Here is a 66,894-nt window from a genome sequence, read left to right on the forward strand (position 1 = left end):
GGCCCCCATGTACCGGCGTACATATGCATATTGCAAGCATTAACCACTCATTTAGCGATCGTTTTATTGCATAAATTTCTTAACTGTAAAAAATGTAAAAAATCTTTTTCGACAAACGTAAAAAAAACCAACACCTCCTGTGCCACCACCCGCGCCCGCCCCCCGCTCCCCCGTGCCCCCCCCCCGGTGCCCCCGCCCCCCGCTCCACGAGCCTGACCCCCCCGTGGCCCCCCCCTCCGCCGGCGGTGCCCGGTCCCCGCTCCGTGGGCCCGCCTCCCCGTGCCCTGTTCCCCCCGTGCCTGGTCCCCGCTCCCCCCGTGCCCGGCGCCCCCCGTACTCGGTGCCCGCTCCACCCATGGCCGCTCCCCCCGCGCCCCGCCCCCGCCGTGGCCTGTGCCCCCCGTGCCCGCCCCCCGCTCTCGCCCGTGCCGCTCCCCGCTCCGTAGCCCCGCCCCACGGTGCGGCCGTGCCCCCCCCGTACCCGCCCCCGGCGCGCGCGGGGGGGCGGGGCGCGGCGCCGTGACGCACGGTGGCGCCCCGTGACGCGGCGGAGGCGGAAGTGGCGCGGGTTGCCGCGGTAACCAACGCCGGGGCGGCCTGCGGGGCGCCGCGGCCATGGGCGAGCTGGGCCCGGACGACGGGGCCGGGAACACGTACAGCCTGCGGCCCGGCCTCCAGCAGCGGTGAGCGGGGCCGGGAAGGGGATGCTGAGCGCGGGGGTGCCCCGGGGGCTTTGGGCCCGGGGGCGCGGGGCTGTGATGGCACTGCCGAGGAGGAGGGGGTGCCTGGTCGTGAGGCCGAGTGGGGGGTGTTGGGAACGGGGGAGTCCCGGGGGTTTGGGGACTTGGGGGGGGGCACTGGGGTCCCAGACCGGCTTTGACACCAGACAGAGGGGAGTGTGGGTGAGGAGGGGGCAGAGGTGGGGGGCGCCGATGGGGCTGGTTTCGCACCAGCATTTGTGGGTGTTTGGCCTTTGGCAGGGCTGGTTAAATATCCCCATCTTAGCTGGCCTCTTTTTCCCCATAGTTTCTCATTTGTCCTTTTTCTGTAATATGTAAAAACTAAATTTTCCCAAGTGGGGTTATCTATGTTTCTACACGTTACTTTTTGAGCCTTCTGTTGGGTTTTTTTGCCCTGCTAGGTTTAAATCGTCCACAGTAAAAGAATGTATCCATGCAATACTGAAGGAGAAGCTGGCCAATGTACAGTATGTCCCAGAAGAAATGCCTCAGCTTACAAAGTTTCTATCAGAGACAATAAAAGACAGACTGAAAGGTAAGGAGGTTTGCTAGGGAAGGCATTTCTTTTCTTACTGTGTCCTTTCCCTTTTGACAAAATCACTCTCTCCTCCTTTGTTCTTGAAACCTATTCCTTCCCCGCTGACTGACTCCAGTCTACCGTTATGAAACAATCTGTCCTACATAGATACGTTCCTCGCCTGCAGAACTAGAAACCTAATTCAAGCAGACAAGATTTGTTTTCGTATAGACTGGCTGGTGTGGGGATGTCAGCCCTGGGAGGGGCTGCAGGGGAAAAGAAGCTGCATTAGAAGTGATGCTACTTTGCAGCTAGCTTCAATAAACAAACATTCGTGCTTTTTTTCTGCTGCAAGTTATGTTAGAGTTGGGTCAGAGTGGAGTAGTAAGGAGATCAGAACAAGGCTCAGTGGATGCAGGGAAGAGGGAGAGAGTTAGGAGCAGTCAGCCAAGGAGAGGTGTGACTACAGCCTTACAGCACTGGAGAAAGGCTGTGGTGGTGCTGTGCAGGATGACCTCCAGTGTTTTTGAGTTCAGGAATTGAACTTCAGGCTCCAGCAGGTGTTTCCTGTGTTCAGTGCTGGAGCAAGTACATAGATGCATGTTGGCATGGTTGCTTGGGGTTTTTTTTATCTCCTTCCTGGGACAGGCCACTGGTCTATCTGCTGGGCTGGCCTGACACTGTGGGACAGACATACCATTCACCCTTGGCAGGAACCATGGAGTTCCATTTCTCCCAGAGTGAGTTCTGCATCTGCTTTAAAGCCAGCAGCAGCTGAGTCCCAAAACGTGTTGGTGCTGAGCTAATATGCACAGGGCTTGGCTTCAGCAATCTGTAAACACAGTCACAGTAGCCTGAAGTGAGATTGACCCAGTGTGGCTGTTGTGGCATCTCTGATGAGCATTGCTGTGGTTGACAGCCAGACCCAGCACATTGCATTCAGTCCTCCAGTGGAAACTATGCACTGGAGTCTTCCCAGGACACTGCTTTGTGAATCTATGTTTTATTTTAAACATGCTTGTTCTTATTTGGCTTCTGGAATATTGCTATGGGCTGACTGGATCTGGCCTGTGCCCTGAAGGTATTTCTTTACTATTGTAAAACAGCTGCATATCTTCACAGACACATGACCCACATGTGCTTTTATGTGGCCTTTTATCCCAGCTCAGAAGCAAGGGAAACACCTAGGTGGCAGAAGAATCTCTACAATACCTTTGCATCAGAACAGTTTTAAAATAAAACAGGGTTTTTTTCAGATTGGATTTTGTCTACCAGCAGCCTTATTTACATTCTTTCCATGTGTTCAGTTCTTGGAAGTTGTCAAAGTAGAATGCTGACACATAGTATGGCTGTCCAGGGGTATCTTCTGCTTTAGATGCATCTTTTGATGGATACCAAATACCCTGTTTACCCTTTTACTCCAATAAAACCACAGTACTCTGTACCTAGGAAGATGAAGCTGCCACGCAGCCTGTCTACTTTGCAAATTGCATGGACTTGTACAGGACATGACTTTGTAACCAGAAATCTTCAGCTTTCTGTGTCCTGTTTTGTACTTATATTTTAAACATGATGTTGCTTTCACTATTTTTTTTCTGTCTCTCCAGAAGAGGGATTTGACAGGTACAAAATGGTGGTGCAGGTTGTAATTGGAGAGCAGAGAGGAGAAGGAGTGAAGTAAGTTTTGCACCTTCTAATTGTATTTTTATCACTTTTGTTGGGTTTGAGTGGGGTTTTTTTGTTTTATTATTTGAAAACTGCTTCCAGCTTTCCTAGGTACAAAGATCTCTCTGCAGATGATAGTGTGAAGCGCTTTCTTTCCTCTTTAAGTGGCAAGTGAGGGCTTGGATTGTGATTGAATTACTTGGAGATAATTGGCTGTATGGTGGTTCTTAGAAAGCTGAAATGCTACAAAGCATTTGTGAGGAGTGTTGCAGAAAGGCATTTTACGTTTTAATCATAATGAACTGGAGCATGCACCCAGTCCATTCTCAAGGCCCTGCTGGAGCACGAGAGCTATGGTAACTCACTTCTGTCTAAAGCCAGATTTCCATAAATACTTCATGTGCATTTAATCCCCCCAGGTAGGCGTTTTTCAGAAGCTTAAACTTCTGTAATCCCCATGCAGTACTGTCACAGGAATCGAGCCTGGGCTGTGGGTGCTGAGCCCTTGCAGTCTAGCTCCAGACAAAAGAATTCCTCTTGGCTGCAGTAGCGGGCTGTAGCTTTCCATTACTAGTGAGCAGGGAGAATGCAAAAGAGAACAGCCCACAAGGTTTATGTGCTTTATCTGCTGGGCTTATCTTTATTATTGTGCTCAGTACTGCAGCAGAAGGTAAGTGCAGCAGAGCTGTAATCAGATCTGCTGTCTCAGTGTTCTGGAGGTCAGGAAAGAGTATTTGTACCTGCTGCTCAGGCTTTTGTCGGAATGTCTGCAGGCAGACTGCTTCAAAAGCATGGCACCAGGGGGAATGGTTCAATGAGGTGGTCTGATTTGAAATGCTAAGCCCAGTAAGGCAGGCTGACAGAGCAATTGGGGAAATGTCTGGTTTGCAATAGGCAGGAGGCAAGACTGAAGCATGATCACTAACATCCTTAATGCCCAATACTGGGTAGTCAGAGCATTCCAGAGGCAGAGTAGAATACTGGACTGAAAAAAAAAGCCAAATCACCTTGAGGGCTAAAGTAACTTAAAAAAAAAATTATGAAATTCAACAATCTTATAACAGTAAGTCATGTATGTAGGGATAGGAACAACACACTGTGCTACAAACAGGGATCAGTCAGCTGAGACTGACTGGGGCAGATGGGGAGTTAGGCATTCACAGCAGAGAAAGGGGAGTGTCAACGACCTTAGACACTGCAGCAGCAGTGTCTGGTCTGTAATATCCTGTTACGGTCCAGTTGCTTGTCTTCAATGTAAGGCTTGGACTGAAGCACATTGTAGATAAAGGCCAGCAGGATGGTCAGGGAACAGAAAGTATAGATACGAAAGTTTGGCTCATGGTCTACTAATACGATGTCTGCCAAGGAAAATGATATCTCCCTATAAATAAGTTGGGAGTATGTACCACAAGGGTGCAGGAGGTGAAGGACAAGAAGCTAAACTAATCACCAATACACATAGGCTGGAATGGAACACCACAGCAGTGAGATTTCAAGCCCAGCTGCACAGTGGAGGTGGCAGTGAGTTTGAAGGTGGAGCTTAATCTACGCACAGAGGGGGTTACAGCATGTGGTGGAATTCAGCAGTGGAGATTTAGGATCTAGATTTGGGAGAATGCTTCCTATTTCCTTTATCTTTAAAGGAAGTTCAGTTTGCTTTTCAAGGAAAGTATCTGTGATCACTTAGGTCCTGACACGTGAACTCTGGGTGATGGCTCCACTCTGTCTCCTTTGTCTAGTATGGCTGCACGATGTTTCTGGGATGCTGACACTGACAGCTGTGCTCATGATGTGTTCATGAATGTAAGTCTTGGCTGTTTTACTGTGGGAAGGTGTAAAGCTACTTGCTTTTGTATGAGAGGCAGAGTGACCTTAAATATGAAGCAGGGAAGAATAAAACCCCCAACCACTAGAAGGACAGAACCAAGACTCTGTTGATAAGTTTTACATTTTCATTCACAAAACATTTAGATGTAATGTCCAACATAGTAAAAATTATTTACTGAGTAGTTCATGCAGTACAAAACTTGTTACAGTCACACCATTTTACAGGTGGGGAGAGGAAGCATGAGAGATAAAGTCTATTCTTACATGCTTTGCTGAACTGCTGTCATGGAGTATGGCTGGAATCCAGAACTGAGCAAAAGTCAAGGTTTTATTTCATTCTTATTTTTATTTTATTTTAAACTGACACCTAGACACCTGCAGGTTTGTGGATGGAGTAAATTGAGGCACTTGTAGCATTCAGACATGCTGACATTGGTTACACCACAAGCGAGGTGAATAAGAAACAACTGAAAGACAGAAAATTGAAATATATTGCAATATAAGATTACGCACTGGTCTAAATGTGCCCTTAGGTTAGCCTTTTCAGTTAGGCCAGTAAAGAGCTTGACTTTATTAACATGGAGCCTTTCTCTGTTTTCTCCAGGACAGCCTGTTTTGTGTGGTAGCTGCGTTTGGCTGCTTCTACTACTGAAGATAGTAAACACTGTGCCAGAAGGACAGAGGTGGGGGAGAATGCTTTAGGGTATTCCTTTGTTCAAGTGCACAAAAGCATCCTGTTCTTCCTTAAGTACCTAACAAAGTAACAGCTCTACAAAGCATGTCCTACAGCTGTTCTACATGCTATGACATTCCTTCTTCCTTGTGGATATGGGTATGGATATGGCTTTAAGCACAATATTATCATGTCCTTTATTTAAATTGCCCTTTGTTTTTATGTAGTGTGTTAGTTTTGTCCTAAAAGTGTACTGTCAACAGCTGTTGTTTCTAAGGCAAACTCAACTTTCATCTTGAAAGGGTTCTGTTGCATTTATTTTTGTTAATTTTCTGAAATTAATTAAATATTTATAAGAAATGTAACATAATAAATCTATGTATTTAATATTTCCTCTTCTGTGGGTTGACCCTTGCCATTTCCACTGTTTGTCCTTTTCTTCCACTCTCCCAAGATGCACTAGCCTGGATGGCTTGTCTGTGCTTCTCAGATAAGCGTTGTCTGAGGATCCTTTGTCAATTAACTGATACAGCCGACCTCTTATTCTGGTTATCCAGATTTGTTCCTGTGACTGTCATAACAATGGGGCTGTGAATCCCAGCTGTGTCACACGAGATGGTATTAATTGATAGGAAGACAAGGTATTTAGGACATTAGGTCAGGCCAGCAGCCTGCACACCCCATGACTGCCAAAACTCCTCTGTGCTGTAACTCCTCATTAGTTTAGCGTGGTTTGGCACTCACAGACACTCTTGAGTGATCGATGCTCATTGCCTCCTTCAGCAAATAACTGCAGTGCTTTCTCATTCTTTGCCTTTGTTTCAGGATATGAGGCTGTGGATGTTTGGAGCCAAATTTATTAGGGCTCCAACCTTGGAAAGGAGCAGTAAAAAAGGCTGCTGTAGATCTGAAAAGGAGTGCTAAAGCCTTTCATGTCCCCAAAAGTTAGAGGACCAAGTTGGTTCCTGAGAGAGTGGGTGCCACAACGGTCTGTCTCAGATGCTCATCAGAAGATGGGATGAGTTGCTCTGTGGCGATGCATGTTCCCTCTGTGCTGACCGAGGAGCAAGCACAGCTGGACAGTTTCAATGGCACAAATGGCTTTTAGAGTGCCGAGGCTGGGTGAGGTGAATCATGAATCCTGCCCTCACCGACTGTTAGAGCAGAATGCACCGCTGTGATCTGCCCATGCACTGCTTGGAAAGCGGGGGAGTAAAAAATGATGATGCATCTTCTAGAATTGCACTTTCGGCTATGACACCGGAGGCAGCCCACTCCTGTTTCTCTGTTACGTTTGTTTGAAAGTGGCTTGCTCTCGTTTTCCTCTGATGGGAAATAGAAGGTGACTTCCCCCGGCTGCTTTGCCGCTACCTGCGGCTGTCACGCATTAAGGGAACTGCAGAGACGTCACGGCACTATCAGGTTGGTGCGCAAGCCTGGGAGTGCAAGTTGTGGGGAACAGTGAAACCCCACACACAAATACATTTGCCAGGAGAAAGTATATGCCCTCAGACGTGTTTTGATGCTTTTATGAAGTTGTGGTGATTAAATAACGATTTGTTTCACCTTACACTCGCTCCACATTGGAGGGTTTTAACAGCTGCTTCGCAAAGGTGTTGTACAAAGCAGGTGTGAGGCCGTGGCTGCTCAGCTCCGGCTGCCCTCACCGCGGCCTGGGGTGGGTAGGGGGAGCCGTGTCCTCCCCGGAGGGTGACCGAGCAGCTCCGCCACGGGCAGGGCGAGCCCGGCCCAGGGGAGCCGGGGCTGCTCGCCTCCCCCCTTCCATAAACCCCGGCATTCACGGCTGACGCCCGAAGGCCGCGGGGCAGGCTGTGGGCCGCACCAGCAACCCTCCCGGGCCCGTTCCCCCGCTGCCGGCCCTCGGGCCGAGCGCGGAGACCCGCGGCACGCGCGCCCCTGTGAGGCCGGCCCCGCCGCGGGGGGCGCCGTTGCGAGCCGGAACGGAGGTTGCGGGTGCGGTTTCCCGGGGCGCGGCTTCGCGGCGCTCGGCCGGTCCCTTCCTGCCGGCCCGGGCCGACGCGCAGCGGCTCCGCCCGCCGCCCCGTTGGCGTTGGCGGGAGCAGGGAGGGGCCGGGGGCGGCTCCGGCGGTGGGGCCGGGCCGGGCTGCGGAGGTGCGCGCTGCCGGCGGCTCGCTGGTAGGGGGGCGTCGGTGGGGAGCGTGGGGGCACCGGGGCCTGTCGCTGGGGCGTGTGGCGGGCCTGGGGGGAATGTCGCTGGGGGACGCTGGAGGCTGTCGCCGGGGAAGCAGGGGTCGGGGCGCTCGCTGTGGGACCCGAGGGGTGCCCGCCGCAGGGGCTGGGGGCGGGCGGGCGGGCGGGCGGGCCGCGGTTGGAGGCGGACGGGGGCACCGCACACTGTCCCTGCGGGGTCTGTCGGGGTCCCGCCCCGCCACCTCCCCCGCAGGCACAGGCGTGGGCAGCCCCGCCTGGGTGCGGGGCAGGGGGGCACGGCGGTGCTGGCTGGGGGACACACCGGGCACTTGGCTTTGGGCGAGGGGGCAATGTCTGCTGGGGGGGAGGGCGTGGGGTGCTGCGTCCCCTTGGGGGGGTGCCGGGGAGAGGCAGGGGCTCGGGACTGGTGGTGGGGGGCAGAAGCGGCTGAGGGGAGGCAGCAGCAGATGCTGGGGGGAACTTTTGGAGTGCACCCCCAGGGCTGGGAGCGTGGCAGCTTGAGGGGGAACATCCCCTGGCGTAGGGGACGCAGCCAAGGCCAGGGGAGAGAGGAGAAGAGCAACGAGGTGCCCTGACTGTGGGGAAGGCAGGTGTGGCCCAGCCGCCGTGCAGGCACACGTCCTCTCCAACCTGCTTTTTGTGTCCACCAAAGTCCTGGCTGCCCTGATTAATGGTTTTGTAATTGGATTTAAAGTCTGCAGGAATCCTGAGAGCTGCCATGCTCCTTGGTAGCCCTTGCTGGCTGTGGAGGGAGGTGCAGGATGCTGCAGGTGGCCTTCCCTACTCTGTCCCCACCCTGTGCTGTTGCAGCACCGGGTCCCCAGCATGCAGTTGGCAAAGACTGGTGTGATCAGAAGCAGGTGCTGCTGGGTTTCCATCTACAGGACTCCTGGGCCTGAGGACGGCCGCTGTATTTGCTGTTGAAATTCAGATGAGAAATACCCATGCTTAATTTCCTGAAGGAATTGATTGTATGTACAGAATTATTCAAATTTGTGACTTGTAAGTTTCATGGTCCAAGATCTGGATTGTAATTGTCTTGAATTTACTGTGGAATGAGCCACAAACAATAACTGTTGGAGCAAGGATTTGGTATGGGTGTGTAAAGCTACTAAGGGAGGTTGCCTCCTGAAGGCTCAGAAGGCTCTGTTGTTATATGCTGAAAACACAACACGATGCAGCTTAACACAGAAGTCAGGATGAAGTGACCACCCATCCTTGCACTTTATTGTCCCTGGGCAGGCTCCAGATCTTCTCTGATACTCTGCATAAAGCCTACACTTGCTGCTATACTAACCACAGCAGAGACTTCTTTGCATGCCAGGATGCTCACTCGGTGCCTCGGGATTATGGTATACCCAGAAGGGCTGTGAATTCATGGAGAAGGTCTTGCCAGCAGTTTCTCTGGGTTTGTGTGTTTCATAGCAGCACTCAGCCTGTGTGTCCCAGTAGGGGATGCAAGGCTTGGGAGTTTGTTTTAGCCAGTATAGCAAAGGTCTGGGTCTGGATGCTGTTGGACCAGTCTGTGGCACTGGCTGAACTGTCCCGTGTATACATTAATGTGGCTATTAATATGCCGCAGGATAGTTGCTTTTGCTCAGCCAGAGTAGCTGAAGCAGCCTATGTTTTAGGGGTAAGCAGGACTCTGCCTGCCAGATCCTGTAGTAAACTTTATAAGGGGCTCGTGGGCTTAGACCATCTAGATAGAGCAGGTGCTGATTGTGGGGAGAGCAGTGGTGCTGGTGAGAGTCGCAGTCTTCTCTAGAGGTGAGCAAGCTGGGTCGCAGCCATTAGCACTCCATTTCTAAGCAGATGCTCTCTGTCTGGAGATGGGGCCAGAGCTGGGCCTGGCAAGCCTGGGCTGGGAATGTTGCCTTGGATATTGGGCAAGATTTTTAAGCCCAGATTGAAGGGAGATCCTGATCTTTCCCAGTAATTAGGTACAGGTTAACCCTCATCTTGTCAACATGCTTTCATCAGTTTATCGAGGAGTCTGTGATGAGTCTCCTGTCATTAACCTCCTTGAGTCTTTCTGTCTGCAACAGATCTCTACAGGGATGCACACCAGTAAGGTTAATGGTAAACTGGGAGTTGGAGATCGTGGAGAACAGGAGAAGGTTTGCCTTCTCCCCATGACTGAAGAGTGGGGTGTCATTTGGGTACTTCACAGCCTGGCAGGGGAATTATCTGAAGTGACAGGACTTCTTCCTTTTTCTTGAGCCTCTCACTTACGTGTTGTCGATGTGTCAAGGCAATTCTCTGCAGACAGCTGGCAGAGTGCAAAGTTTAGTAGTATTTGCCTGCAGATGAGTCAGCAAAAGAGAAATAGCTTGCTCTTGTGAAGTGGAATGATCTTGTAGGCAAAGCAGCATGTGACAGTCACATCTTACTGTGCCAATGCCTTCCAAGTTCAGAGATTGATAGAGGAGCCTGGGAGCGGGCAGTGGTGCCCGGGGAGCCTGGGAGCTGTAGGTGTTGGAGGGGCCTTGCTGGTTCAGCCTGCCAGTCTTGTGCAGATTCGGATCCTCGGTGGGAAATGCAGCAGTTTGGGCTGGAGCATTTACTGAGTTGTTGCAGTCAGCTCTTGTTTTGCACAGGCTTTGAGTTTAAGTAGCAGTATTTATTTTGCATGTAAGTCTGCAAGTGAGAAGCAGTGGAAGTGGCAGAAGAAATCGTTCTACTGCAAGTAGATTTGCAAGTAATGATCTTCAAGAAGTTCCTCGGGACATCAAAATACAAAGAATACAGATGGGCCAGGTCCTCATGCCATCAGAATGCTTAGGGTAGAGAAATATCTGGTCAGCTTCTCCAGTGTAGTGTGAGGCGGGTGGTTCTCTGACACCACCAAGGCTAAACAAAACATCAGTGCTGCCCATGAAGATGCAGACAGTGAGATAAGGCTTTGGCTAACCGAGATTTGCCACGCCTGTTCTGACCTTTTCAGTGTGCCAGAGGTGTTAACTTTGGTGCTATGGTTAAATTCCAGCTCAGATGGTGGTGCAGTGTATTCACACTAAGGGAGAATTTTTAAATTCCTTCCTTGCCTGTATAAACTACCTATATTTTTTTTCCTTTGTGGTAATCAGTGCTTGTCCTTCTTCCCTCCCAGAAGTGGTTGCATTTCAGTGGGATTCAGTGATTCCTGGACAACTCTTCCAGTTGTCTGTGAACTGGAGAAAGTGAGAGAGCAACTCTTCTCCCATCTGGCAGTCTGCTCCTCACAGAGCTCATGCAGCACTCACTCTCTCACTGAGCTACCTGGTGGGTAGTGCAAGGTGCTTCTTTGATAACAGGGTATGCATCAAAGAAATAAGTTTCAGAAGCAGAGCCCTGAGTGTTTCGTGAAGTTGCGCAGAGACTGTGATTTGCCCATGGCTTTCCCAAATGGGGCACTTCTAACTTGGCTCCTTGCGAGCAGTTTCTCATGTTCAGCACAGACTCAGTAACACAGGAGGGTGATGCCTTAAACAAAATAGAATGATGTTAATATTTTAGATTAGGGCTCTTCTGTTTACACCTGATTTTTTTTATCTTGGAGTTTTTTAGAATGAGCTTTTAGAGTTATCTTCTCTTTCCCTTTCCCCATCTGCTGCAACTGTTAATTAATTTTAGAACAGTGTTTTATGCATTTGGGGAAGCAAAGCTGTGTGCTCATGTGTTAAGCTCAGCTGCAGATGCTGGATCCCATTGTTAGTAAGTAATTGTTTGGGGTGCTATTTTAGTCACTTGGGTCAAAATTAAACATTCTAAGATTAGTAGTTCTAGCACAGTAAGGTATGGTTTGTTTTTAAAAACAATGTGTTCCCAGTTTTTAGTGAATACAAGTTTGGTGCTGGGAGGACTTCCCAGAAATGCATTAGCCAAAGGACAGATGTTTTAAAGTTCTGAAGAGTGGTAAAATTACTGTTTAATTTCTGCATTAATTTGAGTAATTAGCAGAGCTGTGTCACTCGTGAGGTACACAGCCCAGCTCTCTGGATACTGCAGAGACTCCTTCAGCAACATCTGGCCTGTAAGATCAGAGTAGATGGAGCATATTTATGCCATCCTTGAAGCACATTTCTGCCTTGGTACGTCAGGTGGAGCTGCTGCTGCTGCAGGGTGGCTGGTGCTGTCTGACCACTGCTGCTTATTTAGTGCAAAGCAAATCCATTTGCTTAAGCTATTGCTTGCCATCATTTGACTACGTATACCCTGAGAAGTGAAAGAGTGAGTTAGGGTGGAGGAAGGCGGATGGTTGGGTGTGGAATGGGTTGGAAGAAGCTGTGGAGATTTCTCCTGGGCTTGGACAGTGCTGGTGTACATCAGCATAAAGCACGATGTTGCGCTGTGCTGTATCATGCGGTTCTTTGGCTGGCCATAAGCATCTGCAAGATGCTGTTGATAATTCAGCAGAGAATGTACTTGTGTGCAGAGAAGTCTGGTTGCTCTGATGTGCCAAGTTAACATGGAAGGAGCTTCACCTGTTTGTGCGTGGAGGCTGTTATGTCCGTACTTCAACACCAAAGCCTCTGCCAATACTTTTAAATGTTTTGCTGGGAGGTGGTTCGGATCAATTGTGTTCAGCAAATTAACAGACCTTTTCAGTCTCTCCAAAGGAAAGAAAAGTAAGTGGTCAAAGACCAACAGGTGGCTTGAAGCAAAGTGAAGTTACTTTGACCAAATAACAAGAAAATCTGTTGTTGTTTCCCCCCACTGCCTCTATGAATGCTGGGGTTATTTGAACCAGAGACAGAGGTCTGTTGCTTTCTGTGAACTGGATGGTTTCTGCTAGGACCATGGGGGTGACGTAAATAACTGATATGGAGTGTGCTTACAAGATGGCACTTTGCAAAACTTAAGAATTATTTCACAGAGGCACTCTGCTCTGGAGGCTGCTGCATTTATAGCACAGATCTTGCCTGGAAGTTAAATGTTTGTGTTTGAAGACTTGGAGCTCAGGGTTGCAAACTCTATTTGCCCAAGATTGCTCTTGCACACTCATGTCTGTTGTTAGGAAATAGTAAATTGATTACTGGAATGTAGGAAACTTGGCAATCTTGACTTGCAGGCCTTACGGAGTGAGTGCTGGATGGCTCATGCATTGCTGAAATGTCCTTGTGGCTGCTCTTCCCTGTCACTTTTGTCTTCTCAATATTTTGTTGGCTTCCCACTCACCTAAGATTCTCTTCTCCTTTTCTTGGTGCATTGTGTTAGGTCTAGCAGAGCAGGCTGGGATATGTGCATGTAGCCCAAAACCAGTTCAACGCTGTTTGTAAGGTACCAGCTTGTTGATGCTAGGTGGGGAGAGTGGTATGTTTGCATGTTATTAAACTGCATTTGACTCCTTACTTTGGAACATTCCTTAACCTGGAGGAATTTGTGCTTGAGTAAGTCTGATCACTAAATCTGCTTCTTAACAGCTCTCTTTCACAAAGCCCACCCTTCTTGATTGCTGAACAGCAGAGCTTTGCCCAGTGGCCCTCACTGAGGATGGTCCCAGCTTGTTCCAAGCAGGAACACTCAGCAGAGACCCTCTGACAAGGAGAGGGATGGTGTTCAGAGGGACGTCTGCCCTTTCTCATACCTCATACTTGCCCCACCTAATGTGTTCCAACACACCCACTACCTGTGGGTGGGGAGACATTGTAAATTCCACATAGCTCTTATTATTAGGGGGTTGAGGCACACATGTAAGCATCGTTCCTGGGCGGAGGGGTCATGCTGCTCTCAGAAATGGCAGGTCAGAAGTACCATTTGCTGCACTGGAGAGCTGCACACTTCAAGTGAGCAACAGAGATAATGCTGCTCTTAAATTATAAACTTTGCAAATCTAGCACGTTTCTAACTCCTGCAGCAGCTGAAAAGGGGATGTTTGCTGCCATGCCTTTCTATAAACCCCTAGCTTTGCTTCAGTTGTGTGAGGTGCTGGGCTTCCTAATGCTCCAGGGCCTGTTTAGGAAGATACAATGACTCCAGCTCAAAAGCACAGACCACTTATTTCCAGATAGCCAGCACAATTTCTGCCCAAACTGGTGGTCGGTCTGTCTGTTCATTGCAGAAGCAGTTCAGCTGAGCCACCGCTAATTACAGCCTGGTACATAAAGTGCCAGAAGTAAGTGTGCCCTAATGTGGTGTCAGCAACTGCTTCAACATCGCCTGAGTCACCACTGCAGTGGAGACAGGGAATGAGAGGGGAGCATGGTGGCAGCCATCCCAAGGTGAGCTGTCCCCACTGGGGAGCTGCAGCTTGGGTGTACCCAAACAACAAAGCAAAGAGCAAGCCAGCTGGTTATTTTAAGTTATGACCATGGGTTGCATGCCTTCCCTTACCCTGGTCCTTCTGCTTAAACCTGCTGCTTCCTCACATCAGGATTCTACAGGGATGCAGCACACCCTCCAGCTGTCTATAGGGGGAAGGAGGGGCACAGAAGGCTAGAAGGGTGTTTACATTCATCAAAATGAGAGCTGGGGGAGGGGTGAACGTGGACTGGGCATGCCTTAATCCTTAGGTTGCTTTTCAGATGCTAAAATGGCATAATTAGCCTTGTAGTAATGATTTATAATTTGCATTGCAACTGTTGTGCGAGTTTCTCCAGACGGCTGACTGCTGCACGCTTCTCTCTGCAGAACAGCTCTGAGTTGCATTAAATAGTTCAGTATTCCCACCAGGCACCGTTTGTCAAGCCTTGGCAGCTGATGCCAAATACAACTGGCTAAGCCCCTTGTTAGGTGGCTGTGTCTTTGTGCTGACCTTCTGTACACTGTGCCTGCTGTTGACTGATTCTGCTTTGGAGGAGCTGAGAAATATCACTTCTTCTTCACCCCCACCCCCTTAATTTTGTTCCAGTTCTTACTGGACGTGCTTGGTAAGATGGAGCCGCCAACCTCCTCCAGATTGAATTCCCGAAAAAGAAGAAAAGATGGATCTGGCCCCAATGGGGCGACAGAGCTGGATGGAATCCCTCCAAAAATGTCCCGGCGTTCACTCGTAAGTAAGCAGAGATAGGAGCTTTAGGTGAGATCAGGACATTGAACCATAACAGCAGAAAGAGAAATGTGATGGGTTTTCTGTGGACACAGAAAACAAGGGCGGGGGGAAGAAGTGAATGACAGTAGCTATCCTTCTTGCAAAGCCAGCTTGAAATCTTCCTTTGTTCATACTAATACTTACAGCGTGGGCTTAAATTAGGTCTGAGGCAAGCGTCACTAAGCTACTTCTGTGGTGTCTTGCTTGTTTGTAGTCACTTAAGCTGAACCTGAACAGGCATGCATATAGATATCCGTGGAGGAGTAAGCATTCATCTCTCACAGGTGGGTTTTCTTAAGTGACCCAGCAGGATAGAGAGATACTCCAAACAAGCATCTAACAACTCGCACACCTTGCGGAAGGCAATCCTGCTCAAGTCAGGGGAACTGCAGGAGGGTCTGAAGCCTGTAAGCACCTGCAGAAGCAATCTATCGAATCCACACTCTGAAACACCGGGAAAATGACTGTTTGTTTGATTCTCTTGGTCTGGCAGGAGACTGCATTTATGTTGCTGGTACTTTGGGAGTGTTCAGAAAAAAACCCAACCAACCAAAACGATTTCTCCTAAATCAACCTTGGGATGGCTTTAACAAGCTAAAGCCAGTGGAGTCTCTTCTAAAGGGTGTCTGTGCCAGTTAATGGTAGTGGGAAGGGCTGACTTTAACTTGTCCTTGCAACAGTATTGCGATGATGGGCTTTTTACAGCTCTTCTCTGCCCTGTTCCTGGGGCTGTCCTGCCTATCACGTGCACTAGTTGCTCTCTCCTTATCTCTGTCAAAAGCCAACTACCAGCCACGTCATACCGAGGTCATAGTCCTTGGCAAAATACGGTGATGTGTTGTAGCTTTCCTCTTTGATAACTATGTTTTGCTCTTCAGGAGTACTTCAGTCCTGTCCCAGAGCATTTGACAGATGGTAGTGAAGTAAGATCAGCACCAGCAGTGACAATTGGGGAGGCAAGTGCTGGGAATGGAGGCCTGAGCTGTTGGCATGACTTATCCCACAGAGTCTTTATATCCTTGACTATTGGCAAAACCCACTCTGTCCCTTTTTAAGACCCCACCATGTATTTCAGTAAGGAAAGAGAAGTATGCAGGTTATTCTGTGGGAATCACTTGCTGTTCAAGTTGGTGTCTGTCCTGTATTAGAAATAAAACACCTATGAACAGCACAAGGCAAGTAATATCTAGCCACTTTCTAAACTTCCTGGCTTTTTTTCCCCACAGGGTTAATGCAGACCTCCTGATGAAAGATTTCTATTTTTCTTCCTTTTGTGAAAGATGTGGTTATTATAGCAAGAGTAATAATGTTGCCAGTGACGTTACCTTGAAGGCTTTACCACTCCCAGCTAAACAGCTGGCTGGCAGAGTGTTCCCCTGAAGCAGTGGGGCTCAGCAGCAGGTTGTGGTAAGGAGTCTGCTAATGCATGAGCCTGTTGTATTGTTTACATCAGGTTGAGTCCTGACCCTTGTAGCCACTGCAGAGGAAGAGCAAGACTCTGGCAGGAGCTTTTGAGAATGTTTTTCTGTGATAATTTTGGTAGAGTATTTTTATGCTTTTATTCCTAGCTTCATATCAGGTATGTGCCAACTGAACTGAAAAGAAACAGCTTTTATTCATGAGTGCCAGATATAATGGCAGTGATGAAAGGAGAGACCTGCAGGCTTTACTAACAGTTAAGGATCCTGGTAGAGGAGGTGGTGTGTGAAACACGGGTACTAGAGCCTCAGAAAGTTAATTTTCAGCGGTATCAGTTTGCTTGAATGGTCAGTGATTGCTTTCCTATGCACTTCGCCTTGAGCACTCTAATAAGGATTGACATTAGCAATAATAGCAGTGGTCTTTCTGGTTGCGGTGGTGCTGGGGACCATGGCAAGGTGCCGCAATGGAGCAGGAAGCCAGAGAGGAAATTACTGATTAGCTTTTTGCAGCTTGAAGGTATTATTGTAATGATATGCAAGCTTGTTTATTAGTCTTCTGTCTCAGGAAAGAGACATCCATTGCTGCCCCACACCTGGCTAGAAGGAAATTGAGCTGTTTGTTCTGTTACGGGAAAGGCAAATGTTTTGTTTCCATTCAGAGGAGACCAGAAACAATACCTGGACTTCAGCTGCTGATTAAACATACTGCTGTGGTCAAGCTAGCAGATAGAGGGCTTTTCCTGCAGCAGTTGGAGATATTCTGCCACAGACTGAGGTCAGTCTCTCACTACGTATAGCTCAGAAATGGGTGATGATGCACACGTTCCCTAGGAATTAGTGCTGCTGTTGATATTGCTCTTCTGCTCATTCCTATACTCAAATCAAGGAGCTGCTACAATTTGTACATCACGGCACAAGCACTGAGGCACAGCACAGTGATGGTCTTGCCTGGGTGGGCATAGCTGGAGCTGCAACAGTGAAGTTTCATGAAGCTTGGCTTGTGCTGCTGTGAACTGCTGTTTGCCAGAAGTCTGGTTTTATTAGCTGCAGATCTGAGCCACCAGTTTTTTTGTTTGGGTCCAGTATGACTACCATCCTCTTAACTCTACTTTTCTCTCTCTCTTCCTCTCTAAATTCAGGCTAATCACCCTGCAGGGCTGTTTTGAGGTTTAAGACTAATTAGTCTTTTAGTACATGTGTTTGAATTGTGCAGAGACACAATGAGTCACTCAATGACTAGGACACTGCAGTGGCAGTGCTGCTGCTATGTACTGCACTCACCTTTGCATTCTCACAGCTAACCTTCTCTGACTGTTTAGGGACTGAGGGAACCGGCTCCTTTTTCAGATGAAGTGGAAATCGATTACAGCAAGCCGTACATCAGAGTAACATATGAAGAAGCAATGAGAGGGACCCCTTGTAAGTAAAAAAACAGACTGGAAGGGGATCGTATAAATGTTGGATTTGGAGTTGGGGTGTGTGATTGTGACAACCCTGAGACCGAACCAACCTTGTGTGTCAAAGCAGGTTTGCAGCCAGTGACTTAGTTAATGCTTTGGTGATTAACTAACTGTTCCCATGTGAACTGGGCCTGCCAGTACAACTGAAGTTTGAGCCTCTGTGTGTGAGCAGCCATACATATCTTCACCAGTAAGACTGTATGAAACAAATAAATGCTTGTATTTTAGCTCTTCCTGTGCCACTGACAACTATAGAGTAGTATCTGAAAATGACTGTACTTTCATAAAGGCAGGCCTGCCAGGACCAGCCCTCTTCTGGCATACACAAAGCTCCTGCAGTCTCAGGTCTGCAAAAGGTAGATTTGCTAAAAAGTGATTGTAAGAGGCTGTCCTCAAACTGACTCCTCTGCTTAGCTTGAACTTAACAACCCGGCCTTTGCATCAACTCATTCTGTTGCTGTCTCCCAGGCTGTGTCTCTAGCTACCTTCAGGTCCCTGCCCAGACCCATGGGTTTCAGCTCTCCTGCTAGGTATTCTCTCTGCCCTTTCTTCCATGCAGATTTGGTGTGCCTTTGCTCACACCACTCCTCTGAGCCTGTCTGCCTAAATCGGGCCAGAGAGCAGCAGGCCATTCTCAGGTGCATCAGATACCAAGAATGTGTGGCACTCTGTTACTAGCAGCAAGAGGACTGCGGTCCTGTGTGGTTCCAGAAGTCAGGGAGCCTCCTACCAGTACGTGGCAGTGCTAGACTGTCACTTTACCTCTGTGCTGACCTCAAAGAGCTGAGCTACAATTTTCCTTGGCAAAGGCGGCCTAAGGAAAGTTTTGTTCTTCCTTATTTATCTATGGATTTAGCTGATGATGCAAGCAATTCAGCAGAATTTTATCTGCTTTTCTTTGATTGGTTTGGCTGGGTTTTTTGATAGAGCTGTACAATTCATGGGTCTAGGGGAGCTGGTGTTGGTGATGGGGAGTCAGAACAGCCTGGTCCCTCAGCCAGACTGATAGCTGTGGCAGCGGGCTGCAGAGGATGATGCTGAAAAGATCTTGAGATGCCATCGTGGCTGACGGGGAAATCAGGCACCTATGAAACATTTGGGCCAATTCCCCTCTGGTAGCTCTCTGCTTTGCAGAAAGTATGCGCTTCATTTGGATTTCCATAGGAAGGAAATGTTCAGGGTTTGCTTTCCCGTTGGTCTCCCTTTACCTTGTTTCAGTGGGTATTTGGTAGGCTTTGAGTCTGTCTTTGAACATGGTTGTATTTCAGCTCTGTGCCTAGCTGCGTTTGTTTCCGTGTGGGAAGGCAGAGAACCAGCCAGTTCTCTTCACAAATCTTGCCTGGCTGCAGCTCTGCATTCTGCCAATTTTCTGCAACGCCCCCATGAGTTTCAGAACATCCCCAAATGTAGGCATGAGCAGCAGCTGCTTCTCCAGGAAGGCATCTTCACAAATGTCTCTCTGTCCTTTTGGCACAGTGGATCGCCCCGTCAGAGTTTATGCTGATGGAATATTTGATTTGTTTCACTCTGGACATGCCCGGGCCTTGATGCAAGCGAAGAACCTCTTCCCAAACACATACCTCATTGTTGGAGGTAAGGAGTGACCTTGTTGACTTTGGCTGTCATAGGAGTACAGTTTGCCTCCGTCCGTGGTTGTGCATACGGATGGCATAGCAGGGTTTTTGTCTTTATGGCCTCAGTTGTCCCAAATGTTGTTGGAGTTGTCTTGCAATATGTTGAGAGTTGGGTATGTACCAAACGAGTGCTTAAGGAAAAGGTTTTTGATCACGCTGTTCTAATTTGAGCTCTCTGTTTTGTGATGCATACCAGTGATTTGCACGTCCAAGTATCAAAATATAGTAGAGACTACTGAGCATCTGCCTCGAATGAGACAGTTAAAAGAATGAGCAACAGTACCTGTATCACCCTGCAAGTCACTCCTGCCTCAGCTCCCTGCTGTGAATTGCTTATGGCTAATCCCAAACGGGTCCTGCTAAGGAGCATGGAGATCACGGTGGTTCCTTGGGCATGTGCCTGGCCACATGGAAGTCAGCAAGACCCCATTTCTCCAAATAAAGTTCCCCATTTTGTCTGTTAGGTTCCAGAGTCTTTAGGTGATGCCAGGAATATCCTGCTGACTTCCAGAGGGGATCTAGCAGAGGTGTTGCAGCCAGGCCTCCTTCAAGAATGTAACAGGAAAAAAGAAATCCTTTCTTCTGGCTGCTGTAATATGCTGGCCTCTGTCCAGGCAGCGCCTCTGTGCCCGTACCTTCACCACCTTAAAGGCATGTCAGGCTGTGCATGTTGTTTGTCAGGCGGTGACTTCTGGTCAGGCTGCATGATGATGTTAACTTTATCAGAGATGCGAATACCTTTAACTGGTTTTCTCAACTACCGTTGGCTTCGTGAAGCAAAATGGAACTCTGACCGTACAACAGAGCAATTGTAACATCTTTATGTGGTTTGTTTCCTTATTACAGTTTTACTTGCTCCTGAGGGCATTTTTATGGTGGTACTTCTGCAGGGTTTTTTGTGTGTGCTACAGTAGTGTCTGGAAGGGGAAGGGAGAGAGGAAAGCTGAAATAGTTGCTCCGGCATACAAAATGCACTGAGCTTAGAAATCTCGCAGGCAGAAAGACATCCCAATATACATAAATGCTGTACATCAAACAGGAAAATAATTTCAGGTCAGACTGTTAACATGTTAATGTAGCAAAGTGTGTGACCACGCTCTCTGCCTCTGGGAGAGTGGTGAGGAGGTGGAGGGCAATGAACGGCTCCCCTTGCACCAGGAACTGAGACAAGAGGCCGCAGCCCAAGTAAACAATTAGCTCCAAGCTGGGAGCAATTTCACCCGCTTTTTATCATCTATTTGTCTGGAACATAAATATATCCACTACCAGTCTGACTGGTAAGGCCTCATTTACTTTTGAGTCTGATAAACAAATAAAACTCCCTCCTTCTCAATGTCTTACATTGCAGATTACAGAGAGTTGTTAATTTACTTTCTCATAGAATGTAATAATTAAGCTAACTTTATTTGCTGTGAACTCATACTTTGTTTTAATACAACTTCCCAAGAGCTAGATTGTGGTATGATGTTCTATGAAATCAGAAGCTTGGACAGTTTTTTTTCATGGGCTTCAGTTTCCAAGCTTGAGACATCCGTAAGTTTAAAAGCAGATTTCTGTCTAATAGGCCCCCAGGTGCCATTTCATAAAGGAGAGTTGTCTTCTGTACTGACTGGGTTATTTGGTAAGTATTGTAGGTGTTAGAGACCTTCCAGGCTTGGGGTGCAGGTCCCCAGCTTGGGCAGAAATTCCCCCAACAGCCTGCCTGGAATTGCTCAGGAATTTAGTGCCCTGCACTGCTCCATTTCTGATGCTTTGTGGGTGAAAGAGCTGGGTTTGAAAGTGCCAACACCAGTCTCCATCAGCAGCTGGCACTGCCTGCTTTAGCCTGGGTGTGTGCAAGGTCCTTTTACTGTAAAGCATTGCTCTTACCTCAGACTCACTCTTTCCTGCCTGTTTCTTCAGTCTGCAGTGATGAGCTAACCCATAACTTCAAGGGCTTCACGGTAATGAATGAAAATGAACGGTATGATGCTGTGCAGCACTGTCGCTATGTGGATGAAGTGGTGAGAAATGCGCCGTGGACGCTCACTCCTGAGTTCCTGGCAGAGCACAGGGTAATTTGTGACATCTGATCTGTTATGCATTTTGATCAGCCTCTGTCTGTGCTTGTTGTTTACAGCAAGAATTCATCCATGGGGGTGCCCTCTGCCTGAGCAACCTGTTTCTGTTGAAACTCCTTAAATGTAAAATGAACCGGGTTATGGGAATGAAGTGGGTTTCTTGGGAGACTAGAAGCATTTGCTGAGCTGGCAAGTAGAGTTAAAATAAAGTAGAGATTGTGACATGGTGAAAAAGCCTGAGAGGGCTCTTGTCGTTCCATGAGAAGTTGATGCTGGTTACAGATGGTGTGAAATGCAGTAGGGAGTGGATAACATGGGTTGGAAGGAATTTCTGGAGCGTCTGGTCCAACTCCCTGCTTACAGCAGAAGCAGCTTGGATCTAAATCAGCTTCCCTGCAGCAGGAGACCAGGCAAGCTTTCTTGAGAGTTTTATCTTACCAACTTTTATCAGTTGGTAAAATAAAGTGAAAGGAATCTCTGACATCTGTTGAACTGCTTTGGGAGGTGAAAGAGTCTCCAAGGGAGTTTGCTTAGGTCACTCTTGTTGCCATTAACATGCCATTTCTCTGTGGAGCTTAAAATAGCTGCGTCCTTAGTCCCAGCCTTTCCTCTCAGATGTGTGCTTACAATTGGTATGCAATTGCCAGTGAGAACCCGGGAAGGCTCTGTGTTGCTTTTTAACAGAGGAAAGTGTCTTACTGTTCTCTGTTGCACCCCTGTGTGGAGGTGTTGAGCGAAAAGTTAGCCTCCTTTGACAGAAAGGAGACCTGCATATTCAAGATAAAATGTTCACTCACATGGCTTTCTTAATTTTCAGATCGACTTTGTTGCACATGATGACATCCCCTATTCTTCTGCTGGCAGCGATGATGTTTATAAGCATATAAAAGAAGCAGGTGAGTCTGGGTGAGGTTCTCCAGGGCTTCCTGTCAAAGATCTGCTGTGTCCCTGTATGGCAGGATTATGCTTAGGGAAGCAGCAGTGCCCCTCTGGGAACAAGATCTGCCCAGGAGGCTCTGAGGGCAGGAAGAAGCCCAGCTTTGGGCCCTATTTCCTAAGGCTAGGACTGTTCCAGGTTGCAGGCCACACTGCTCAACATTAAGCCAACTTCCAGTCTTAATTATTGTGATTGAATTAACAGCCACCTTTTGAAAAAATACTACGGTTTGGCTTACAGATTCTCACAAATGGAGAATCTCATGAACTTAGCAAAGTGGCTGCTCTAGCTGTTTGCTGTAAAATTCAGTGGGGGTGCAGCTGATTTTAATCTATCCAAACCCAGTTGTCAGACCTTCTTATATCTCCACCAGCAGGACCCCTTGTCCTCTCCTTGTCACCACACTGTTCTATGTGCCGTGGATTATAGTCAATAGTGTTTAAACCAGCTGAAGTGAAGAGCTTTTCATTATTAAAAGACAGGGTGTTTTGACAAGCTTTAGTCTTAGGTCTTCCTCATAGTCCCAGAGAGGAGGACCCTGGTATTGTACATTCAGCGATAAAGACGTGGCGTGTGAGGACAGTTAGGTAAATGAGCTCTTGACAGGAGAGGTTGTTTCCTAATAGAGGTGGCAGCAGCTTTGTGCAGTGTGTCTTGCTACAGCTGTCCTGGGTCCTGTTCCCCAAATTTAGGCATGTTTGCACCAACTCAGAGGACTGAGGGAATCTCAACATCAGATATCATCACCCGGATCGTGCGGGACTATGATGTTTATGCCAGACGGAACCTGCAGCGGGGCTACACAGCTAAAGAGCTCAATGTCAGCTTCATAAACGTGAGTTGAAGTGTGTCTCACCACAAGCTGTGTGAAGCAGAATCTTACACGTAGTGTGGAGATGTAGAATCTTGCCTAGTGGTAGCACAGCCTGCCATATGCCAGTAAAAGACCACTCCGCAGAGCTAAGCAGTTGTACTAAACCAGTGTCCTTGGAGCAGTAATTACAGTTCTTCCGCCTCTAAAACTGAACTGCCTCTGGGACACACCCAGAGGAACTGGATTCTGCTAATACTGATCCATTGTCAGAAATGCCTTGGTGACATTTTACCTGTTGAAAGAGCTGGAGACAGGGTGTGTGGCAAAACGTGTGTTTCCTTGAATTGAATGGGTTGTTCTTGGCAGCAGCTGCTGTGTCTCACGTCTCTCCTCTTCCCTCAGCCACCTTCTTAAGGTAGAGTCATTTGTTAGGATAAAATATGATCCTGTTCTCACTGTACTGTTCCCTTCCTGGAGCTGCAGGAGCAGCAGTGCTTGGGTAGGAGAGTAGGACATGCTCTGATCCTGTGCTGAGCAGCTCTAGCCCACAAGCAGAATACATGACAGAAGGCACTTCTGATGTTGGAAGTAAAGCAGTAAACATTTTCTTTTTAATCACTCAGATACTATGCCTGTTTTTTAAAATACCCTCAAATACAAAAATTAAACAGGAGAGGTAATGGCTGCTTGGCCTCTCTTTGGCATGTAACTCTGCCTCTGTTTAAAAACACCCAGCAAAAAGATTTGTGCTGTTGTGATATGCAGAGAGACCTACAGCAGGTCACTCAAATCTAATCTGTATATTTTGTAAACATTTCCCTCTTCCATGCACTCCTATTAGATAATGCTTATCCCTGGGTTTAGTCTTGCTTTGTGTACTGTGCCAGTAAGAGATGCCACAAAGCGTCTCACAGCCCCACTATGTTTGCAATTTAGTCTAAGGAAGAAGTGTCACTGAAGTGAAGGAGAAGTGTCACAAGACTAATGGAGATACTGAGCCTTAAGCAGCAGTTCAGTGTAACAACACAGAGCAGAGGTGGTCACCACTCAGATCTGGTGAGCTGTATTCTGATCCACCGCTTACTGTACAGGAGAAGAAATATCACCTCCAGGAGCGTGTGGATAAGGTGAAAAAGAGGGTGAAGGATGTAGAGGAGAAGTCAAAGGAATTTGTCCAGAAAGTGGAGGAGAAGAGTATTGATCTCATTCAGAAGTGGGAGGAGAAGTCCCGGGAGTTCATCGGCAATTTCCTGGAGATGTTTGGCCCAGAAGGCGCGTTGGTAAGGAGCCTCTGTGGGGAGAGGGGAAAGGGGATTTTGGAGAGTTCGGCAGTCGTTGTAGGGCTTCTGGAGCGCACGGTCTGTAGAGCAAAAGTTTACAGCTTGGTGCAGTGCTTGATGTGCTGCCAGTCTCCAGACAAGTTGTCCCAGGCTTGGGCAGCCTGTTTACAGGGAGCCCTCACCCTTGCCAGCTGGAAAATGCTTATAGTTGTGATGTGAAAAGCTCCCATGTCCCACAATCTGGCCTGTAAACTCCAGCTGGTGTCTTGCAGGCCAGTGAGCGGCCAGGAGACTGGCAGTCACTTTGTCACTGGCCTGGGATGAGTCTGAAGCTACTTGTTTTTGCCAGGCTGTCCTGTGCTGCTGGGTAAATATCACAGGCACTTCATGTTAGAAGTGCTTGAAAATGGGTGGTGATTACACTGTGTGCAATTTCCAAAGCCTAGGGCAGATGCTCGGGCTTTTTCTGCTCTTACATGGCATGAAGCATTGAAGGGACCAACAACTCAAAATGCTGCACAAGCTGTAAGTAGTGTCCGTTTCCATCGCTGTTTGAGCCATGCTAACTGTCTTCCTGCTTCCATCGCTAGAAACACATGCTGAAGGAGGGCAAGGGCCGGATGCTGCAGGCCATCAGCCCAAAGCAGAGCCCCAGCAGTAGCCCCACACATGACCGCTCCCCGTCTCCCTCCTTCCGCTGGCCCTTTTCAACCAAGACTCCTCCTTCCTCACCGGCCAACCGCTCCAGGAATGAGTCTGCAGTCACCTATGACATCAGCGAGGATGAAGAGGATTAAGCTGCCAGCCAGGATTTGCTGCGAACCGCTAATCGCCAAATCCTAAGACCGAACCCACTGGGGAACTCTAAATGAGCGAGAGAGCCATAGGAACAGGGCTGACGGTGAGCACAGGGCCTTGGAGGCACCCGTTGCTCTTAGCAAGGGCTGCTGCCTGGAAGCACATTAAAACCTCCTCTCCCTTCTCCTCCCTAAATCCCCTTTTTATGTTTATGTTCTAGCGGTTTCCAGGGGGAAGATGGTTTTTATATTTTAAGAAAATGCTCTTTTAAAGCGCAAAGAATAGCACTCAAGCGTGGCTTTTGTTTTGGTTTCTTTTCCCTTGTTAAACCTCCAGGCAAGAGGGAGAGTGGGAAGACCCATCTGTCTCTTCTTTCCTTCAGCTCCTCTGTCTTATTCCCCCCACCCCCAGGCAGTATCCGTGCCGCTGCCAAACGAAAGACCCCTCGGTTCCTCAACCAGCGTGACCTCGAGAGCACGCAAGAAGCGGTGGTGTAAAGAGGCTTCTAGGAAACAGAGACATCTCTGCTGCGCTGAAGCAGATAGGAATCTATCCAGCACTGCTCACGTGCCTCTTAGCTGAGCTTCCCAGTGTGTCACAGTGAGGACGTGCTTGGTAGGGGGCTGCCAGCTTAGCACGCAGGAGTTACACCTTGGAAGAGCTCACAGTACCATAGAGTCGCACACCGCTTAATCGTGCGGCATTCACAGCTCCAAATTGTATGGGGCCTGCAGGGGAAGGGCCTTTCCAGCTAATCTTAACAGGACTGCTAAACCTTGAGCTAAAATTCAGCCCTCAGCTGCTGTTGGAGAGAAGAGAATGAATCTTTGCTTCAGGTCACTTGCTCTCTGTTTTGCATTTCCTTGCGTGTGTGAGAGCCCAGGTAGGAAACAAATGTGTGTACTCCTTGGAGAATATCCTTGTCCCAGTCTCCGGTGTGTAATGAGTTTTACTGTCTGTCCAAATTGCCCCCCAGCGCTGCTCTGTGCATGTTTGTCTGTGTTTCAGTTGCTGTGCTCTAAGGGCTGGAGCAGTCCTTTGCACTGGTGCCATGAAGTCGCTGCTGTAAGGACAAAACGTGATTTCATACAGCCAGTTTGCTGTCTGTGTCGGTGTGTGCAGCTGGACAGATAAAGGGCACGTTTTACCCCAGTGAAGGGTCCTGGTCCCGTGTGACCCGGCTTGCGCAATAAATGCACAAATTAGTGCCCACTTACTCCGCTCCTTGAGGCAGGCCAGAAAGCATCTGAGAGCGCTGCAGCTTTTTAAGATTTTAAACATGTAAACTGCTCGTTTGAAACCGTGGTCCAAGTTGTGCCTGCTTTCGTGTCTGTAACAAACACTGAGCTTTGTGGCCTGTGGCTCCCCGCAGGCAGTCGCCCTCCCCGTGCCGCATGCCGGTGCGCAGAGCAGGCTGGTGCACTCTGTCCCAGCGGCCAGCACTGGTGGGACTGGACTTGCTGCCTCGTAGCTGTGAAGCTCCCGCTTGCTTTTCTGTTCAGGTTTGCCTGCGATACGCGTTGTCTCCTGGTGGAGCTACTGAGCTGAGTTGCCTGTATCCTCCTGCGATGGCGGGAGCAGAGGACCGCAGGGAGCCCTGTCAGCAATGCTGCAGGAGGTCTTCAGAGCAGGATGCAGGGCGCGGGGAGCAGCAGGTCCAAGGAGGCAAATCGCCAAGTGCTGCCACAGGCTCTGCACAGTGTGATGCTTGCAGGGGACGCAGTGGCCCTGTGGTAGGGGCAGGCTGTGCTTCCTCCCAGCTTATATCTTGCTGGTCCTTTGTCATGCTGCCCAAAAGGCTTGACAGAGACTCCGTGCTTCTGTTGAGGCTAGAGCCTGCCTGTATGGGAAAGGGTATTCGGGGGGTGCCTCATCTGCCACTTGGACCTCTCTCAGCAGGAGCGTGCACGGCTCTGGGAGCATGGCTGGCTACTACAGATTTTAAGCCATTTTAATGGTCACTTTGTACAAGCCGGTTGTTAATCCCCTGGTTTATAAGTGGTAGAGCACAGCACTTACTTTATATCACCCACATTCTCTCTTCCCTCATCTTCCCCACCTTCCTTCCTCACCCTTCCCCTCAGTATGGGTGTTGTGTTGCTTTCCTGAGCCAGATCATGAAGGCCAGGCTGCTTTAGAGCCTTACTACTGTTTTAAACACAAGTTATGCAACGGTGTTCAGTAAATTTGGATAACAATGATGTTTTGGACGGTGGTTTGTTCTACAGAGACCTTAATGTATCTCTTGGTCACTCTGCAAAACCTGGGGTGCTTGGTAAGCAGCCAGCCATGGTTTTACATGTAGCTTGGAATAACAGAGCTGTTTCTTGTAACCAGTAATTACTGCTTCCTCCTTGCACTTAAATTAAATCGGACACTCAAATTCCAAACTAGTCTTTTTTTTTTTTTTTTTTTCCTGCCCCTTTGGTTTTTTGTTTCCTTCTGGATGGCTGGACCAGCCTCATCTCCAGCACTGCCCTGTCCTATCGGGAATAGGACAGAGCTTGATCTCTGGACAGAATATGTGAGCCTGGTTCTCCAGGAACATCTTGTTTCCTGCAGATATACCCAGTGCTGCTGCTTCAAGGCTGTCCTGCACACCTCTAACTCATCCCACGCTCTTCAAAAGAAGCATCCGGAAGAGACATGCTTGAATTAAGCATGAAGAGGTAGAGTGGAAAAATAAAACTTCATTAGCATGTGTTGAAGAATGTGTGGAGTTTGGTGCTGCTGAATCTAGAGGCATCAGCTCCTGTGGGACAGCCCTGCTTCAGTTCCTAGGATCTGGGGGGTCAGGCTGCTGACACTAGCAGCCAGCCCCTGCGAGAGGATTTTCTGATGACAACAGCAGCAGCAGGGCAAAGCTGAAAGGTGCCAAGGGTGCTGGCAGAAGCAAGACATGAAGAGTGTGGCACTTTAACAACGTATTGCTTGGAGTTGTAGGAGAAGGTTTTTTAACTGCTTGAGAAAATTATGGCACACACCTGCATTTACATGATTTTATGCATTGTATAGAGGGTTGGGACTTCATTGTGCAGTCCAGTTCTTATATCCAGAGGCAGGTGCTGGAGCAGAGAATATGCTTGGCATTAGTGGTGACTTTGGTGGGACTGGCCTTGTGTCTTGCCGCCTGGCCTCAGGGTGACTTGCTGCCAAGGGCTCCCTGATGTAAACATGTGGGTTTCCTACCTGCCGCAGGCCAGGAGCTGGGTCTGGCTGTCTGTCAGGGTGGGGAGGAGTCCCATATTTGCTGCTTGCCTGGGTGTTGCTTCTTGGCAAAACCGTGAGATTGCTGGGTCCCAGCACTTCTGCTGGTGCCTAGAAAGCCATGTTGGTAGTGTCCATGTGCTGTGGTCAGGAGTCTTGTCAAATTTGGCAGTCTCATAACACATCACCAGTGCCTCTTCTGGCTGAGCAGTTTCGCTTTGGACACAGCTACCTGCAAAAAGCTCTGAGTCACTTTTCCTCCCTCATGGCAGAGACAACTTGCTTTCTCCCCAAAATGAGTCAATTAAAACTTGGGAGCTTTGGCTTTCTGACTCTGCTTCCTCGACATGTCGCACCGGACAGAGGTATTACAGTGGGAGGGCACCGGGGTGCAGGTCAGGGGGAGGTTTTGGTGGTGCCTGGCAGCAAGCTCTGGTCTTAGTGCTGATGATCTGGCATCTGCTGCCCATCTCCAGCCATGCTGCATCACCCAGTCCTGCTGTCATCCCCAGCCCTGCAGCAGTGGCCACCTTGAGCTGGCTCTTTCTAGTCAGTGTTTGCTGTGCTGGTTTCTCTGTATGGGCCTGTGTGCACACAGTGTGTCTTACTGGCTTGTACTGGAGTTGAGGTTTGGCTTTTATGTTTAGCCAAATAAATGTAAAGTCATTTTACTCAGTGTGTGCCAGATCCCTTCTGCCATCCTAGCCCAGCCAGCTCCTGTCATGGTCTCCTCACCTGCCATCTTAGCAGTGGTTTGAGTGAGAAGATGCTTCAGAAGGGGTCAGGAGATTACCCAGTGGTTTCTGCAAGTCATCATCACACCTAACATCCATCCCCACCTCTGCTGTAGGTGTAGAGCAGACACTGCTACCAGAGCAGATCCCAGGCAGGGCTGGTTAAGGCAGCAGTAACTAACTGCCCGTGTTGTGAAGGTGCTTCAAGGCTCCTTCCTTTGCCTGGCCCCAGGCTGGCAGGTAGGGATGCTCCCACTCTGCTCTCAGGAGCTGCCATGGCTGTGGAGGGTGTGCCCCAGGGATGGGCCAGAGCCATTCAGAGGTCTCAGGAGAAAATGCTGCTGCCCTGGCATTGTCTTGGCTGTCAGACCCCAGCCAGCAGCACCTAGAGGTCTGTGTCACAGCTGGGTGTTGGGGACTCCATGCCATGGCTGTGCTGGCCTGGGCTCCATCTGCCTCCCCCTGTGTGGAGTCATTTTCAGCCCAGCCTGGGCAGGAGACAATCTGAGCGCAGTCACCAGCATAAGACTTGGGTACAGATTTATCTTTATTTGGTGCCAGACAAGAGCCCCTTGGGCTGGAGGCAGCTTCACGGATCCCTTTGGCTTGTGGTTTTCAGGTTTCAGACCCTTTTACCACATGCCAAGATGCCCTTTCCCCCTCTGCCTCAACTGCTGCCAGCAGCTCCCCAGGGCCAGAGGAGGAGGAGATGGCTGTACAGGGCAGACCAGTCCCTGGCCTTACTCTGCACCTTGGCACCCCGGTTGTTCCCTCCCGCTCACGCCTTGACACTGGTGCCAGCAGGTGTGAAGCTGACAGGCTGGTAGCCTGGCTTGTCATCCTGCTTGCGGTAGTACATCCGTGTCACCACTGCCAAGATGAAGGTTTGTGGGATCAACAGCTGCATGTTCATCTCTGGAAGAGGGAAAGGGTCATTTGAAGCTGCCTCGATCCACCATGCCTGTTCCCCCACACCCCACTGTGCAATGGCGGGGCTCAGCCAGCAGCGTGTGACACTGCTCCCCTATCTCCTGACTTACGCTGTGACCTGGCCTTGGAGGAGAAGGGTGGTGAGCAGGCGATGTTGCCATTGTTGGCCAGGATGCTGAAGATGGCAGGCTGCAGCGCCGTCAGGAGGAGGAGGATCTGCAGCCACCAACACCAGAGGTGGTGGGGCAGGAGCCGCTGCCTTCCCCACTCCAGCAGCCAGACCTGGCTCTTGCCCACCAGTAGCTCCTGCCGCACCATCTCCCCCCCCCCCCATACCACCTCATCCCAGGTGTGCTGGAAGAGCCCCTCGCTCAGCGACGAGCCAGGCAGGACGAGGGCTCACCTGGAAGCAGGAGAACTTGGCCTTGATGTTCTGCTCTGTCAGGTGTAGCCGGGCCTGCCGGAATAGGATGCCCAAGGCCCACAGCCCGAAGAGCGTGGAGACGCCGACCAGGGTGTTGATCCAGAGGGCCACGCTCTCTGCCGAGATCTGGGGGGGACAGAGGAAACGTGCCTGGGCTGACCAAGCTGCTGTGCAAGGCGAGGGCTGGTGGAGGCTCCCCTGGCCAGGATGTCACCCTGCCCATGCCCGGGCACTCACATCAGCAGGGTTGTAGTTGCCATCAGCAGCCAGGACCAGCCCCAGGAAGACGGCGACAGCCCTGAAGAAGGCATACTGGAAAGTCCCCAGCATCAGCAGTTGAAGCTTTCTCCTGACAGCGAGAGAGGCTGATAGCACCCTGAGGTCCTTGAGCCTCCGCCCGGGGACTTGCTGTTCCGCCCCAGCAGAAGTGGGGGGTGGATGCCCTCCCCAGGGGCAGGGGGTTACCCCAGCTGTCCCTCACTTGCTCATGGTGATTCGGGGCAGGCAGGGACAGCAGCAGCAGCAGGGCCCAGTGCTGACCACCATGGGCACATCTTTCAGGGTGCTGAGCACCGCCTCCTTCCCCCCGAAGCCCTCCACCATGACCAGCATCAGGAGGTAGAAGCAGATGGCAAAGTACCTGCAGAAGAGGAGGAGGAGGAAAGCAGGTCAGGGCCTGCGGGCTCCCCGGTGCCCCTGCCCTGGGGTAGGCAATACTCACGCTGTGGTAGCCATCTCCACCACCATCATGGAGCGTGGGATCCACAGACCGAAGCAGCTGACCACGCACACAACCTGGGGGAGATGTGAGCTTGGCACACTGCCGCTCCCCTCCTCCTGGGGGCTGGCACCCCTTGGGTGGCCCAGGCCCACCAGGGTGATGCCCACCACCACCCCCATGCCCCAGCTCACTGTAGGGGCCGAGCTGCTCCAGCAGAGGGTCTTCATCTTGATGGGGCAGCGGATCTTGCGTGTGAGGTAGAAGGCCTCTTCCACGAATATCATGACTGACAGCAGCGTCATGATGGTGGCAAGGCCCATGATGGTGAGTTGGGCCATGTCCAGCTCTGCCAGGGAGGGGTAAGAAGCTGGCTCCATCCCCTCCTGTCTCCCCTGGGGCCACCACAGCAGGGAGCTCCACTGCCCCACCACTCCACGCTTCGGGAAGCTCCTCACTGCATCCTCGCCACATCTGGCTGTGCCAGAGCTAGTGCTTCTGCCCTGCTGCTCCCGTGTCCCATGTCACCTACCCCGGTGCTGACCCTCCCCAGGGTCACCCCCATCCCTGCAGGCAGGGCTATGGCGGGGAGGCTGACACCCCAGCAGCACCCAGCTGCCTCCTGCTTCCTCAGGGCTGCTCCCTGCCCGCACCTGCCGCAGCCGCCCTACCGCCTTCATCCCCCTTCGTCCCTGCCCTGCTCCGGCAGTGGCGAGAGGAGGGGTCCCCCCCCCGCGCCCCCCACCCGGGCCCCCCACCTACGCTGCAGCAGCTGCCGGGAGGTGGGTGGCAGGGAGAAGCAGGCTGCCGGCACGCTGAAGTTCCTGATCAGCATCTCCACCAACGGGCGGGGGAACCTGCGGAGAAGGGGATCGCTGCACGAGGCTGGCAGGGACACAGGGACACCCAGCCCCGCAGGGTCCCCGGGGTCCCCTGGCTGGCTTGCCTCACCCCCAGGCGCCTGCATTCTTTTACAGAGGGAATAACCCCAAATCCTGCTCCAAAAAGTTGGATTTGCCTGGCTGCAAAATGACACGGAGGTCCCCGGCACCCACCTGGGGTCCTCTGCCAGCTCCATGGCGGGGTCCATCCTGCCCTGCTCCCCCGGCTCCGTCCCAGGGCTGCTCAGCACCGCCTGCCTCGGCTTCCCCTGGCCGCCCGTGGGGTCAGAGTCCCCGGGGCAGGGACCGCGGGGGGGGCCACCGCGCCTGGTTCCAGTTTAACCAGCAGCTCCGGCGCTCCCCTCCCTGTGCCGCCACTGCGGGCGCCCATTGGCGTGTGTGTCCCGCCGCGCCATCCCGGCCCCGCGGGGCGCTCGGCCGCCCGGTTATCGACCCGGGGTGCCGGGGGGGGGACAGCCCGTGCCGGCACGCCTGCGCACCCCCAGCCCGGGGGGGAGAGCACCTCTGCCGGGGTGACACCGCCCACACGCCCCCTCGGGCACGGTGGCGGGCGATGGGCTGGGGGTGCCGGGGGTCCCCGTGGGGCCGTGCAGCGTGCGCGGCGCGACCTCACGTCCCCTCAGCCGCGGTGGCCGGGTGCGAGGTGGTGCCGGGGGACCGGGGGGTGCCTGCCAGCCCCTGCGCGGCCCTGCCCGCCCTGAGGGTCCCGGCAGCGCGGGGCTGAGCCCGGCCGGGGGCAGCTCCGCGACGGCAGAGGGCAGGGCTGGGCCGCGCTGGGCGCCCGGCCCGGGGGCAGAGCCCGCCCGGCGGAGGGGCCGCAGCTGAGCGCGGAGCTGGGGCGCCAGGCCGGGAGCAGCGGGTCCTTGTCCTAGGCGGATCCCAGCATCCTCATGGGTCCCAGGGTGCCCGCAGCTCCTCGTGTCCTGCCAGCACCCCAAGGAACATGAGTACTGATTTGTACTGGGTCCCCAGGGACCTCCAAGCCCCCACCCTTTGCCGCTTGGCAGCGGGCTCCTGCTGAAGCCAGAGTGGCACCAGCACCCCAAATGGGTCCCCTGCACCCTGCCATGGGAACAAGATGCTGCAGTTGTCATGGGACTGGGATACAGGGTGGGGGGCTGGGAATGGTGCAGTTTCCATGGGAATGGGATGGGGGCAGGAGGGGGATACTGTGATTGCCATGGGAATGGAATGGGGGAATCCATTTTGCTGTGGTTGCTGTGGGAGCAGGATGCCATCTATCCCAAGAGGCCAAGGCCCTGCAGCTGTCTGGCCCACCATGGAGCTTCTCATCCCACTTCGTTTCAGCACCCCCATCTACCTGAGCTCACTGGCCTCCTTCCTGTAAGTCACCCCAAAGCCATGGGCTGAGCCCCATCCTGGGGACACGGGGCAGCAGAGCTGCTGTTTCACACCAGTGTCCTTGAGATGTTAGAGCCAGGCATCAGCTCAAATGGCCTGGATCTGCATCCTCTCCCCCACCACCCCCCAGCTCCAGCAGCCCCTGGGACTGAGCACCCCAAGGCTCTTTGTCCCCTCCTCTCCACCTCTCCCACAGCAGCCCCAGGACCTGACCCTGGCTCCATTCTCCCTGTACTCCCCCACCTGCAGGTGTGGCTGGCTCTGCACATCATGCCCAGCTCCATCACCATTCTCTTCCTCCTTCTTCCTCCTTCTCTTCCAGCTCTTGCTGGCTTGGTCTTCTAGGTGTAGTCAGCCTAGGGCTCCTCCAGCTAAGTGGGGTAACAGGGGAGCAGGGACTGCTCCGTGGTGGGGTGGCCCCAGGGGCTGGCCCTGGGGCTGGGGGAGCACTGTCTCCTCACGTGTCTCCTGCAGTGGTGGCCAGGGAGGGCAGGCTGAAGCAGGAGCTCTGCAGCACAGCAAGACAGCACTGCCCATGAGAGTGCCACCGTCACAGCTGCCCCCTCTGCAACCATTCCGTGGAGATGAGGGATACAGGGCACCCTGGGATCCTGGCAGCTCTGTGCATGTCCAAGGTGCTGTGCGCTCCTGCCCCTACCCCACTCCTCAGCCCCATTAACCAAGCCCTGTACCCCTGTCCCTACACACTGTATACCCCCACAACCACCCTGCCCTATATACTGTGCCCCACACCTAACACACTCTGCACCCTGTAAACCCTATCTGTAGCTTGGATGCTAAGCCCTACACACCGCACCCAATATACATCCATCCCTATACATTACACCTCACACACTCAGCCCTACTCCCTGCAGCCCCTACACACCGTAGCCTACCTCTAGCCCCATACATTGTGTCTCATACACACAGCATTCCGTATTGCACCCTATACCCCTGTCCATACCTCCTGCACACTGCACACCCAGCCCTGTGCACTCAGACACCCCTTGCACACACGGAGACACTCACCCCTGCCTTGCACAAGCACACACCCCCATGTACACGTGGTCTCTATGTGCAGCACTCTGCAGAGAGCAGCCACAGCCCTGGGTGCTGCCAGCCCCACAGGGTGCACAGAACCTATGGGGGACCCCTGCCCAGCACCCCTGTGCTGCAACATTTTCACCAGCATTGCCCACAGCTGAAGGAACACATCAGTTCCTATGACGTCTGCTGCATCTGCCTCTTCATGACAGTCACTGTGAGCTATGTCATGGCAGTCCTGCTGTCCTGCCTTGTCTACCTGGTGCTCATCCCGCTGTGGTCCATCACCACTGCACCGATCTGCACGTATGCCCGGCCCAGAGAAGCAGAGTCCTGCCCTGGCATGCACACACACGTGCTGCACCACCCAGGCTGTCACATGCAGAGGCCTATTCCCCTGCCTGCACATAACCCCAGGACCAGCACCACTCATGTGTGCCCACTGCACAGGTCATGCGGTAGTTCCCTTGCCCAGCACACCTGTGTCTGTCCCTGACTCACTGCACCAGTATCATGATGACCCTCCTTGCCACTGTCTACCTGACCCTACTTGAGCCCTGGGTCATCTACTTCCCCCAAACAAAGCACACTCTGAGGTGCCAGGTACGGCTGTGGGGCATGGAGCATCCCGCCAGCCTGAGAGGGGGATGCAGGACATGGCTGGACCCCAAACCCAGAGCAGGGGGGCAGCCCCATGTATCAATACTCAGCATGAGCTGGTCCCACCATGCATGCACACGTGCACAGGAGGCTCCATCAATGCACACACACCCCTCTCCATCCCCTCTTGGCACCAGATGCACCGGTGACACCCAGAAGCACTGACCCACCTCCACCTGCACTGAGCCCTCAGACCCATCACCATGCCCAAGTCCATCCCGTCCCACCCCACATGGAGCCAGGACATGTCAGTCACACCATCCTGCTGTGAACAGCATGCTGTGGGGCTGGGTGTCACCACCCCAAGCTGCCCCCCAGGGACACAGAGGACTCTTGCCCCTGCAGCCCACAGCCCTTGAGCCCTCCCTACGCTGGCAGGATGGGACCTGCCTGCAACTTTCTTGCTCTGACCTGCCCCAGGAGCTGTCAGAGATGGGTGTGGAGAGGGGAAATGCAGTGGGATGGGGTAGCCCAGGGTTCCCCCCAACTTATCCCCTTATTTCAGTCCCTGTCCACACTTGGGACAGGTGATCCTGGGACCACCAGGGTCCATGGCCACCCTTCTCCCCTGGTCACTCTTTTCCACACAGGCTGCTACCAGGCCCAAAGGCTAGCAGGACAGGCAGGAGCCAACAGCAAGTGAACATCCCCTGGCATGGGCAGGACGCGGGGGGCCACACAAGGTTCCAGGTAAGTCCCATCAGCTCGACCTCAGCCCCAGACCACTGAGATGCTCCAGGGCAGAGCAGCACTGGGCACAGGGAGCCCCTTTCCTGCCAAAAACCCCTTCAGCAGAGAAGGAAAATGGAGCACTGAGGCAGCAGCCATGCACCCACTGGCCCAGAGCAACGGTGGTTTAAAGGCTCATGGTCCCCTCAGCATTGGGGTGGCTGTTTTGCCCCAAGGAGCTGGTAGAGGAGCCAGCAGCAGTGCTGGTAAATCTCCCCATTTGCTTCATTAGCTTTTTTATTTTAAACAAAACTCTTTGACCATTGAAATCCTGCCCCCAGACAAAAAAAAAAAAAAACAAAAAGCAGACCCTCTGGGCATGCCTGCATCACCCACGCTGCTGCTTTGTCAGCATTCCCCAACATTTGGAAAAGAGCTTGAAATGCAAATATTTGCACAGGTTTTTAGATGGTTTTCCACCCGTCTATAATTCCTTGATGTTATGGCTGGAGGGGCTGACCCCGGTGGGTATGGCAGGCTCCCGGCTGACCCTCACCTGCTTCTCCACAGCCAGGACATGACGGGGAAGGAAAATCCTCATTCAAAGCCCTGGTAGGAGCTGTAAGAGGCAAAAATGCATTTCCCCCCATGCTCATCTTTCCCACCCAGAGCCTGGGACAGCAGGGATGCCAAGGAGGGAGAACCTCACACCTACCTCAGGCTGTGGTCCAGCCAGAGAATTGGACAATAAAGATCTTCACCCTGAGCTTTTGGTGATCCGCGGTCACTGTAATGCCCCAGGACACAAAGGGACAGACTCTGCTAAGTGGGACAGAGTAGCCAGGATGCTCCCTTTCCCAGGAAACATCCCTCGCTCTGCCCAGTCCCTGTGCCATGCAGGACCAGCACCCCAAGAGTAATGGAACCCCATGGCACAGGGGGATGCCTGGCACCCACCTCTGGGGGAAGCCACACTTCATGGGCACTTCATCATAGAGATGCCCATGCTCTGCATGACCACAGATGACCCTGGTATCCCCTACCCCAGCAGGAGAGACGGTGTCCCCACCCCACTGGTGTTCCGACAGCTCCTTGCTGAGCCACTGGAAACAGGAGGGTGGGAGCAACTCAGGAGAAACAAATAAAACGTGGAGGTCTTGTGAAAGGGACAGGAAAGACTTTCCCAGGGCACTGGCCCCATCTGGCCCCCTCCAGCCCCCGCAAGCATCACCCGCATGAGGAAACTGCTGCTGGAGCTTGGTGGAAGAGGATGGGGGGTCCTGCTGGCAGTCACACAAGGCTGCTGTCACCATCTGCCTTCACACACCCCACCACAAACCACAACCACCCAGTGCAATGGCCTCGGCTGGACCCCTGCAAATCTGGCAGCGTCATGCTTGCTGAGCTGGAGAGGGGTCCCAGGGCCCTGGAGCATCCCACTGCAACGGTCAGCGTGGGGCCATGGCAATGCTCCCAGCCCTGGCCTCAGCACAGCAGGGATGAGCTGGCTCCCCTCAGCCCCAGGTCTGGAGCCGCCCTGCTGATAGGGATGGCAGAGAGCCCTGCCCACAGCTGGCCTGCAGATAAGGCCCTTGTGCTCCCCACTGATTGCCCCAGGAGGCAGCTGGTGGGGTGGGAGCTGCTGTCCCTGGGAGATAAGGCAGGGAGGGAGCAGCGAGCAAGGAGGGCAGGGGGGTTACTGCAGGGGTGTGAGACACTGGCCCCCTGCGGGTCCCCTGCTCTGGGCAGGGGAAGGCTCCCCATCTCGCTCATGAGCACAGCTGGGGTGGCACATGGTGTGGACCCTCTGGCAGAGCAATAGCCCCCCTCAAATCCTCCCCTTCCCAGCAGAGAGCAATCCCTCTGCCACTGGAAAAACCTCATTGCTCCAACACCCAGGGAGAGACATGTGCCAGGTGTTACAGACTGACATTTTGGATGGGGCCACGCTGCCCTCAGAGCCAGCCAGCTCTGCAGCCTCTGCTGCCAAGGTCACTGGGAGAAATGCCGGCTTCAGAGAGGCTCAGCAGGGTAGGAGGTCTGCTGGCCTCAGCCTCCTGTCCTGGATAGGGAAAATCCTCCTTCTCCCAGTACAATGGGGTAAGGATCATTCCCACGGGAGACACCAGCCCCAAGCCCTCTGCCCAGCTGCAGGTGATGGGACACACCAGTGAGGTGGCTATATGGGGCAGTGATGGTGGGGTGAGAGCAGAGGCATGCAGCACATGGGGGAGCGCAAGGAAGAGCTCGCGATTTTTGCTAATCAGAGCAACGTGCTGCTCCACGGAAAAGCCAGGCCCTGATGTCTCATCAACTCCTTCCTCACCCTCTCGGGAAGCAGAAGTAGTGCACGGGGTGCATGGGCCAAATTCCATGTGCCCTCTTCTTGCCATCCCTGGCTCTCAGAAACACTGCCCAGCTGCAGCCATGGGGACAGCTCCTGTGCACAGCCCTGGTGGCACCCTCAGGGACGTCCTGCCCCCTCCCTGGGCAAGTCTGAGTGCCAACACAGATGCTGCCACCAGGCAGGTCTGGGTGCCACGATGGATGCTGCCACCCTCACCAGGCTCCCATGCCACAGATCCGGGCTGGGGAGAGAAGTGGGACATCGGCACAACTGGGGTCATCACCACATCACCTAGAGGGGATCACCCCCCAGGGAACCTGCCCGCAGGCCCTTGGCAGCCCAACTCTGCAACTCATGTCAGCAAAATGCCTCTTCCCAAAACTGCTGAAACTGTTTGACCATATATATATATATATATATATAATGGAAAAAACATACTTGACTTATACACACACACCTGTAAGTTTGTATATGATTTTATATGCTATGTAGGATCTTGTATAGTGTATATAAATCGTAGTGAGTTGGGATGGGTGTGCCCTCAAGAGCAGAACTGCTCATCCTTATGGGATTGCTTATTGCCCAAGTTGTAGCCTCAATAACACTTCCAGACCAGTGCTCCCGAGAGACTGGCCTTGCTGCTCCTGCACAAGGGTCCCCTGGCCACAAAGGTGACGGAAGGGGATGCCCCAGGCAGAGCGCTGCCCTTCACAATGCCCAGCATCCCATTGCTGTCACTCCAAGGGTCAGTATCCCGGATGGAGGTGAGGAGGAGGATGGTGGGGCTTGTCACTGGTGTGGGACGAAGGGGAGCCCACCATGAGCTGGAAGGAGCCTGGCAGAAGCTGAATTAAACACTTCTCCCACCCAGACCAAAGCCATTGGAGCAGATTTGATGGCTCCGGCCTTCTCCTGGCTTTCGAAAAGGTGTCACAGTTGGGGCACCCGATAACACCCCCATCTTCTGCCCAGCCCTTCTGGCCTCCCTTCTGTTTGCTTTTCCTCCCAGCAGCCCCATGACCGATGGTGCTGCACTTGGCTGGAGCGGAAGAAACCAAGCCACGCAGCTCAGCATGGCGGAGGCTTTGTCTCTTTCAAAGGGGACAAACAAACAGCCGGCAGTCCCCAGCCCAGCTGGGGGGATCCTGCGGAAATATCGCAGTCAACACAACACCCTCAGGCGCCGCTTCCTCCCTGCTCCAAGCTCCAAGGCTTTGGTACAAACTCTTCTGCTGCCGTAAGGCAACATCTGCATTTCCAGCAGGTGAAATGCTGCTGGTTCCTTAGAGCTGCTGCCAACTTCTGAGTGAAAAGGCACCTTGTTTGAAAAACAGAGGGGCTTTTTTCTGCCACGGCCACCTAAAATATTGCACAACGCTGCTGCTGTTTGCTTTTTGAAATGACGACGTAAAAAAACACCCTGCGTGGGCTGCGGCCGTTTGCTTTGGTTAGGAGTTTTATTTTCATACTCGTCTGTCTCCTGCAAGAAGCTTACAGGTGAAAATGCTGAGGCTTTTAAAAAGCCCTGCCTCAGACAGACAAATATTTTCCCAGAGAGCCAGCAGAGACGCGGCATGTTTGTGGAAGGGGGGTGCTGGTCTCCTGATGGCCCCAAGTCCTCCTGGCTCCATGACACCCACCCACTGGCCTCGGCCACCCTGCAGGGACACCCACCATGGCTGTGGGTCGGGCACAGGGTGCAGTCCCACTCACTCGGAGAAAGCCTTTGGCCCTGCTGCCCCAGGGAAAATGATACCCTGAGTTCACGCTTGCATCAGCTGTGCCTGCTGCCTGCCTGTGCCTGGGGGCAGGGGCTGGCTTCGAAGTGCAGCCAGCGGGATTTCAGCTCAGACCCTGCGACTCTGCAACATCCCAAGGGAAAGGCATGAGCCCCCCAAGGGCTATGCCAGGCACTCGAGTGCTGAAAGCACCCCAAGCCCTCTGGCTGCCAAATCTGGACCAAGCACCCCTAGTTTGAGGACCACATCTCACCCTCTTCTCCGTAAACAAACCTACAAGGCACATGGCATTGCCTGGGCCCCCATGGCACAAAGCTGGCACACAGGCAGCCGCAGGCAGGTGCTGCAACCACTGCCAGTGCAGATAAGGGGCAATTAGCACGCAGGGGGAAAGCTCCTGCTCTCCCTGCTCAACCTGGCTGCGCTAATCCCACTCCAATTAAAACCTCCTCTTTGCTTTCAGATATTGCTGTGAGAGATTAATGCACCCTAAAACAAGGCATTTCCAGCAGGCAGGCAAGATAAAGCCAAATCTCAGGTTGCAAAAGGCTCCAGCACCTGCCTGGGAGCATTTAATTACCCTGTCAGTGGCTTCAAAAGTAGAAAAGCCACCAAGGCCGCTAAAGCCCTGCAATCAAAAACCCACAAAGGAGGCACTGGCTCAGCCTGCTGCTCTCCAATGTCTGGGGCCAGCACCTGCAGGGTACAGCCGCTTCCCAAGAGCAGAACCATCCTTCCAACCTCTTGAGGATGCTTACACAGGGTGCTAGTTTCTTCTTTATGTTGATTGTTTTCCTTTGCCCTTTGGGCTGCTCTTTTGCCAATAAATGTACTTTATAAAAACACAAAGCAGTGGACAGGTCTAATCTCCTGAGACAACATGCGCCCTTATCGCAGAGGGTGGTTACCACAGAGTAGGCTCAGGCTGTCCTTTATCCAAAGGCAGCAGCATGTGCACACACTGCAGAGCAAATCAGAGGCAAAACTTACTGGGGCTTTCCAGCCCCTTCCCAGGCCCTCTTGCAAGCACAGGAGTGAGCAGAGAGGGGCTCTTGCTGGACTGATCCTTCTAGAGAAGTACAGCAGGTACTGCAGGACCCCATAGGGCAGGCATGTGCCTGGCAGACACCGCTCACCATATCTTCATGTTCTTTTATGGCTCCATCCAGACATCACTCAGAGCCCAGCTTTGCAAAGCTAGTGGATAACAGTCGCTTTCCAGACTCCAGATACAAATCAGCAATGACCAGAACAAAGCAGGATTGAGGGAACCCATGAGAAACCCATAATCTGGAGGCAGAGACCCTCAGGACTGTGTCCCAGCTCCTGCATCAGTCCTCTCCCCGCCGCCGTTTTTTCTCTTTCCGCCTCCCACTGCTCAAACCCTCTCTCCCTTGTGCCAACACGATGTTGGGGCCAGGTCCACGGGTAGCCGTCAAACACACGGGCTTTTTCGGTGGTGCAGAGCGAGACAGACCTTTGATGTGCCCCAGGGTGGCCGTGCTGCATCCCCCTGCTTTTCAAAGGCCTGTCCTTGGCTATTGTGCTCACATCCTGAGCTTGTTTGTACACTTGCCTGAGGCCCCCAGCCCTGCAGCCCCCCTGCCGCAGTGACAGCAGCCCTGACCGCCAGATAAAAGCAGCCAGGCTCACCGGGCAGAGTTGCTATCAGAGCAACAAGTGGCACAGTCCCGCGGTGCGGCCGCCAAGATAGCAGGAGTTTTGCCAGGCTGACCCCACGCCACTAAAGACTCCAGGTCAACAACAGCTCCTGCTAGATCTCCACTGGCCCTGCCTGCCATCGTGGGGCTGTCTGGGCACTTCATCCGTTGGCAGGAACAGTATCAGCCCTCTACACACCAAGGATTTGTCCTTGTGCTGCTGCTCTCCTCCTCGGCTGCACCTGGAGAGGGCCAGCATCTTGTCAAGTGATGTAACTGTCAGGCGGGAAGGAACACTAAAGTAATCACCTCATCTCCCTGCTTCCTCTGAGCAGGGATGAAGCAGGGATAACCACCCACCCTCCTCCCTGTAGGCAGGGTCCAGTTGTACTAGGAGCATGGAGGGGTCCCCAGGACTTTGGGGGTTAAAAACCCAGTGCAACTTAGTCTTTGCAAGCAAGGAAGCCCCATTAAAAGAGCCAGACTATTTTAACCCCACTGGGGCAGTGTCCAAGAACAAACATCTCAGCTGGGCCTCCGTGTCAGCCCCTGGCAAGCAGAGCAGCGGCAACAAGAACGACCACATCCACTTACCTCCTTGTGTGGTGGGAGAGATGGGCAGATGACCCTCCTCACTGCAGGGAGGCAAAAAAACTCCAGAGGTCTCTGAGGAGGGGGTTCATGGGATACCCCAGGTCTGCACGTCCATAGGAACAAGGGACCACACCATCCTCAGCCCCACATCTCTCCCCCAGGTGCTCGGTGCTTTCTGGGTCCCCTGGCTGACAGGCAGGAGCACCAGGCCAGGTGCAGACAAGGCAGAGAGCCAGGCCAGTCCCAGGCACTTCTCCAGGAAGGATGCAAAGATGGGTGTTACTCTGAAGGGAAGATGGAGCTGCAGCCAGCTCTCAATGTTACCTGCCATGCTTCCACTCTCTCAAGTGCCTTTTCCTGGCTGCACATGGCCCACCCCTTGCCTCCTCCACAGCCCCTTTGCTGCAGAAGAGGCAGCAGATCCTCTGCAGATGCTGGTGCCTGCTGCGATCCTTCCTCAGGCTGCATGGCAGCACAGGCCAGGACTGTGACCAAAGAACCAGAGCTCCCGAGCACAGCTGTATGCACATGGATTGCTGGGAGAGAGCAGGGTGGGGTGACCTCTTCCAAGGCAGCATGATGGTTTTTACTGTGAGGGTCAGGTGCAACTGAGAAATTGAGAGATGTGGCAGCAAAGGCCAAGAACACAAGGTCTTCTAGAGGACCCTTCCCATCCTGTTTCTCTCTTCTTTTCCTTCTGCTTTTTAGCTGCCTTCCCAAAATGTGGAAGCTGGTGACACGAGGATGCTGCAAAACTGAAGTGAAACTATATTTTCTTTGCCATATTTTGGTCTCATGTTTCAGTATTAATCCTGGAACACTGTCACATCATGGGATGCTGCACAAAGGAACCCAGAGTCATCTGAGTCTGAGTCAGGGGACTCACAAGCTCCCCAACTCAGAGGAACAGGGGACAAACATCTGAAAAAACAGGGCCAAGCGGCAATGAGGAGGAACGCCCTGATGGAAGCTGGGCTAAAGCGAGGTGTCAGGACAAGCACGGAGGCTCCCACACTGAACTGCAGGCAGGAGCTGGGCCAGGCAGGGAGCAGAGCAGGCAGAAGCAAGCAGGAGCTTGGCTAGGTTGTGGATACCTATGATGTGGTGCAGCAGGGCTTAAACAACAGTCTGCTGCAAACAGCTTCAGAGTTAAAATGCTCCCGGTCTTCGGGAACCAGACAGAGATCTCCAGGTGGATGGTGATGGGATGGGTGCGGGATAATGATCTGGATTTTCATGGGCCTGAATTGTGCTAAAATCACGCACACAGAAACCATGCACCTTGCTGGGATGAGGGATCAGAAGTCAGAAGTCACCAATCCTACATCCCGTTCCCTCTTTGGCCATTTCCCAGGTTTGGCTATCTCTGTTCCTTGCAGAACTTTTTGGCTGAGCTGGGCAGCCTGAGCACCTGGGCTCAGCATCACCTGCAGTGCAGGCACAGCTTTGTGAACAACACAGGTACCAATCCCAGGGGAGGTGGCACCAGCCGCTGATGGCCGGTAGCCAACCAACTCCCACGCCCCGCCTGCATCCAGCCCAAGGTGAAAGGCACTCAACTGCTCTCAGGTACCACGTTGCATTTGGAGAACCCTCATTTTAAGGTATTTCACTGCCAAGGCTAGCTGCAGTGAGAAAAAATATCTGAGTTTCCAGAATGTCAGCTTTCTTTTCTTTTTCCTGTCAGGTGTAGAAATGGGGAGCTGCTCAGCACATGGTAAAACTTATTGAGAGGGAACAAAAAACCACCTTCAGCGAGTATTTGTCAGGGCAGGTTGGGGCTGGCACAGCAGGGCACACACCACCTCCTCTGCTAGCTGGAAGGGAGGCACAGTGGACGGAGGCCACAGGGGAAAATAAACCAGACTGCCCCTTTCCTGGCTTGCATTTTGGCATCGCTCCTAAGAACCCCGCAAGTTTGAGCTCTGCTGCAGATGTCCCTCCTCCAGTGGGACCTCTGCAGAAACACAGCTCTGCTCGGCAGCGCTGGCCGGCAGCGAGCACAGCCCCGTGCCTGGTACGGTGTGCCCAGCCAGCACGCACCAGTACTGGCACTGCCAGAAGGTGAGGACTTGGTCAGGGGGAGCCCAGGAGGAACGTAAAAAACAGGGCAGGGCTGGGACTGTTTTCTCCAGGTTATACTTCCCTGAGCAGCAGGCTGCATCCAGACCATTGCATTGAGGAACAGTCGGAGGATCCAGCCTGCAGGGCTGACCTCATCTTTCTGAACCCTCTTACTGTGACCTGAGGGAAGCCCGTGCTGAAGCAGGTTTGCTGGCAGGACTTTTGACCCCACGGGGGACCCACACTGGAGCAGTCTGCTCCTGCAGGACTGCACTCCGTGGAAGGGACCCACGCTGGAGCGGTTTGTAAAGAACTGCAGCCCATGGGAAGGACTCGCATTGGAGAAGTTCACAGAGTACTGTCTCCTGTGGGAGGGACCCCACGCTGGAGCAGAGGAAGAGTGTGAGGAGGAAGGAGTGGCACAAACAATATGTGATGAACTGACCATAACCCCCATTCCCGTTCCCCTGCACCATGCCAGGGGAGGACAGAGAGAAATCAGGAATTAAGTTAAGCCCAGGGAAGAAGGGAGGAGTGGGTGGAACATGTTTTTCTGATTTGAATTGTAGTAAATTAAATTAATTTCCCCAGGCTGAGTCTGTTTTGTCCATGACAGTAATTGCTGAGTGATCTCCCTGTCCTTATCTTGACTCACGAGCCTTGTTATATTTTCTCTTCCCTGTCCAGTTAAGGAGGGGAGTGATAGAGCGGTTTTGGTGGGCGTTCAGCCAGAGTCAGACCACCACAGATGAGCAAGGGACGAATGAGCACAGCATTGCAGAACACATGCACACCCAAACCTTGAAGCATTCCCCGGTTCCAGCACACCTTTGAGAAATGACCTGAGCCATGAGGTCCGAGGCTGGAAGTGGTGACTTCCACTCGTGCTGGAGCCCAGACAGACAGGTCAGAGGAGGCTGCATCCACAGCCAGGGCCCACTCATGGCCGTTCTGGAGACAGCAAACATCAGTGGGTGCTCAAGCCAGGCAAGATGTTCTGCAGTGTCCTTGCATCAGCTGAAAGGAAGCAGAGCAAATACCACAGCCATGGTAGACCTCAGAAACTGCAGCAGAGAAAGCCCCTGGCAGGTGGAGCTCCCTTTGCAGCCCCAACTGGCGCCTGGCTGAGCTGCAAGCCTCAACTTGACATCACACTGACAACTGGAAACAGACTTCCTAAGGGCAAGGGTAGCTTAAAGGTTTCCTAAATACCCCTCAGTACATTATTTATCACTTTCACTCTAAAGTCGCTGAGCTGCCTCCTTACCCGTTGCTTCAACTTGTGAAGCCTGCTGAAAGAAGATGCGTGCTGGAACTTTGTTTCATCAAACGACCTGCATGTTGTACTTCTCCCTCAAGTTTCTTAGAAGCAAGACAGGAAACCACACTGCTCTGCAGCTGCTGGCTCTTACAGACCACGTTCTGCACACCGGGGGGCTCCCACTGCATCGTGGGGTCCCTCTGCCTGCCCCAGGGAGAGGGCTGGAGCGAGGAGCAGCTAATACAGAGCTGGAGCAATCCTGCGGTGTCCACCAGACAGATGCTTCTGCCAGCACAGCGTGAGTAGCCACAGAAACTGCTCTGCTGACATGGGCCACCCTTGTTTCTTGTGCCTGTGCACTACTGCAGTTGGCTGTCACGAAGGCCTGCCGCGCTTCTCATTGTGCAAATGAAACAGCAGCCTCGGGTAGCACAGCGTGAAGAAAAGGCAGCCTGGGTGCCCCTGCTCGCTCAGAGCCGAAAAGGCAGCCCCGAGCACAGCCGGCTCGCCGGGACCTGGGGATGCTGAGCACATCCCAAGCCAGCGCAAGTCCTGCCTCTGGTCCGCACCACCCAGGGAGGAAAGCACCTTCCCTGCTCTCTGCCCTCAAAGTGCTGAGCGGGTGGCACCGATGAACCTGCGACTGCTCCTTCTCGCCGCCGCCGGTGCCACGCGCGGTGCGGGGTCTGCTCCCGCCCCCCGCGGGGAAGGCGGCACCCGCAGCCGCCCCGCCAACCGGGTGCCACCGGCAAGCGGCTGCCCGCCCTCCCGGGGCACCCGAAGGCAACGTGAGAAGCTCGCGGCGGCCTTAGACACCGTCCCCGCGGCGGGAGCTGCTGCGGCAGGGCAGCACGGCAGCAACGGCGCGGCGCGCGCAGCGGGCGCAGCCACCCAAGGGCGCACGCCAGGGTGCCCGGGCCGGGCCCCGCCGGAGGGCGCGCAGGGGACAGCGGACAGAGGACAGGGGACACGGACAGGCCGCCCCGCCGCCGCTGCGCAGCTCGGCAGCCAACCAGGGCCGGGCCGGGGGGCGGGCGGGCGGCCCCTCGGGTGCTGAGGGGGGGCTGAGGGGCCGGGCGTTTTCCTGCGGGGGGCGGGGCGGGGCGGGGCGGGGCGGAAAGCCGGGAGGGAGGTTGCGCGCCGCTGCGGCTGCCGGTGCAGCGCTGGTGTCGCGGCGCGGCGAGGTAAGTCACAGGGGGCGGCCGGGGGGCGGCGGGCGGCCTGAGGCGGCGGAGCGGCGGGGCGCGGGGAGTGCGGGCCGCACCGGCGGCGCAGCGGCGGCAGCAGCAGCAGCAGGGGCAGCGGTAGGAGCAGCGGTAGGAGCAGCAGCAGCAGCGGCAGCAGCTGGCGGTGCGCGCGCATGCAGGCAGGCACGCAGGCGGCGGAGGCTGCCGGGCCGCGTGCCGCGGCGGGCGGCAGGGCGCGCGTGCAGGGCGCGCGGCGGGGGCAGGCGCGCGCAGGGCTCCCGCGCAGGGCAGACGTGCCCGCGGCGCGCGGCGTATCGCCCGGCCCGCTTATCTGTCGGCCCGCAGCCGGGCCCGGCCCGCCGTACCGGGGGCCGCGATACCGGCGGGGGCCGCGATACCGGCGGGGGCCGCGATACCGGCGGGGGCCGCGCCTGGTTTATTTTTCTCCTGTACCGTGTTTCGGAGGGAATGGGAGCCGCTGGCCGCTTCCCGGGGCTGCTGGGCGGGAGGGAGGGGGGTCGTGCCCCGTGAGGCGCCCGGAGCGCGGGCTGGAGGAAGGGCCTGGGCCGCGAGGGGCCCGGGGGGTGGGCTCGGGGGGGCCCCGCGGCCCCGGGGAGGCTCCCTGCCGGCTGTGACGCCCGCCGGCCCTGACGCTCGCCCTGCCCTAGCTGGCCTGGCCCCCGGGGGACCCTCGGTGCGCGCCATGCTGTGCCCGGCCTGCCGGGTGGGAGCCTGGGCGCGGGTGGCCGCGTGGAAAAGGCCGCGCAAAGCCTCCGGGGGTTCATCTATCTCAGTGTACTCTTGCCCTAAACAAAAGGTGAAATGAGCGGATGGCCACGGTTAACCCTTGATCTGCAAACAAAACCTGCTTCTGTGGCAGAGCTCCCAGGTGTAAAGCTAATCCACACGCATCTGAAGACCAGTTCAAAGAAATTTCCTAGCAGCTGTCGTTTGAGGGCACGCTCAAGTTACACGCTGCCAACCCAAACACCCGGCTCAACCCAAGCTGTCTAGTCACTAACCTACAAAGCTTTTTCAAGCATCTTTTCAGAAAGAAATGCTGAAGTAAATTGGTTGCAGTTTATGTTTTGGATAAGTTTGCTGTCTAGAGAAATCCTAAGTATAAAAGTTACTAAAGTGCTTTGGAGAGTTGTTCATGGCTATTCTGGGAGACTGGTCAAAATTGAAATTGCCTTCACAAAGCAGTAAAGAATATAGACATGTAGAAGGGACCTTGCATTTGGAAGTGTTTTAGCAGGGTTAGGGTTTGTGCTGGTTTGCCTTAGGGCATTGTGCTACTTCTGGCTGCTAATCAGACTCAGTTTTCCATCCAGATACATGATGTCCCTTTTCATAGTTGAGCACGTGCCTCTTGCAGCACTCTGAGTAGATAAGACCCTTGGCTGAAATTAGCTGTTTGAGACTATTCCTCATTTCTGCACACACACGCGCACACACACACGTGAGTCAGTTTGTTCATCAGAATTTATATTTGCAGTGGGAGTATGTGAACTTCTAGGCTGCGTTCAAGGTTGGTGTGGTTCACCAACATTGTGACTTTATGTAGAAGCATGCACGTAAAATCCATGGGCAAGCGTTGCAGTAGTGGTATTGACTGATCTTGGATATCTTACGCAGTGGCAGGGGAACAGCCTGACTTGACTTGTGTTGTGAACTTCTAGAGCTTTGATCGAGTTGGTGGACACCCTTCCAGAAGGCGATGGACCATGCCAGAGCAGCAATCTCTAACTTGGTAAGACACAGTTCCCCCTGTGCCCTTTGTCTCTTGGTGGGCTGGTGATACTGCAGAAGAAACATTCAACAGCATCCACGTCAGTATTGGAGAAGATGATGAATTCAAAGCAGCGTTAGGTGTTGCTGTGTACATTGTGAACCAGATGTCACTGTAGCTAGATAAGGAGGTGGCTTAAGCGGTTCAGTGCTGGTGGGGTTATCGTTAACTGTTACAATGTCTTGGGTCTCTCAGGAAGCTGATAAGGAGGGGGGGTAAGCCTTGACCAGTGTTCCAGGAGGAAGTGCTGCTGAGGAAGCCGTTTAAATGCCTATTGGTACAATAAACATGTGCTCAGTTATGTTATTTTTGGGGTGGGAATTCACAAGTCCAGCCTCTGAATGCAAGCTTTGCTTTGAAAAAATGTGCAGGAGGAGGTAGCTCTGGGCTTGCTCCAGCAAGCCCGCTGGTCCTAGAGAGCTTGTACTGTGAAATGACCCGAGGCTAGGACTGCAAATGTGATGGTTTGGTCTCTGAACAAGTATGGGGAATACATGGGGTTGAGGAGCCAAGCTGCCAAGCAGCTGAGCAGGGAGACTTCCAGGACAGATTGCAGTGTTGCCCTTTCTAGAATGTGAGCAGCCAGCTGTGTCATTGCAGGTAGCGTGGGCTAGAATGGAACTGCGTGTCTGAGATGACATTGGTTTAGTTTTGACCAACAAAGCTGACGTCTGGTCTCTTCACCTCCAGCCGCTGACTTGTGGTTTGAGAGTAAGCAGAGGACTGTGGATAAGCTGCTGAGATTGTAACCAGGCTTGAGTGTTTGCCACCAGCTGCTTCTCCAGTACAGTGGAGAGCGACTGCAGGACTGTTGCTCCCAAAACTATTCCTCTGGGCTGTTAGTTGAGGTAGCAGGATTCCCGTGGGTCATCTGTCTTCAGCCTGGCTGCTTTATAATACTCATCAACAGTGTAATTTAAGAGTAGCCTGGGGCAGTTTAATACAAGATTATCTAGATGCTGGATGAGAGTATTTATGTCAAAGTGGATGTGGCTCAAAGGCACAACCATGGAGGGGTTGCCTTCCCTTTCCTCTGTCCTGACCAAAGTTCCCTTCTGTGTGAGTTGTACCTGTTCAGGTCAGATCAGTGCACTCCTGATTAAGACTAGGAGTTTCTGCTTCTCAACGTTTCCATGGGGTCACATGGGAAATGCTGATGCCATTGACTGTGTCATATCTGTAACAGACTCCCAAGTTAGACTCTGACCAGTGTGGCTCTTGGCTTGTGCAGGGAAAACAGATGCTAAAATAGACTCTGAAGATCCTGAGCAGGTCTGGGTCTAGCTGTCTGTTCAGAGCAGGCAGCCTGACTTACTGACAGCCAAATGCTCAGGCCACACTGGAGCAATTTCAGGTGAACAAGCTGTATTTGGTTTGGAGCATAGGTACAGCTGGCTGCGTGGACTGTGGGGTGGTGAGGCAAATGCTTCCATTACATGACAGTCTTTCAACACAGTTTGGTGGTGAGCCGATGTCATACACTCGCTTCAGCATTGCCCGGCAAACGGATGGAGACAACAGCCATGTGGAGATGAAGCTGTCTGCTGATGATGAGGAAGGAGCGGAAACTGGGAGACCAGAGCACCTGCATGCCAGCATGTCTCCTCCACGGAGGAGTGGCAAAAATCTCTTCTTCCTAGTCATTGCAGCTGTCCTGCTTCTTTTGATTGGTAAGGAAGGGTGGGAGGCAACTGCGTGAAGGGGATTCTGATACTGAGTGTATCTAAGGCTGTTAACATATGAATCTGTATTATTTCAGGAGATAATTTAAAGAGCCTGGATCCAGGCTACAGCTTCTGGTCACTAACTCTGTGTCTAGCTCAGACTTATGGTACAGAACTGCACAAAGAAGTGTGAAGCCTGGCAGTGGAATTGTGCCTTGGCTAAAGGGCGAACTGGTCCATGTAGCAAGTGTACTAGTTTTCCCTCTATTAATTCTTCCCACAACTCTAGAGAAGTGTTTTTAACATATCAGTAAAGCCTCTGGTGCTCGGCTTTCAAGGGTTTTAATGTTGCTACTGACCTCAAGTAAGCATTCCCCTTCCCAAAGTCCTTTGGTGGCACTCTGCCAAGCACAAGATCAAGTTTACAGTGTACCTTAAAACATGCCGGCTCAGGCAGAATGTCAGGCTGCATATTCCTGCTGTCCTTCTCAAAAATGGTGTGAGAGCAGACATGCATCTTAACCCTGAAGCTGCTTTGAGTGCACGTGTATGGTGTGGGGCTCGTCTAGTTGTCTTTCTGCAGCACAAAGAAATACCTGTTCTGTCTGTAGGGTTTCTGATCGGCTACTTGAGTTATCGCGGACGTATGCAGAAGGCTAGCAAGTGTCTGGATGGAAGTGGCAAGTGTGAGATGACTCCTACTGCATCTTACTTAGCGGGTGGTGATGACGAAACTGAGGAAGAAGAGGTTCCTGGACCACGTATTATTTACTGGCCTGATCTCAGAGCCCTGTTGACAGATAAGCTGTCAGCCAGACGTCTTGAAGATGGCTTGAGGTAACAGTTCCAGAAAGCTTAGCTATGAGAGAGGCACAGCCTGTGAGCAGAACTCAGGCTCCTTTGGAGAACAGGAGATGTTGTGGGGTGGCATGTGGTTGAATATGGGCTTAAATGGCTCATCCAACTTGGGTTTGCAGGCTGGAGCACTGCAGTGCAACCTGGTGCTGTAGCCTAAGCTGTACGTCTGTTACCTACAGGCAAAGAGTGAAAAAGTACTCTTTTGAAGCTGGCCAGAATGAAGATGAGAGGATTGCTAGATACATTCATGATGAGTTCACGAGCTTCCACTTGGATGAAGTGTGGAACGATGAGCACTATGTTAAGCTGCAGGTTAAAGGCAGGTATGTTGATGAAGAGATGCAGATCTCTTCCTTACAGCATGATTACCTGTAGTCTTGAGCAGACAAGACTGCTGATTTCTGCTGAAAGCAGTGCTAAAACTGTGAGCCGGTTAATAGCTGCTTCTCTCTCTTCTCAGGCTTTCTAAATCCAGGTTTGGTAGCAGCCTGCTGGATGCTTTTTGCTAGGACAGCTGTTTCCTCAAGGCATGCTTAGAAAGTGGAGAGAAAACAAACTTGAGTAAAAACTCAGCCGAACAGCAGATTCCCTGTGTCTAGCATGGGTGACTGACTTGTCACCCAGACAGGCATTGCAGACCTGGCAGTGGCTCCTACAGTAGCTCAGGAGGGTATCAACAGGCATTGTGCTGGCACACAGCTCATACCCTCATGTCTTACTTGCCCCATCATGTCCAGGGAAAATAAATTTGCTTAGCCCCTCCTGTGGAGGGGACTAAGAGACTCGAAAGCAGAGATTCTTTTCTGCTACTTGTCTTAGAAATTGGCCTTTGTTAATGTCTGTGAGCGACCCCAGAGACTCTTGCACAGAAGTGCTGGGATGAGTCTGCCTGTTTCAGGCTCTGCATTGACTTGATCAGAATTGCTAGGGCACAGACAGAAATATGCGAGCTAGTTAAATACGGAGTTTATGTATAGAAGAACATAATGCTGTCTCTTTACATTTAACAGGAGCAACAACAAAGTGTCTATTGTGGAAAATGGTTTAGAAGAGGAACTGGAGAGTCCCGATGCATATGTGGCCTACAGCTTGAGTGACTCTGTTGTTGTAAGTAACTCCAAGAAGATCATGGAAAAAAAAGTGCTTGCACACTTACCAGGTGTCAGTCTCCAAAATATGTCCCTTCAGGATACAGAGTATGTAAAACCCTCCCCAGTTGGAGAGCTGGGCTGGGGAGGGTGAGGACTGTGGGGCAAGGAGTGGGCCCACATAGTGTTATTACTTCTGCAAGATGCAGAAGTAACTGTTTAAACTTCTCTGCTGGGATCTAGACAGGAACCCTGACAGAAGTGCTGCTCCAACAGGCATGTTGCATGTGATCAGAGTTTACATTGCTGAGCTTGAACTCCCTAATGTTAACAGGAGTCGCTGTTACTGTGACTCTGTAGGCTGTTTGAAGTATCTTACTGACATAGGACTGCTGCATTTATACCCACTGTTTCTGTTCCAGGGCAAACCAGTCTATGTGAACTATGGACAGAAAGCTGATTTTCAGAAGATACAGAAGCTGGGTATTTCCCTGAATAAAACTATTACCATCTTTAGAGCTGGAAAAATAACGCTTGCTGAGAAGGTAAGCAGCCTGTGCCCCAAAGCCTGGGCAAACTTGCAGCTGGAAGCTATGCTTCCTCCTCTTCAAGGCACAGAGGCATGTCTTCGTTCAGGTCTGGTCTTGTTTGTTTGCACTAAGCCTCATCTGCAGGTCTGGACACCAGGACTGAACAGAGCTGGTTAGTGCTCATGGTGTCATTCTTCTTGGCCTCTGGCAGTCTTGCTGGGACAGCCAGACATCTGGAGTGATGTGGCCGGGAGGCAGCTTGGGGGCTACAGAGTGCAGAGCTGACTGGTGTTGGTGGATGCAGCAGCAGGGCTGCTAGAAGCAGAACAGCCTTGCCTCCCGAGCACCTCTTGCTGCTGCAGCCAGATACTTCCAAAGCTTGGCTGTAGTGTCTCACTTAGGCCCTTGCTGACTGTTCACTTGCACCAAGTGAAGGAGCTGTCACTGCATGCCCAGTCAGCTGCTTTGCGTGTTGCTGTGATGTTTCCTCTGTAGCAAGTAGAACTGAATAGCCAAGCAGCCTAAAGGATCAGAGTCCTGCATGCAAGCTTGTTCTAGGTCTGACCCAGAGCTACCCCTCAGATGGGGTGCTCCTGGGGAGGCCGGGCCGTAGGATTTCCTGTCAGACTCTGCCTGCCTGCATGCATCAGACACAGGCAGAACTGAAAAGTGCTCCAGCAAGGGGTGCTCACTGGTTCTCCAGTTCCCTTCCTACTTTTCAGACTGGTGCCTAGCCTTGCGAAGGGTGTTTGTACTGGTGGCATATCAGCGGCAGCTGAATTGTAGCTATGTTAAACAGGGTCCTCATTAGGCCGCTTTGCCTCCATTTTCCATGTGAAGATGAGCGTCCAGTGGCTGCTTATCTTGTCTTGAGACTAACGTAATCTTGGGAAAACAGATGGAGCATAATGAAAATTAAAGAACATCTTGTAAGCTGCTCTGAGGAGCAAGTATGAGCTGAAGGAATCATGGGGTGAGACACTGACCATGGACTGTCCTAACTGTTCAAAGGGGTGTTAGACCCAGTCTGCCTGCAGTAAAACCGAGCTGCTAGTATTCATCTTCCTTGTGTATTTATCACTATTGAGTAGCTGTTAAAACCTGTGGAGTTAGGCATTGAGGAGCACAACCCTTCGCCCCATTACTCCATGTACTTGCCTTAACCCCCTTTGCTTGCAGTGTAAATGTGCAGCTAATGTTCCTTTTTGCTTCAGGTTGAAAATGCCAAAGAGGCCGGAGCAGTTGGTGCCCTGATGTACCTGGACCCCTCCGAGTACAAGGACACAGATGATCTTGTCCCCTTTGGACATGTGAGTATGCAACTGGCTCCCCTGTTTGTTGTTCTCATGCACCTTTCACACAAAAAATGAAAATTGTTGGGCTCCTTTGAGACTTGAGGACTCCTCTTGCTTTTCACAGGCTCACCTTGGAACTGGGGATCCTTTCACCCCAGGCTTTCCTTCTTTCAACCACACCCAGTTCCCACCAGTGGAATCTTCTGGACTGCCTCGCATTGTTGTTCAGACTATCTCTAGCCAAGCAGTAGGCAAGCTGTTCAGGTAACACTTTCTCCTGCCTTGCAGGCTAGTCTGCTGTGGCACTCTTGCAGGAGTGAGGATGGTGTTGAGGTGCTGTGAGCCCAGGGAGCTCTCTCCTGGTCTCCCCTGTGTATGGCAGGGAGCGCTTACTGGAACTGGCTGGAGAAACGTCACTTGTATCCATGTCTCCTGTCTTAAAGACTGAACTTAATCTAGTATTGGATTCCTCTTGGCCTCTGCATCCTGCCTCTGCAAATAGTGATGCAGGACTGCAAGCTATTACCTGAGCAGGCCCTGAACAAGGCTGCGCCTGCAGTTGCAGGCTTGTTTTTTTCACAGGATAGCTGAACGAGGTCAGAGCTGAATAATGACTTCAAAGGATCTCTTTTTTTTTTTTTTTTTTCTTCTTTTTTTTTTTTCCCTCAGCAAAATGGATGGAGACAGTTGCTTTCTGGAGTGGAAAGCTGGGGTCCTGGGATGTAAGGTGACACTGAGCAGCACAAGCAACATGACAGTGAAAGTGGAAGTGAACAATGTTATGGTGGACAGGAGGATTCTGAACATCTTTGGCGTTATCAAGGGATATGAAGAACCAGGTAACAGCAACTGCCTTGTAGCTCGGTCTTGAGGGGAACCCTTCCTTTTCTGTGATCATCAGAATGTGACAGCTGCTCCCAGATAGAGACAACTACTTCCTCAGCAGAACCAAGACCCTTCCCTAAGGGTCAAGGAAAAAGCTGAACCACGCTGTCAGGGGAAGGCTAAATGAAAGCAAACAGTGTGCCAGATCCAGGGGTCAGACTCCATATTCTCTTCCTCATACAGAAGCTCAGAGCTGCTCTTCTGATAAGTGGTGTTTGCAACCTGAAGCTTGCAGCTCGAATCTTAATGTCTCATTTATAGATCGGTATGTTGTGATCGGAGCCCAGAGAGACTCCTGGGGCCCGGGAGCAGCCAAGGCTGGCGTTGGAACTGCTATGTTGCTGGAACTTGCCCGTGTGATTTCAGACATAGTGAAAAATGGTAAATATGTGTGTACAAAAGCATGGGGGTGGGAGGTGATGCAGGTTTAGCTCTTGTGTGTGTTAACATTGAAGAGCCCAGTTGCAAAATAATTCTTTGGGAAGGCATAGCAAGTCTGACAAAGCTTCCTGAGAAGCTATTAGTTGTCCAACACAGACAGCTTGTCTGCAGTGAGCGCTTGCTTCCAAGGGACTGTCTGCTTTTATCTGGTATGGCTTGAATGCAAGAATGCCCTTGGATAATATACAGTGCAAACCTTAAACTTGAGCTGTCTATTGGACAGCTGGGCCTGGAGGTGGGAAAATGCTGAAGTGGCTGACCAGCTGGAGTGGTGGGAGTTGCATGGTGGCACTTAGTGTGAGTGCTCTTGTCTCTAGGGTTAATTTTGGGCTCAGGCAGCTAACCAAAAAAGGGGGAAAATACAGACAGCATGGTTTTCCTACACCGTTCTGCAGCGTGGGAGAGGAAGGGTATGGTGTCCGTGCAGCCACTAGTGTGCATGTTTGTGTGCAGCAGCTGGAATGCTTCAGCTGTGTTGAGGAGCAGGCAGTTCATCAACCCAGGCCCTCAGTGCTAATCTACATCTCTGTGGGGGAAGGGCAGGCATCTCAGACTCTCTCTTTACAGATGGCTACAAACCAAGACGCAGCATCATCTTTGCTAGCTGGAGTGCTGGAGACTATGGAGCTGTGGGTGCTACTGAATGGCTGGAGGTACTGTTTCTTTGATAAGACTTCTGCGTGATGACTGCGGGGTTGTGATTTCCTGTTCTGTGGATTAAACATCCTGGTGTTTTAGTGCTACTCCTGACCTTGAAATACTTGTTTTGTTCTAGGGGTACTCTGCCACGCTGCATGCGAAAGCCTTCACTTACATTAACTTGGATGCTGCAGTCCTAGGTAACCTGCTGCTCTAAGTTTCTTGAAACTGAGTGGGACTGGAATAGCTTGACAGACATCCCTTAACCTGGGGTTGATGCTGCTGTTTGGCTGAAGCCTGGAGGCAGCTCTGCTAGGTCTCAGTAGACTGTCCTGTGTCAGTTGAAGATCCTTTGTCAACAAGCTGAAGATCAGTTGTTGCTCAGTCACAGGGCTGAGCAGCTCCAGCAGTACTGGTTAATTGTGCCAGCATGTCAAACACCCTTTCGTTTTTGCAGGCTTCAGCCACATGAAGATTTCTGCCAGCCCATTGCTGTACACATTGCTGGAGAGAACTATGAAGGGGGTGAGTTGAAAGGTCTTGGGCTAGTCAAGGTGACTATAGTCGTAAGGAGGAGCTGAAAGCAGCCAGAGCTGTGCAGGGTCACTTTCCCCAGCTAACACCTTCTGAGGAGAAAGGGCTGAGCTACTCTGGAGGGCCCTGTCTGAAGTCAGCTGGGCTCTGGGAATTGCAGTTCATGCATGCATAATCTAAAGTCAGCAAATGCCACAGTTCAGTGGGAGGTGAATGGCTGTCCTGCATGAACCATGCCTGTGTGAAGAAAGGTCAGGGGAGCACCTGACTCTGGCATCTGCACAGCAATGCAAGCTCCAGGATGGACCTGGAAGCCCAAGCAGAGGTCAGAACAAGTGCAGTGACTGTCATCTCTGCAGGTGAAGGACCCAACGAAGGATTCGGGAAGCCTGTATGACAGAGTTGGCTCTGACTGGGTAAAAACAGTGTAAGTATTGTCATCCTGCTCCTTGGGGAAGCATATATCCATAAAGGCACGAACTAACTAGCTTCTGCTGTTTTTGCTGGGGTGTCATACCGTTGTCTGGGGTGGGCTGTACCTGCTGCAATGGGGTCAAACAAGTGTCAACACTAAAACAATAGCTGTGCTCAGTGCTGCCCTCAGCTGCCTGTAGGCAGCCCAGACACCTTTTTGTAGGGCAAAACAGCCTTTTACAAAGGCCACTGGCCAGAAAGAAATGGATGAGCAGGTGGGACTCCTTACCAGAGCCAGTCTTGTCTGGACAGAGTAGTCCATTTGGCTCAGAGCTTCAATGCTAGAGCTTCTAGCTTTTCTCCTGGGATGTCCAAACTGGTTGGTAACTTCTCAAAACTTGTCTTTTGCAGTGTTCCCCTTGGTCTGGATAATGCAGCATTCCCTTTCCTGGCCTACTCGGGAATCCCAGTGGTTTCCTTTGGTTTCTGCAATGTAAGTATTATCTGCCTGCCTGGTGTGCTCCTTTTGTGGAAGGTGCTGTAAGGACATCTGCTCTCCAGGATGGCAGAGCACAAGGTGCTGGTCCTGAGCTCATTGTTTGTGCAAGAGCCTCTCGGGGGGAAGGCGATGCAATCTCAACCTGGTGGCTGTGGCAGTGCTTGCTGTGAAGACTGCTCATGGGGCATGGTTGGCCTACAGTCTCTATTCCAGAGTCCTGAACACTTGTGTTTTGTTAGGAGAGAGGGCACTTGCTTTTATGGAAGCTCAGGTGTCAATGATTTAGAAGCTAAAAGCACTAAGATGATGTCAAGCTGTTGCTGCTTTGGTGAAAGACTACTACAGCCTGCTGGTCAGCAAGCAAAGTGCATTGGGGAAGCAGTACCATTGGCCAGAGCAAGTTCTAACTCACACTGTTCAGGTCTGCTGCTGCAGCTTGAGGCTGGCAGAAACTGCATCAGCCAAGCAGCCTGCTCTATTACTGCATGTGTGTAGCTGGGAGCCTTTGCTAACAGGTTTCTCTGCTTATGAATTGCTTGGATTTTGGTAGCGTCAGACTTTTTTCCACAAAAATCCTGGAGTTATTCTGCCAAGAAGGGTTGGAGGGTACTGCCAGCACATACCAGACTGGGTGCTGGGGTTTGCCCGCCTGCACTTCTGCAGTGAACTCTGAGGCGGGGCAAAAGTCTGTGTATCTTTGAGTCCAATAAACTAGCAGAGCATCCAGCTGATAGCTGGAGACTGTGAGGGATGAGATGCAGGAGCTCTGTTCCCTGTGCTTTGAAGTTTTGCCGTTAAAGTCTCACTACTTAGCAACACAAGGAGATGAGATGTGGTGGAAGTAGCAAGCAGACTGTAGGGAGGCGAAATATCCTAGCTGATGAAGCACTCTTGCCTAACTTCAGTACCTTCTTTCTTGCAGAAAGATAAGGAATATGCTTTCTTGGGCACTACTGAGGACACCATGGAGAACCTGAAGAAGATTGACAAGTTGTCCGCTCTTATGCGTGCTGCTGCAGAAGTTGCTGGACAAATAGCTCTCAGGCTGACCCATGATCATGAGCTCTTCCTGGACTTCGAGAGATACGGTGAAGAATTGCTAGCATTCCAGGAGAAAATTTTGCACTACAATCAGGAAGTGAAGGTAAGAAAAGGGCTCTGAGTGCACTGAATTCCTGTAGGCTGTCATGGGGCTGTGTGTTAATAAGGCTCTGCTGCCAGTGGATACAACAGGGTAGACATCTTCCTCTTTTGGGCACAAACGTGTAGCAATGTGTGACCTGAATCAGTGTTCCTTATAGAGCAGTGCAGGCAGATTTAGCTAATCCGGCAGTGGTGAGCTCTTGAAATGGATGTGGATGGTTTCTTGTCTGGTTATCATTCACAGCACAGTGCAGCTTTGCATCTCATTTGCACCTCTGCTGAAAGCCCACAAGAAACTGTGGGTGGGGAGAGACGTCACTGAGCTCAGTGACCTCAGAAGAGCCTGCCAGGAACTTGCTCTGCTACTTGATTAAACTGGCAAAAAAAAAACCAACCCAAAAAAACCCGCTTGCTCTTGGTGAGAGAGCAGCAGCAAAAGAAGAAAATCAGGTTTGCTAACGGATTCTCCCTCACAGGCACTGGGGCTGACCTTGAACTGGCTGTTTTTCGCCCGTGGTGACTTTCAGCGAGCTACAGATGCACTGAGAAGAGACATCGCAAACAGCGACAGGGAAGACAGGGTTGTCCGCAGAGCCCTGAATGACAGGATCATGAAGGTGGGTAGCTACAACTGGTTTTCCATCCTTCATAAAGGAAGGGAGTGCTGGCTGGGATCGGCCTCTTTCTTAGAAGCTGCGGGCACTGTGCAGACCGGCATCTCTTCCACTTGTTTAGTGTCAACGGGACCAACTTTTGCACTTGCTATCGGGAGAGGGTCTGGCCATTGCAGAGCTGCTGGAGGAAAGGACTTAGTGGGGATCAGAATTTGGGAGCTCATGATGGGACAGATTAGGAAAGAAAACCTTGGGAGGTGAGAGTATAACTCTAAATTTGCACCTCTACTCCAGGTGGAGTATGACTTCCTCTCCCCATACGTCTCACCACAGCGTGCTCCCTTCCGCCATATCTTCTTTGGTAAAGGCTCCCACACCCTGCAGAGTCTGCTGGAAAACCTGCAGCTGCTGACAGTCGGCAGGGACAGCGTGGATGTGAATGAGCTGCAACAGCAGTTGGCCCTAGCAACCTGGACCATTAAAGGGGCTGCCAATGCCTTAGTTGGTGATATCTGGGATATAGACAATGAATTCTAGACATGGGAAACACCTGGTTAAGGTACAGGATTAGGGAAACCCACTCCCTAACATGGCATTATGTTTCTATAGATTATCTGGCAACAAATCTTTTTTGACCAAAGTTGAACATAAAATTTAAATCTGACATTGACAAATTCACAGGAGGCAGTTATAAAGCAGGTACTAAGATTACCATGAAATCTCCTATGATCAGGCTCCCACCTGACCACAGTCCAAACCAGTCACGTACAGCTGCTTGTGGGGCTTGCTCTCCAGCATATTTGAAAACTAATAGTTCAGGTGACCCCTGAACTGGTACCTTGAGTGGGGAGGTACCTCACCTATTTAGGTTTTTAATCGTTGGCCCCCTAAACCTAGTGACAAAACAGGCAATGGATTCCTCTTAATGCTTGCAACAAGGATCCATTCTGTGGCAGGGAGCTGCAGAGACCAACCTGCAGTTCAAAAATACAACAACCTAGTAAAAGCCCGCAAGTGCTGGATTATCAGCAAGCTCTGAAGTGCCTGGCCTGCCTTTACTCAACAGCAGGGTCCCAATGACATCTTGGAAGCTTGCTCCTGCCGAAGCAGGTCTCAATACCCAGGGAAAATGACCCAAAGATTATCTAATTCCCCATTTATATCCTTAGCTGGCACCTCAGCCAGTCCTGCAGCATTGAGAAATGGCCCTAGACTGGCACTTCAGACCTTGTTGCTCTGGGGCCTTTTGGGAAAATGAGTCTCTTGCTGGCCAAACCCTGTTTGACTGATGTCGTTTTGCAGGATGGCTCTTATTTGGCACTGAGATATTTATTTGTTTATTTATTTATCAGTGACAGTGTTCACTATAAATGGTGTGTTTTTTTTATAGAAGATAATTATCGGAAGCAGTGCCTTCCATAATTATGACAGTTATACTGTCGTTTTTGAATAAAGCAGCATCTGCTATTACAATCAAACATGATACTGGAACTTTGCATTTAAAATAATTTGAACAGGCCCCTCAAAAAAAGTTTTGGAAAACTATCAATTAAGCTTTCTGTGGCAAAAAAACACCCCTCTGGAAGAAACTTGAAGGTGTAAACCTGGTAGCAAGTCTCCGGGTTGCACTCCAAAGTGGTCCTTGAAATGCTGAAAACCTGGGTGGAAACTCAAATATGAGAAATTTGGCTTCCTTGCGGTGTCCATGCCCCTCTGTGGGCTTTAGACTCCGTCTTCACCCCCCTTTCTAGATGCCGTGTGCTTGTGTGGGTAGCACAGCTTCCTTCCTCCGGTGGAGGGGCCTGCTGTGTAGCCCTAGCTCTGCCCACGGCAGCACTGACAAACTTCTTTTACCTCAGCTGAGGCATTTTTTTGAATGGCAGCTTCCTGCAAACTTCCAGTACCTAATGTATCTTGAAACCTAACTGACATTATCGGGGGCAGTGTCTTCCATAATGTGTAAAGAACCAGGTAGTTTTTGCCTACCACAGTGTTATATCGGAGGCAGTGACCTCCATATGTTGCACTATGGGTGTACGTAATTATCGGGGACAGTGTTTCCCATAATTGTTCTATGCTTATCATGCAAGGTCATCTGCGAAGCTTGATGGTTAGTATCTAACATGGATCAGTTTCCTGCAGTCCTATTTTTTCACTCTCCTGTGGCGATGCAAATACAAACTTCGGTCTGTTATGTACTTCCCTAGATTCTACCTTCTCTAGGCTGAACTGTTTCAAATAGCTGTGCTGTCTTGAAGTGGCTTCCTGCCTCCAGTCACGGGACTGGTGCTTGAATGTTTATAGAAACTAGGCTAATTAGACTGTGTGCTCTGTGATTTAGTAAACTTCCTTCAAATCAGTTACAAAGACTTGGGCAATTAAAGGTGAATGTAGGGCCTGGGGCCGACAGCTGTCTGGAGGGCTCTGGTCATTACTCTGGTGTGTGTGCATACTAAAGAGCCTGGCCTGCTTTGGCACTGAAGTGATGCTGGTGTGCATGCATGGGAAGCTGCTTGCTCCCCAGGTCTCACTGGAAACTCCAGTCTGGCCTCCAGGGTGTTGTGTGGAAGGGTGGAAATCAGTGGCACCTTTCTCACATTGCCCCTCTGCTCTTTGACCTGAAGCTGAACAGTGCTGCTGTGTGACACCTGCTAAACTGTACTGCCTTTTCCCAAAAAGCAGCTAGCTGGCTGTCACCAGCCCTGTGCTCTGCAAACAGTTTGATGTGATGTTAAAACCTAAACCAAGCGAGTGACCTAAGCCCCAGCAGTAGTCCTGGAGGGAAAGAACACTGTTCATCTGGAGCAGAGACCTGGGCCTCCCCAAGGAGCAGGCAAGGACGAGCCCCCCAGCCCCGTTACTGAGCTCAGTACTCACCAACTTGGAGGGTTGGATTTTCCTTATGTCCAGGCTTGTGCAGCTCCTTGCACTTCCTTAACTACCCTGCTGTCTGAGGCATGTGTACAACCCCGCCTGTGTTGGTTTGCTAGTGACACTCCTCTGGGTGGCATTTAAGAGCTGCTGTCTGGGACTTCTCACTGTAGTTAGTGTTTGCATGTATCCTGATGTCAGACTTAATCTTGCGCTTTATAGCCAGCAGAGAAAGATCCAGCCTGTCTTATGGCTAAGCATTGCAACTGTGACTACTGGGATGTCGGGCTGTGTTGCTGTGTGCTGGCATGTGGCTGGTATGGGGTGCTAAACCCCGTTGCTGGATTACCTGCTGTCTGCTTGAATAAAGTTTTGAAGCGTGAACACTTGACTCCTCGTGTGGGTTCTTGCAAAGCTGTGATGCTGTTGTGGTCACAGGTGAGCTCGGGCAGCTGGAGGGAGACTGCTCTCCTGCCCGATCAGGGCTGGGAAGTGGCAGCTCCGGTACCACCTTGTTGGCATGCGATAGCACATCCAAGCTCGCTGCGCTGCTCGGCCCTGAGGCAGGCCTCGCTGCAGGCGATGGGGATGAGGATTCTGGCAAGGAGGTGGAGGAGCAAGGTATGCAAGCTGTGCGGCCACCCCTGTCTTTTCACGGCCCTGTCCTGCCTGCTGCCTCTTGGTTACCGCCGTTGACCCCCTAAAGAGCCTGCAGCGTTGGGGTGGAGGTCGGGAGGAGGATGATGACATGTCAGACTTCCAGCGGCCCCGGCTTTGCAGGTCTCTGCTGGTGGGAAGGTGGCAGGGCAGGGCTGTGGGTGGCTGTGTCTGTCTCCCAGGAAGCCAGAGTTGTCCTCTGCCTTGTCCCTGCTCCTCATCACCATCCTGGAGCTTCCCCCCGGGCCCAGGTACATGGTTACTGACTGCTAAGAGCCCCAGAGAGCCCTGGCAGAGCAGAAGCTGTGCCCCCAGCGCCCAGGTGCCTGCACCGGCGAGGCCGCGCTGGTTTGGGGCTTTGCATTTTAAACTGCGCAGCGTTTCTCTCCTGTGTTTCCTCGTCCCTGGCGCCGGTCTCGCCTCCTGCTTTACAAACACGGTGCCATGAAGATGCACTCCTTATGGGCTGTCCCGGCATAGCTCTGGTCCCTCCTCTTCCAACAGGGATGATTTACTTGTTGGAAATGCGTTGTTTCCCGCATCTCCCTGCCCAGACCTGGCAGGGCTCCCCTCCCTGCAGCGCCTGTGCGAGGCACCCCAGAGGCCGGGCCGGGGCGGCGCGGAGCGCTGCTGCCGCAGCCAGGCAGAGCCAGCCCCGCCGGGGCAGGTGGGGGTGGGGGGGGTGGGGGTGCAGCCCCTCCCCACGCACCTGGGAGCAGCGGCTGGACAGCCCGTGCACCGGCCCCCGCCCCGGTCCTGCAGCGGAGCGGCCCCGCGGCCTGGCGCTCTGTCCCGGGGTGAGTCTGTCCGCGTCCGTCCGTCCGGGCCCGCGCCCCGCTCCTCACCCGTCTGTCTGTCCGTCCCCAGCCCTCCCGCCGTCCTTGTCCTCCCCCGCCGCTACGTGACGCGGCGCCTTTAAGAGCGGGGCCGGGGCCCGGCCGGGCGCGCGCCGCCCCGGGAGCTCGCGCCGGCAGGAGGAGGCGGCGACGGCGGCGGCGGGGTAGGGGGCGGCGGCGCTCCGGCAGCGCGGCTCGGCGGGGCCGCGGCGGGGGGCGGCCCCGGGAGGGGCTCCCCCAGCGTGCGGGGCCGGGGAGGGGCCCGGGGCCGGGACCGCGTGCACCATCCGGGGGCAGGGGGCGAGCGGAGCCCCGGGGGCGCCGGAAGGCGGGGGGCTGAGCCCGGCGGTGCCGGAGGGTGGCGGGGTGGCCCCGGGGGTGCAGGAAGAGGGGGGCTTCTCCCGGGGGGTGCAGGAGGCGGGGCTGGGGGCGCTGCCCCGCGGCCAGGAGCTGGTGGCCGCCGGCGGCGGGGAGCCGGGAGGCGGCGGGAGGCCGGGGGGTGGCGGCGGCCCGGGCCGGTGGCACTGGGTGCCGCTGGGGGAGCGGACGAGCCTGCAGGAGTGGGGCGAGCGGCCGGGGCCGGTGACCGCCGTCGGCAGCCCCAAGCCGGGCGCGGAGCCGCGGCGGCCCCGGGAGCGGGGGCCGGCCCGGGCGCGGCGGCGGGCGCGGGGCGCGGGGGAGGGGGCGGCGGGGGAAGCGTTGGGCAGCCCCGGGGCGCTGCCGCCGCGGCGGGCGCGGGGCGCGGTGCGGGGGGTGCAGGAGCACGGCCCCAAAGCGGGGCAGGAGCAGGGCCTGAGCCGGCGGGCACAGCAGGAGCGGGGCGGGGGGCGGCGGGAGGCGAGCCCCCCAGCCCGCGCCCGCTGGTGGGTGCGGCGGGGCCGGCAGGAGGAGGGGGAGGCCCGGGGCGGGGTGCAGGAGGAGGGCGAGCTCTACCCGGGGGAGCAGGAGCGCCCCGGCAGCAGCCCCGGCGCACGGACCCCGGCGCCCCGGCAGAGCCGCCGCAGGGCTGCCCGGGTGTGAGGCTGTCACCAGCACCCGGTGCCCGCTGCCCCGCGGGGGACCCCACCTGCGTCCCGGCCGCCGCCGGCGTCGAGCGGCGCACCCCGCCCCGGCGGGCAGGCGGGCACATCCTGCCTGGCATGCCGGCTGTCCCGGGAGCCACCGTGCCTGTCCTCTCCCTGCGGTGACGCTGCAAACCCGGCGCAGGATGCAGTGGCGGTGAGCACGGAGGTAAGGAGCGAGGCGCGACCCCTTGCTGGGGGGAGATGCGAGGGTCGGGGGGGGCGGGTTTGGGCCTTGGCACTGCAGCGCTGCCGGGGTGGCGTCTGCCCTCTGCGCCTTGCTGGGCGCTGCTGGCACCGTGCCCTGCAGCGCTGTGGGCTCTGCTGGTGCTGCCATCGTGCCCAAGTGCCGCAGGGCTGCTGAGTGCCAGCAGGTCACACACCCGGCCACTGTGCTCGGGCCTGCCAGGGCAGAGCTGGTGCGAGTGGGTGCCCAGTGCCCTTGAACCCTCCCAAACGGCAGCAGAAGCTGGGGGAAGGTTTGTTTTCTTCCTGGAGGAAGGGCGGCTTTGCTCTGCTTCCTCTTCCCCAGGCCCGTGGGAGCTAGGGCTGAACAGAGCATCCTTGTCCTCTGCGGCCAGCCCCGCGCCTCGGGGTGTTGTGCTGCTGCTGAAACCCAGAGCAGCTGAGGTGCGGGGAGCTCAGCGGGCGGCACCGTGGCTGCATCCCACCACATTGCCGCAGGGTTTTTCTCCAAATGCTCAGGACCCTTTGGGTACTTTTTGGTCTTTGTTTTGCTTTCTTTAATAAAACCTTTAAGTTAAACCTGGTAAGGTGGTGCTGACAGCCCAGGTGAGGATCCCACCTCACCAGGAGGACCCTGCTCGACCTTTCCCGGCACAGTCAGACCCCTGACCTGCTCTGCAAGCAGCAGCTGGGGAGGGGGTTTGCAGCGTCTCTGCCCACGGAGCCGCTGCCAGCCAGGGGCTGGAGGCCGTGCCGGGCTGGGCTGTCTGGGCAGGGCAGGCTGGGACAGAGCCTGGCTCCTGCGCTTCCCCACGCACTCGCCTCCCTGGGGCCGCCTTGGCGCAGTGTTCCCTGGGGTGCCCCAGCACCGCTGGACTCTGGCATCCCACAAGGTGGGTTCCTTCTTGTGGGGTGCTGCATGTTCTGGGGGCCTACGCATCCCTCCTTTACTCAGCCCTTTGCTGAGCTGGCTCAGAGCAAAGCTCTCCAACACAGTTTTGCAGTACCGGGCTTTGCAAACTCTCCTAAAACCAGGACCTGCCCAGAGGGGTGTGTCTGAGCAGGTCTGTGCTGTCAGGCCTGTCTTGAGGGAGGGGGTCCAGGATGGACCCCAAGTGCTGAGGGTGCAAGCCCTGGTCCCGCTGTCGGCCCTGAGGCCACTGCTCTGTGCAGGGAGCTGGGCAGAAGCAGCGTCTGCGCCCCCATCCTGGCGTGCCAGGGCCCAGGGGTGAGGGGTGGGGGCCGTGCAGGCTGTGCAACCTGTTACCAACCCCTGGAGCTACTGGGGCCTCATTAGCCCGGTATTCGTTAGCGCAGGGTGTGGGCCAGCCCTGCCTGCGGGTATTGTGGGTATGGTGGGGGGCTGGCGATGCTTCCCCTCCTCCTCCTCCTCAGGCATCTGCTAGCCTGCTGTCCCAACAGGCCTTCCTGGGCAGAGGAGCAGCTCCCACAGGACCAGGAACTGCTGTGGGCTTGTAGCTGACCCCTGTCCCTGCCACCCTGCAGACCAGACCTTGCTCTGTGCCTCAGTTTCTCTGCAAGAGGCCTCATCCTGCCCCTGGAGCACCGGAGTTTTGACTCCAGTTGTGTCCACGAGGGATGGCAGCTGCCTGGGGCAAAGCATCCCAGGGGCATTACCCACTCATATGGCTTGGGGGGGGGGCAGGAGGGGGCTCTGCCCCCCCCCCCCCCCCCCCCCCAGCCCCTGCTGGGGCAGGAAAGCTGTAAGGAGAAAGTCTTGCTCCAGCCCTCTGCTGAGCAGCCCTGGGGGGCCACTGCCCACGCCGCAGCCTGGCTAATTAGGCCGTTAATTAGTGCTAATGACTAGCAGATGCTGGATGGTCTGGCCAGGGTGCTGCTCAGCTCTGGTGCTGGGGAACTCGGGGGTTTAGCCTTCAGCCCCCCACGTCCCGGAGTCCCAGCCCAGAGGGGAGATGCTGAGGCATGGACGTGGCTTTGTGCCCATCTGTCCTGAGACCAGGCAAACTCATTTCATGCCAGCTGCAGCCTACCCCAGTGGCATGTCCTGCAGGGGTGTAGAGATGGGGGTGCCACTGGCAGCACCCTTAGGGCAGAGGGGCTGGCTGGACCCAGGGCTCAGAGCATTTGCTAGTGCCCCCCTTCCCTGGCAGGACCTGGGGGCAAAGCCCACCCATGTCCCAGGGCTGGGGGTGCAGCTCCACAAAGGCTTGTTCAGCCGCCTGGGCAGGGCAGGGCTGGCCCTGAGTTTGGGGAGATGTTCCCACCCCTTACCCCCCAGGGAGTCTGGAGGGGTGGGCAGACTGGGGGTGCTGCGCCGGAGGTCCCATCCTGACCTCTCCTTCCTGCTTCACCGCAGGGGGACCCCACAGCTGGT

General features: G+C 53.2%; 5 protein-coding genes across 14 annotated transcripts in view; 4 read left to right on the top strand and 1 right to left on the bottom strand.

Moving 5' to 3' along the window:
- The first annotated feature begins 526 nt into the window (after positions 1 to 526).
- Positions 527 to 5,814, top strand: DYNLT2B (dynein light chain Tctex-type 2B). Of its 2 annotated transcripts, XM_055817100.1 has the most exons (6): positions 527 to 683; positions 1,142 to 1,275; positions 2,865 to 2,934; positions 4,662 to 4,725; positions 4,975 to 5,074; positions 5,354 to 5,814. In XM_055817100.1, the coding sequence occupies exons 1-5, from the start codon at positions 616 to 618 to the stop codon at positions 5,023 to 5,025; spliced, it is 387 nt and encodes a 128-aa protein (XP_055673075.1). In that variant the 5' UTR covers positions 527 to 615; the 3' UTR covers positions 5,026 to 5,074; positions 5,354 to 5,814. The 2 variants fall into 2 exon arrangements, with proteins under 2 accessions (XP_055673075.1, XP_055673076.1); XM_055817101.1 differs by lacking the exon at positions 4,975 to 5,074.
- Positions 5,815 to 7,418: 1,604 nt separating this feature from the next.
- PCYT1A (phosphate cytidylyltransferase 1A, choline) lies at positions 7,419 to 27,418 on the top strand. 4 transcript variants are annotated; one of them, XR_008749385.1, is made up of 10 exons: positions 7,430 to 7,579; positions 14,445 to 14,585; positions 17,365 to 17,464; positions 18,982 to 19,098; positions 21,042 to 21,193; positions 22,017 to 22,095; positions 22,829 to 22,971; positions 24,042 to 24,230; positions 24,821 to 25,131; positions 25,440 to 27,418. XR_008749385.1 is itself a non-coding variant. In XM_055817098.1 (9 exons), the coding sequence occupies exons 2-9, from the start codon at positions 14,469 to 14,471 to the stop codon at positions 25,025 to 25,027; spliced, it is 1,104 nt and encodes a 367-aa protein (XP_055673073.1). In that variant the 5' UTR covers positions 7,419 to 7,555; positions 14,445 to 14,468; the 3' UTR covers positions 25,028 to 27,418. The 4 variants fall into 4 exon arrangements, 3 of the variants coding, with proteins under 3 accessions (XP_055673073.1, XP_055673072.1, XP_013154877.1); XM_055817098.1 differs by having other exon boundaries at positions 7,419 to 7,555; positions 24,821 to 27,418; XM_055817097.1 differs by having other exon boundaries at positions 24,821 to 27,418.
- Positions 27,419 to 29,498: 2,080 nt separating this feature from the next.
- On the bottom strand, positions 29,499 to 32,329 carry SLC51A (solute carrier family 51 subunit alpha). The gene is made up of 9 exons (XM_005237809.4): positions 32,097 to 32,329; positions 31,804 to 31,898; positions 31,236 to 31,390; positions 31,045 to 31,118; positions 30,805 to 30,963; positions 30,561 to 30,672; positions 30,303 to 30,449; positions 30,010 to 30,115; positions 29,499 to 29,884 (listed from the first exon to the last, which is right to left on the bottom strand). The coding sequence occupies exons 1-9, from the start codon at positions 32,129 to 32,131 to the stop codon at positions 29,748 to 29,750; spliced, it is 1,020 nt and encodes a 339-aa protein (XP_005237866.1). The 5' UTR covers positions 32,132 to 32,329; the 3' UTR covers positions 29,499 to 29,747.
- A 14,122-nt stretch (positions 32,330 to 46,451) lies between these two features.
- TFRC (transferrin receptor) lies at positions 46,452 to 62,182 on the top strand. Of its 4 annotated transcripts, none has more exons than XM_055817094.1 (19): positions 46,452 to 46,528; positions 48,214 to 48,284; positions 49,767 to 49,993; positions 50,599 to 50,824; positions 51,025 to 51,168; positions 51,856 to 51,952; positions 52,356 to 52,478; positions 53,678 to 53,773; positions 53,883 to 54,022; positions 54,428 to 54,597; positions 54,905 to 55,024; positions 55,652 to 55,737; positions 55,860 to 55,923; positions 56,181 to 56,248; positions 56,617 to 56,684; positions 57,083 to 57,164; positions 58,093 to 58,314; positions 58,790 to 58,930; positions 59,222 to 62,182. In XM_055817094.1, exons 2-19 carry the CDS (start codon positions 48,259 to 48,261, stop codon positions 59,462 to 59,464), a joined length of 2,343 nt encoding a protein of 780 aa, XP_055673069.1. In that variant the 5' UTR covers positions 46,452 to 46,528; positions 48,214 to 48,258; the 3' UTR covers positions 59,465 to 62,182. The 4 variants fall into 4 exon arrangements, with proteins under 4 accessions (XP_055673069.1, XP_055673070.1, XP_005237807.1 ...); XM_055817095.1 differs by having other exon boundaries at positions 46,468 to 46,528; positions 48,170 to 48,284; XM_005237750.4 differs by lacking the exon at positions 46,452 to 46,528 and having other exon boundaries at positions 47,224 to 48,284; positions 49,780 to 49,993.
- Positions 62,183 to 64,063: 1,881 nt separating this feature from the next.
- The window catches only part of TNK2 (tyrosine kinase non receptor 2), a 21,467-nt gene continuing 18,636 nt past the window's right edge, over positions 64,064 to 66,894 (top strand). For 2 of the 3 annotated variants that reach the window (XM_027787277.2, XM_027787276.2), the window contains exon 1: positions 64,064 to 64,521. The gene's annotated coding sequence lies outside the window, so the exon portion shown is untranslated. Of the gene's footprint in view, positions 64,522 to 66,876 lie in introns of all 3 variants that reach the window. The other variant, XM_027787275.2, reaches the window with a different exon arrangement.

This window comes from Falco peregrinus, chromosome 12 (genome assembly GCF_023634155.1).
Source record: "Falco peregrinus isolate bFalPer1 chromosome 12, bFalPer1.pri, whole genome shotgun sequence".
NCBI lineage: Eukaryota > Metazoa > Chordata > Aves > Falconiformes > Falconidae > Falco > Falco peregrinus.

What these genes read in the sequence shown, in the direction of transcription:
- DYNLT2B (XM_055817100.1), top strand. Translation starts at nt 616, where the DNA reads ATGGGCGAGCTGGGCCCGGACGACGGGGCCGGGAACACGTACAGCCTG. An exon ending in CGGCCCGGCCTCCAGCAGCG is followed by an intron (nt 684 to 1,141) that starts GTGAGCGGGGCC and finishes TTGCCCTGCTAG; the next exon opens with GTTTAAATCGTCCACAGTAA. An exon ending in CTCATGATGTGTTCATGAAT is followed by an intron (nt 4,726 to 4,974) that starts GTAAGTCTTGGC and finishes ACCATTTTACAG; the next exon opens with GTGGGGAGAGGAAGCATGAG.
- PCYT1A (XM_055817098.1), top strand. Translation starts at nt 14,469, where the DNA reads ATGGAGCCGCCAACCTCCTCCAGATTGAATTCCCGAAAAAGAAGAAAA. An exon ending in AGTTCCTGGCAGAGCACAGG is followed by an intron (nt 21,194 to 22,016) that starts GTAATTTGTGAC and finishes CTTAATTTTCAG; the next exon opens with ATCGACTTTGTTGCACATGA. An exon ending in TAAGCATATAAAAGAAGCAG is followed by an intron (nt 22,096 to 22,828) that starts GTGAGTCTGGGT and finishes CCCCAAATTTAG; the next exon opens with GCATGTTTGCACCAACTCAG.
- SLC51A (XM_005237809.4), bottom strand. Translation starts at nt 32,131, where the DNA reads ATGGACCCCGCCATGGAGCTGGCAGAGGACCCCAG. An exon ending in CCCCGAATCACCATGAGCAA is followed by an intron (nt 30,673 to 30,804) that starts GTGAGGGACAGC and finishes TCTCGCTGTCAG; the next exon opens with GAGAAAGCTTCAACTGCTGA. An exon ending in GCAACTACAACCCTGCTGAT is followed by an intron (nt 30,450 to 30,560) that starts GTGAGTGCCCGG and finishes TGTCCCCCCCAG; the next exon opens with ATCTCGGCAGAGAGCGTGGC.
- TFRC (XM_055817094.1), top strand. Translation starts at nt 48,259, where the DNA reads ATGCCAGAGCAGCAATCTCTAACTTG. An exon ending in AAATAACGCTTGCTGAGAAG is followed by an intron (nt 52,479 to 53,677) that starts GTAAGCAGCCTG and finishes TTTTTGCTTCAG; the next exon opens with GTTGAAAATGCCAAAGAGGC. An exon ending in TTTCCTTTGGTTTCTGCAAT is followed by an intron (nt 57,165 to 58,092) that starts GTAAGTATTATC and finishes TCTTTCTTGCAG; the next exon opens with AAAGATAAGGAATATGCTTT.